At 34.3% G+C, this 72,089-nt stretch overlaps 1 pseudogene; it reads left to right on the top strand.

Moving 5' to 3' along the window:
- The first annotated feature begins 36,252 nt into the window (after window positions 1-36,252).
- LOC120178444 lies at window positions 36,253-46,337 on the top strand (annotated as a pseudogene).
- The last annotated feature ends 25,752 nt before the right edge of the window (window positions 46,338-72,089 follow it).

The following is a 72,089-nucleotide window of genomic DNA, read 5'->3' as shown; positions in this document are numbered from 1 at the left end:
CAATTTATTGGAATATGGATGCAAAATTTTGTCACATGAATTGCTAATTAAGAATTGATAAGAAAGACCACTTGAGTTATTTTGCGACAACTAAGTTGTGGTCCTTTATTCCATATATAAAAGAAAAATCTTAAGTCTAAGCACATAGACATTTTGTTTCTAGTTGTTAAAGAAAATTCATATTGATTGTGTGTTTATAGAGTATATTGGTACAAACTCATAATTGCACGCTTACTAAGGAACTGTCACCCAATGTCTTTTATGAGCACACTACTTATGTGGGTGTAATATCATTTAAGGATATTTGGTTTTAGTGGGAGTTTGTATTTAATGCTAGTTTATTATAAACATAATTTTAGTTACTTCAGTTTAAGGATATTTATTTTAAAGTTATTTTCTACAGAAATAAAGTTTATTTTGGTTATCCACACTCTGATTTTGGTAAAATTTGATCTCACTAAAGTTTAAAAAGGACCAGTTGGAAACATACATGTGTGGTTCACATTGCATGTAATTTTCATGCTACACTCCATGATTGATCTGTGTCATTTGATTGTGTTTGTATATGTGACCATTGTTGGGTCTAGTCATGATTAATATGACAAAGACTGTTTTTATCATATATGAATATAGTTGATGGACGAGATTGTTATGGAATATTCACCTATTACATGATAACAAGTTTTGAGCTCATAAGGTTATACATTTATTAGGAAATATATGTTGTCCAAGTGGAAGATTGTTGGATTAAAATCCATAATTATGGGAACATATTTATAATGTATACTATTATCATAAAATATGAATAAATTAAATGACCAATTATGTTATAAAGTCATAAGGTATTAAAAGTGTCATGGAAATAAAAATGTAGATACTAAAGTTGTATTTATAATTTGATGAGAGACATAGTTATAAGTACATATAATAACTTATTCTTAAATCAGTTATATAAAGGGATTATGGTCCCCAAGAAATAGATAGTCTCGTATTTACTCTTATCCCGTCAGAGAGTTTATACTCAAAGAACTATATCTTCTTGAAATATCACAACCAAATAAAGATTCAATGATTTCAACCTATCAATTAATTCATTATGCTTCCACATCTAGTATTTATTTTATTCTTGATGATTTGACATTATTAGATCCTAGTTTGATTACATATTTATTTATGGTTTTGTTCTAACACTCCATCCTCTGGTCTCTGATCTGCCTTGCCAATTGACAAAGCTGCAGAATCTCCTTCATTGACAGTTTGTCCTGAATTGCAAGTCAAACAATCAACGCAAACTAAAAGATATGCAGGGGAAACCAAACATTTGATCTTAATATGAATATATGCATATATAGCTTAATTACAATGATGGCTTTAATTACTGCGCGAAGTAATTTCTCTTCTAGATGTTCCTTAGAAGAATATTTGAGAAAATTCAATTGATTAAAAGTACATTAATCATAATAAACGCTTCTTATTAGTGAAAGAATGATTCGAAGTTACAAATTATAAGCAAATAACATAAAACCCAAAAAAAATAAATATATATATATATATATATATATATATATAACAAAAATATAAAAAAATCACAAACAATTATTTCTTATTAAAGAAAAAATGACCAAGGTTATTGAAAACCACTTTAGAGGCCATTGAAAACTGCTTTTATTATAAGCGCCGAAAATCCAAAATTTTCTAGATGTCTAACATGAAATTAGTTAGAAAGGTCTTAATTCCTTAAAGGGTTATTCTGTTACTCCAGGAATGATATAATGGTGTCACTAAGGAGTTGTGAATCATTCATTTTATATATAAATATTTATGACTAATCTAAAAGATGCATTTTACATTTTTAACAAAGATCACTCAAAATTCATATATAAATGTTATGTCTATATTGTATATCAAATTATCCAGGGATAACAATGCAACTACTTACAGTGATCTAACATGTTTTGTTATTTCTAGACATTATACACTAATTTTTGAATTTTTTTTAAGGATTTTCGAGGTGAACCACTGCATGGTAGCCTTATGAACATATTATTTTAAAGGCTGAAAAGGCCAAAACAATCTTTCAAGGCTCTAAATTCTACTTATTATAAAGGTATTTATTAGAGTTAAATAGAAGAGAAAAGAGTTTGAAGATCTTCAAGTTATTAATAGTTTGAGAGTGTACATTTTATTAGAGAAGAGTTGAAAGAGCATTTTATTTACAATCCAAATCAAAGAACCATATCTAAATAATAAAATAAATAAAGTAAATTTATATACTAAATCACGAAAACAAACAATACCCAAATCCCCATTTGAAGTAAAATCTAAGAAAATATGAAAATTTTGAAGAGAAAAAACAAAGATTTCACATGGGTGTATTGAGTAGGGGATGAAATTTAATTGTTAAAATACAGAAGAATAGATGAGGAAGTTAAAACATTTTGAAAAATCGTGGTTACCTGAGAAGAAGAATGGAAGAGATCACTGGCGAAGAAGAAGTGACGGTGACGATTTTCAATATGATATTTTGGGGGGGGGGGGGGAAGCTGAGAAGTGAGGATTGTAAATGACTACCAATTTTCAGTCGGTAAGTCATTTTACGGAAAAAGAGAGTTATTTTTCGTTGATCCGTAAATCGTTTTCCATTGACTCTAACTTTTACTTTGAACAAACACACCCTAATATCTCTCACTTCTTCGGAGGGTGACACATACATGATCACAAAGTTACATGGTTTAGAATATACCATTGATTTTTTTATACAATTATTGATATTTATATCATTATTGATTTTTTATACATTTTAAATTTAGTTCACTCTACAATTTAAACTTTAAATATCATTTAAAAGTTCTGATTAACTAACGAAAAAATAATTTAGTGTGTCGACACTTATTTTTTCGTCTCGTCTTTTAATATTTTATTATTATTATTATTATTATTATTATTATTATTATTATTATTATTATTATTATTATATTTTACATACAGGCCAAATACAAATAAATTCCAGAGCCCATTACAAAGCTCAACATCAACCCAATTACATGACCCAGCCTGAAGCCCAAGTACCACACCCTTGCAACTCCATTACGTGAAGCACCCAAATCTTCAGAGAACGTCATTGCATCCGCCCAAATATTCACCAACTCCAATCAAAGTCTCACCAAAAAGAAAGAAATTATCATGCAACGATAAAGGAATTTGGTGAAGAAAATGGAGATAAAAAACTGGGGGGCAGTTAACGAAAGGAGTAGAGAGAAAAAAGGGAGAACATGAAAACAACGGGGCAAGCAGAAAACACTAAACAAAAGGGGGTTCTATTCCTATCATCGAAAAAAAAGGCAGTGTATGTAAACATGATTCCTAACCCATATGAAAAGATCAAATGGTGTAACCAAAAGGATTCGGCCTTTTCTCCCAAAAAATAATAGAAACAATTCAACCAGGTTATATTCTTTATCTTTTAGGAATATTAAGTAATATTACATATTTGTCATTTTTTTAAGCAAATAAGAATAAGGTGGTAAGCTAATATTGAGTTACCTGTTGATGCTTCGTATCTCGATCGGAGTTGGTATTAGACGTGACTCGTTTAATCTTAATTTCACAACATAGAACAAGAACAATTTATACAACCCAAAATAAAAAATCCATCAATAAGAAAATCGCAGCAAATAATGAAAATCCTTTCTTTTATGAGAGGAACCAACTAATTAGAAAGTAGCCCCAAAATAAAAGTTCTTACTTATCCGGTCCGACGAATTCTGCTGTCGTCACTCGGAAACAAAACTTCACCGAGTTGCAGGTAAGCCTTTTATCTCCCAGTCCTTGCCATTTGATTACGGGGTTTTGGGATCTTTTCTATGGGGTTTTTGAGCAATAGAGATGGTGGTTGTTTTGTGTTGATTGGGGATATAGGGTTTAGTGTTGAGAGTTTAATTAGGTTAGCTTGGAGTTATCTTCGTGGTGGTTTTGAGTCTAGTTTGGCACCGATTCACTGTGTTTTCATTTATTTTGAGGTCTCGGTTGTGATGAGAAGGAAGAAGGTAGATGCTGGGTTAGAGAAAAGAAAAGAGGAGTGTTCAAAGTCGCTCAGGTTGAAGGATGAGGGGTCGAGCGGTCGGAGGGAGGAAGCGTTGGTGAGTGGCGATGAAGCGGCAGTCCACCTCCTTCTCTGGTTCATAGCATCGTTGATGTGAGTGAAGAGTAGAAAAGAATGAGCAGCCGAGAGATGAGAGTGAAGAAAAAAAGTAAAGAGCAGCTGAATTGTTTTAGAATTATATTAGGTTTAGTTGAAAAATAACTTTTATATATTTGGGTAAATTAGTGATTAGCCATCATATTTTAATGGTAAAGTTTAATTTTAGTCCCTTATATATTTTATGTTAATTCTAACATAATAATTTAATAACTTATAATTTTAGTTCTATTTTTATTTTTGCATGTTTATGATTTTAGTTTCTACTTTTGCTTTGACTTCCTATTTATTTTAATTGTAATGGGTAACTGATTTACTTTCCATATTTGTTTGATTATAATCTGCAGAATATTAAATGTGTTTATATATGACTTTGTGTACTTTACGTATATATGGTATATTTATATATGTTAAATGTATCCCATAATTGGATTTTATATTTTGTGTGATAAGTGGTGATATGTACATATATGCATTATTCTAATTATGGTAATATGTAAATGCACATACTAAACACGTAAACATTTTTTTTGTAGGTTTACATTAAATATGTAATTAGCAAATAGGCCCAATTTCCATTCATTTTGGAATCATATTAACATTTACACTCATTTCCTTTAATATATGTCCATTAAAAATCTATTCTCCATATTTATGTTATGATATATATCATTAATTGCATAGTGCATATATATATACCGTATATATGTTTGTATTAATTGCATAGAATTAAAGTTTTCTTATATTGTTTTATATGTAAGTTATTTGTTCCTTCATGTATATATTTAAAGCCCGATTCATAAATAGCTTTTGACATAAACACTACTTGACTCGAATCAAAATAAATTGATTAAGGGTAATATTCGATCATTTAAAAATTATCAAAAGAAGCTTTCTAATACGTAAATATTTAATCCATTTTTAAATATATCATTAAGTATTAATACTAGAACTTACATTTTAAATTTGAGCTCCTATGTTCCTTAATTTTCATAATTTGACACTTTAATTAGGAAATGCCTTAATTTACTTTTAGTTTAATTAGGACAAATAAAATTTTGTTTGATTACATTGTTTTTACAAATCTAAGGCACTGTTCACTTATTAAGGAATTAATAGTATATATCCCACAATCGTGCTCAGGGGGTGAATACTGGTAATTCCTTGAATAAGTCGACATCCTTTTCAAAACCACATCATGATTTCTAAAAATGAGGCAATATTCGGTTATTAGGCACAATAGCTGATCTCCCGCATTTACGCTCGGGGGCGAATGCTATCTGTCTCGATAAACGAATACCCTTTTTAACTTTGCATCTTTCATGATTTTTAAATTAAATAAATATCGAACTCCAAATTTCTGATTTTAAATATAGGGTAATCAACTGGTACAAATTTTTGGGTGCTTGTGGGGGTGCTAATCCTTCCCCACGCGTAACCGACTCCCGAACCTGATTTCTGGATTTTCGTAGACCTTCAAACCCGATATTTTGATAAAAACAAAAATGTTTTATTAAAAGCATCCGGTTTTTATGGTATTCCAATCTCACCTTAAATGATTGGTGGCGACTCTTCACCTTTCAAAACAATTTTCAAAGAGAAAACCCCCGAGTCGATATCGGTCTTCTCCCTCCGGGCGAAAAACTGTTACGACAGCTTGGCGACTCCGCTGGGGATTTTTGTTTTTTTAAAACAAATTGAGAGTCGAGCCACGAATTGGTTACCCTGTATTTACAATTTTTGAAATTACAAGTTCGATCTTATTTAATTTACTGTTCATTATATTATTTCAAAAAAACAATTCTCTCTGGTTAATGCTTACACTTTTGTGAAATATTTATGATTGTTGCATATCATAGCTCTACACTCGAGATCAAACCCAGTTTACCTAAGTAGGGAGAAACGTCATACCTCACGAGGAGCATTGGGCTTCCTTGTGTGGGTCTGACAAAGTATCTCTGGAAAGCATCCTAAGTTGCCTATCCGGATATCAGTTCTGAGGTACGCTTTTAGTGGTGTGATCCCCTGAGCTGAACTCGATTCGCAAGTCTGTAATGGGCCAGAATCGGGGGCAACCTTAGCAGGTTGTAAAAGTAGCTTGGGAACCCTTTGCTAGAACCTAGCTTCATATAAAGAATTTAGTAAGCCTACCCCGCTAGAGCCATATGGATAACCTAGGAGAACTAGAACGCATGCGGTTAGGACCATTAATTTCCTTTGTATGTTTTATTTTTTAGTCTCAACTTTAAGTCATATTTAAGATTATATATTTTTGACTAATTATTTCAACTAATTTGATTCTTGTTGTCTTGTTTCTACTAACATTGATTTTCTTTTGTATGCTCTTATTGCATTTTTGCATGTATCATTGTCACATCACATCATTTTATAAACGGTATTGATTTTCATATCACCTAGTTATTATAAAAAAGCTTAAGGCAGCAATGTATTTCGATGGGACTGAGAATGCAATCAGTGTTCAGACCTGGTCTAAATATGGGCAGATACGATTTGGGGATAGCCTTGTCATTACCGAAGATTCAGTTTTGCCAGAAAAGGTAACTATTCGAGTTAGACAGGCACACTGGGCTGAGTTATCAAGAATTTGGCTTACCTGGAATGATAATGAGAATACACTATTCAGAGGGATATACAACGACATCATAGAGCTACTGAGAGTACCAATAGATTCGATGGTGGTTCGAGCCCTTACCGAGTGTTGGAATCCAGCTTATAGGTGTTTCGCTTTTGGTAAAGTAAACATGGCCCCGACCTTGGAGGAGTATACAGCTTTGCTGAACATCCCCAATGCTAGAAGACATTCAATTTACACCAAGGTAATTCGACCTAAGGGGTTCATAACCAAGATGATAACGCTGACGGGAAAGACCAAGGAGTGGGTCGAATAGTACATTCGTGATGAGGGGATCTCTTGGGCTCAGTTGAAAAGTTTAATTTATGAGAAAACTTCATCGAAAAGAAGAAGAGATCATTTCGCCCTTGCGGTATATGGTTTGGTAATTTTTCCCAGGAACGAGGATCACTTCGACATCACCTTAATCGATTTCATCGAAGCTATCGCTAGAAAGAATTCTGCACCAGTCATCCTTGTGGAAACATTCTTGTCACTGAACCAGTGTAGACGATTGTGGGGAGGTCAGTTCACCGGATGTGCCTCACTGTTACTAGTTTGGTGGTGGAGCCACTCTTGGATAGTTGAGAAAGGATGGGCTCAGAGACATCAATCAAATTTTTTGCCTCTAGTGGATTTCCTCAACAAATGCCAAATCCCAGAGCATCGTAAGAGGAAAGACTGGGTTGAAGCTCTCCGTAACATGAAAGATACTGAGATAGTATGAAAGGCTTATTGGTTACTGAAGATACTATTTTTTATCCATATTATTATTATTATTATTATTATTAATATTATTATTATCATTATTAATATTATTATTATTATTATTTTTATTTTTATTATTATTATTATTTTATTATTAAATATTAAATACATATAAATTACAAACCAATTACAATTCAACCGGCCCAGTTACAAACCAACTGAAACCGGTCCAAATCCAACCAGAAACCCTAAATATTTGGGTTTCCAGTTAGGGTTTCCTAACCCTAATCATCCTCAGCCGCCTCATCACAACCGTTGGATCTGGCACGATCCAACGGTCCACATGGTTCCAGAGAGGAACCCTAGGGTTTGATACCCTATGGCCACGCGGCGTCGCCCCAGCTTCCACGCGGCTGCCGACAGTCTTCTCGCCGCCTCCGCCGCTGCCACGTCCCAACCGAAGACTCCAGAAGATAAAATGGCAGCCGTCCACGCCATGGCTACTCGGTGAGTCACCACTGGTAGTCCGGTGACTCACCGAAACTCACTCTTCGGACCGGTCCGACGGCCACAACGGTGGTGGCTATAAAAGCCACCACCCCACCTGCGAAAAAAAAAAAGAGACAGAGACAGAGACAGAGACAACCAGAAAAAAAAAAAACAGAGAAAAAAAAAACAACTAATACCAACGATCTCAGTAGCAGCAAAGAACCAGAAGGAAAAAAAAAAAAAAGGAAGAAGAGACTTACCGAGGAAGCTCCGACTACCAGATCTCACCGAACCTTCGAAACAACGAAGGTACTTTTGTAGATTTGCTCCGATTGGGAGCCTTTTAGGAAGAAATAACACCGGAACCGTCCTTAGGACGGTCCGATCTATATATTAGTGTAAAGAAAATTTTTCTGGCCACCGGATGCGGTGGCCGGCGTGATGGTCACGGCGGCAGACGGTTGCCGTCCGTTGACCGGCTTCCCTCCGGTGAGGGAAGCTAGAGAGAAGGCAGAGTTTAAAACTCTCTCTGCTAGAGAGAAAAAAAAAAAAAAGAAATGAAATGGCTGGCCCTTCGGCCAGCCGTTTGGACCATTTATAGTCCTTCCCGAACGACGTCGTTTCGGAAGGACTATACGCGTAATTATGAAATAGTTAAACCCCGTCCGCAGTCCTCCGGATTTGTAAAATTTACATTTTAGTCACAATTAAATTTATATATTCTTAATTTGGTCTTCGAATTTTAATTTCTTTTATTTTAGTCCTTCATATTAAAATAATATATTTAGGATAAATTACAGATTTGATCCATTAATTTCCATAAATATTTTTTAATCCCTAGTTTATATTTTAATTTATTTTATTATAAAATTCGAATTTTAGATAATTTTATTTAGTCACTAAATCATTAAATCAGAAAATAACATATTGATCCCTATAATTTTGATTAATTATGAATTAGACTTTTAATTTTATTTTTACTGTAATTTAGTCATTTATTTTATATGTTTTCTTTTATTTTATTGTTTTTAATATATTGTTTTAATAGTATTTTTATTTTTATGAATAAATATTTTTATATATTCATAATATATATAATAGTAATTTTTAAATATTTATCTTAATAAATCGAAGAAAAGGACAGTCTTAATACAACTGGATGTCCTATTCTGATATTTTAAAATTAAAAATTAAATATATTATTTATCAATATCAAAGAAAAGAGCTGTCTTAAGGCACCTAGAAGTTCTTTTTGGATATTTTTAAATAATAAATATTTTATATAATTTTGAAAATAATAGAATTAAAGATATTTTTTTTTAAATTTTAATATAGAGACAATTTATATTGCAAAGTACCAATTTTGGGCGTTGTAGGGGTGCTAATCCTTCCCTAAACGTAACCGACCACGAATCCCTTTTTATTACTAAAAAGAACGAATTTTTGGTTATAAACGCAGATCAGTTTTTTTTTTAATTGATGTTTTCTTAAAACTCTTTTAAAAGATATTTTTTAGGTATTCGACCTACCTGACCCAAAAGGCCGATGGCGACTCTTAAATTATTTTCAAAATTATTTATTCACATCAATTTCCTCGCCCAATTTAATATTTCGTGCCCGGACGAAACCGGTTACGACAGCTTGGCGACTCTGCTGGGGACCGTCAAACTTTTAAAAATCAATTATGAATTATCTCTATAAATTAAAAATTAAAAATTCATATTTAATTTTTAATTTTATCTTTTCAAATTTTTATATTTACTTATTATTTTCATAATTTATCTGTTTTATTTTTATTTGTAATTATTTTATTTCATTATTTATTTTACTGTCAAAGGTTTGAGCATTTCTCCTCACACAACACTTGCATTACATACATAAAGCTCTATAATTGAGTTGTCCCTTTTAAGTGGGAGTGAAGCGACGTCTTCGTGAGAATTTATTCTCCGTGTCAGACCTAGCAAGTAACTTTCGGGTTCATGCTCTATATCTTCGTGAGAATTTATTCTCCGTGTCAACATAGAGAAATGTATCCCCTCGAATTGAACTCGATCCACTTTAGTCTGTAATGGACTAGGATTGAGGGTTAGCAACCCAAGGGGGCACTAACAAGGACAATTCGGGTACCTTTACTTCTAGATCTGAAACCCTGCATAAAAAACCTTAGAAACTCTTCCGATCAGAAGTCATGCCGAAATTTTGTCCAAAATAGGTGTACACACAGGAGAAATGAATTTTGTCTTTCTGTTAATTCATTATTGTTTAAATTACATGTTTATTTAAATTATTTAAATTCAAAAGCATGTTTAAATAAAGAATATTATGTAAATGTTATTATTAAATTTCTTTATTATGTAAACTAATTTATTTCTTTTTGTGTGTTCTTTATTTTTCTGTTTGCATTGCATCATACAGGATAAAGACATTGATCCTTGTGTTAATTGTCTCATTGGAAAGCCTTCATCTATGGATAAAAGTGTTCAAGTCAAGTAATTCTGAACTCAGAAGTAAGACATGGGCTGAGGATTTACAAAGACAAGAAGGAGATAGTCTGCAGGATGATTATGTATCTGACTTGGCCAGTTATGCTTCAGTTTCACTAAAAAAATGATATGCAAGATTTGCGAAGCATTTGGGAAAGTTGGGATTCAAACAAAAAATTACAGTTTTATCAGACTTACGGAGACATCCCATATCTGCTCTATGTAGAAGTTGATGATGAATTACTCCGAGCCCTAGTTCAATTCTGGAATCCAGGGTACAATTGCTTCACTTTCAATAAGGAGGACTTGGTCCCTACTATTGAAGAATACACACTTTGTTACATATCGAAGGGGCTTTGGAGAATCGAATCTATTCAAGTCAATTAAAACTCAACCCTTCCGAGTTAAATTAGCAAAGATTGCCGGGGTACGAGAAGAATGGGTAGCGGCCCGTACAAAACAAAAAGGCGAAAGCGAAGGCATTGCTTGGACAACATTAGAGAACTTATTCAGAGCCATCCAGATATTAAAGTACGATTCGATTTATTTGCTCTGGGTATATATGGTATGGTCATCTTCCCAAAGTATTGGGATATATTGAAGCTGCAGTGGTAGACTTGTTTGAACAGTTACCGAAGATTAATCCTGTTTCTGCCATCCTAGCAGAGACCTTCAGATCGTTAAATGCTTGCAGAAGGCTAGGAGGTGGACGATTCTCAGGGTGTACCCAGTTGTTATATGTTTGGATCCGTAGTCATTTCTGGAGAACAGAAAAGGTTTCATACCGACGCTTTAATACGGATTATTCACCATTAAAAGAATTTCTAGAGCAGGAATGGCCGAAAGAAATTACGAAAGATATGTGGATTAATGCCTTTCGAAATCTGCAAAGCAATGACGTTATTTGGCGAGCCCCATGGCAAATACAAAGGGAATTCATTTACAAATGTGGTGATTACAACTGGATAATGCTGCTCGATTATGGGGAGAATTGGATATGCACCACTTCTGGTTATAAGACAGTATGAAGGTCGTCAATTTGTACCTGTCACTGCTGGATTACAGTCATCTGAGTTCGCATTTCACAGCAAAAATTATAAAAGAAATATATGGAAGCCGTTACAGCTTGGAAAACAACTTTTTGTATTCGAGCTAAAGCAGCAAAAGAAATGCTAACTCCTGATTATGAAGATTGGAGATCTGTCAGAAAAAACGAAAATATTCCTCTACCAGATCAAATGAGGATATCTCTATGGAAGATCGCATTAAGGTGGTTCCATCAGAGATTGAAATCCTGAGAGATGAGTTTGAAGCAGAAAGAGATGGTTGGTCGAAAGAGTTAGAGCAAATGAGACAAGATAAAGCTATGTTGGGGGTTGACATTGACTTTCATTCGTCACAATGTGCAATGTTGAGAAAAGATAAAGAAAAGGTGAGGATGAGTACAGAGCCTTACAGAAAGATTATCAGGAGTTATATAAATCCCGAAAAGCATCAGGACCTAGCCAATCGACGGTACAGATGACCAGAATTGAACATCGAGAAAAGACGAGTTGAAGATCTGAAAGAAAAGAATAGCCGTCTACTCAAAAGCCTGGAAAAAGGAAAGCAAAAAATGGAAGATTTTGAGGTCGACAGACGAGAACGAATTATAAAGCACAAGGCTGAGCACCGCGAGATCATGAATGAAATACAAAGAGAAAGGGATCGAGCCAAAGATTTAGAAAAGATGAAGAATGAATCTTTGATAAATTTGAAGGCGAGAAAATATCATGTTCAAGGGATTTGAATCTGAAATGAACCAGTTGATTGCTGAGCTTGAAGTCAGAGACCAAAAGATGGAAGAATCCAATGTTGAAAAAGAAAAATGGGAGCTAGAAAGAGAAAATTTCAACACCAGACTTGAGGTAGAGCAGGAGGTGGCTAGCAATTGGATGCAGAGATGCAGAAATAAAGATATTCAAATCCAGAAGCTTAATCAAAGAATGCAAGAAGCACGAACAAAACTGGAAGAGGATTTGGATCAGTCTAGAAACAAAAACTCAGAGTTTAATACTTACATTTTACAACTTGAAGAATCATTGTTTCAAGAAAGGTTCGTCTAGGACCTAATGATCTCAAGGAAAGTAATGAGGAAAATGCTTCACTGCGAAGACGCATTAGAGATCTTGAAAAAATTCTGCACAATTGCCAAATCAGAATCACTGAGTTAGAGCAAACTCTTGAAGGAACAACTGAACGATGGCAAAAGTCAACTGAGTTCTATGTCGAAAGAAGTGAAGAAAGAAGCAATATGGTGTTCGAGGCCATGGTACAAATGAGCGAAGTTGCCAGATATGTTGGGGAACTAGCTGTTGAAGCCAAAATAATTGAGCATCAAGTTGATCCAGTTTCTAGATGTGGAAAGAAGGTGTCATGGTTAATGAAAGAAATTATAGAGCTTAATAGGAAAGCTACGCCTTATCTGTAGTTATGAACTATTATAAAGAAACTTTTGTATGCCGATGAAAGTTGTTCTATGACAGTTAACTTTTTGGGATCAATGTTTTTACATATATGCATTTTGCATACATTCATCATTCATTTCACAATTTTCGCTATGAATTATTATTTACTAAGTTAAAATTCATTAATTAAAATTTGAAAAAATAATATTAAGAGATTTTTCAATCGCAATTACTCTGGCCAAAAGAGAAATACTACATCACTACGGTACTAGACAAGCTACTAAGAGAATTATGGAGGATAAAATACAGCGTATTGAGGAACAGCATCATAAAGAACAAGAAAATGAGAATGAAGTTGGAAAAAATTGAAGCCAGCATTGCAAATTCACAAGACAGTATGATGAAGAAGATAGAGGACATGTTTAAAAGGCAGGCTATCAGTGGAAAAATGCATGAAAATCCTGTATCTTTTGACCAAGAACCCATATATCCTCTAGGTTTTCCACCAGAATCAATTTATCACTCTGGTATTACCCCTATACAAATCAATGCTCGTACATCTGCATTACAAGAAGTCAAATCACATGAAGATCAACAAGTGGATCCTGCATCTTCAAGCAAAAATCCCTTATATCAGATGTGAAATAGGGGATCTTAATACTGATCAGTTGATCCCAGATTTAAATGAGCTGAATGAGAAACAAAAAGTAAATGAAGAGCTGACTAGACAGATCAAGAGCTTAGAAGAACGAATGAAATCCGTGGAAATAACTGAATCATTCTATGGGTTTGATGCTAGTGAATTGAGTTTGGTTCCAGACCTAATCCTTCCTATCAAGTTCAAAGCTCCCGAATTTGATAAATATAACGGTACTACATGCCCTTCATCCCACATTACTATGTTTTGTCGAAGAATGGCAGGATATGTGAAGGACGAAAAATTGTTAATTCATTGCTTCCAGGATAGTTTGACAGGACCGGCTTTAAAATGGTATACTCAATTGACCAAAGCCAACATTAGATCCTGGAAAGATTTGGCTAAAGCATTTTTAGAGCAATACCGCCATGTGACAGACATGGTCCCTGATAGATGGACTCTCCAGAATTTGGAGAAAAAGAATAATGAAACATTCAGACAGTATGCCCAGAGATGGCGTGACACTGCAGCCCAAGTTCAACCACCTTTATCAGAAAAAGAGGCCACAGTAATGTTTGTCCATACATTGAAGGCCCCTTATTTAAACCATTTAATGGGGAATGCAACAAGAATTTTGCAGATTTGGTCATTTCTGGAGAATTAATTGAAAATGTCTTGAAAAGTGGCAAGATTGAATCAAATGATGGGTCTAGTTCCAAAAGACCTACGTACCGGAAAAAGGAGAATGAAGTCAACAATGCAAACTCTTACAGCAAGGATTCATCGAAAAGTGTTACAATAACCCAGCCAAGGGTTAAGAAAGAGGAAACAAACACTAATCGAGCAGAGTCCAGAGGATCTCGAAAAGAAACGAAAGGTTGTCTTTTACACCTTTACCAGTACCATATGCAGAGGTCTATGATTCGCTGTTAAAAGCAGATGTTATACGGCCCTACCCTTTGGTTCCCATGCAACCACCATTCCCTCCTTGGTATGATACAAAGGCACACTGTGTTTACCATGAAGGAATTACAGGACATTCTATTGAAAACTGTCTAGCATTCAAAAGGGTGGTTCAAAATTTGATTAACACTGGGAAGTTGGAATTCAATACACCATCCGCATCAAGTCATCCATTGCCAAATCATGGAGATAAAAACGTGAATGCAATTCATGAAGAGAACAGAAAGAAAGCAAAGACTGACATTTCTGAAATTAAATCTCCATTTGTTTGGATATTCCAACAGCTTTCTTTAGCCGGTATAATTCCACAACAATTCAGGACAAAGCAGAATGAAGGCAAGAATTATTGTGAATATCATCAGGAGAAAGGGCATAAAATTCAACTATGTCCTGAGTTTAGAAACTTGGTGCAAAAATTGATGAACAACAGAGAAATAGAATTCTTTGAAGAAGAACCCGGGAAAAAAGAAGATGATGTTTGCTCATCAGAGGATTCTAAACCAAATCAAAGAATAAATGATCCTGTGATCATTAATGTGAAATCATCCACGGTGATTCCGGCACCAATAAGGCCAAAAGTAGTCATTACCACTCCTCTACCATTTCCATACAAAGATACCCGCAGGGTACCTTGGAATTATACTACCATGTTTCAATGGTAGGAGGATCTGATTCTCTAGATAAAACAGAAGAGAAAATACAGTTTGAGTACTACATTGACGTCTGAAGCAGTGAGCGAGGTCGGTTTCTTTACAAGAAGTGGGAAATGTTATTCTCCCGAAACATCCAATGCTTCAGAACAAGTGAAAGCAAAAGGAAAAGCCATGGCAATACCTCAGAAGGTATTTGAGGATGAATCCCTTCCAGCATTCAATGAACCTGTGACAGAAAAACAAGCTCAAGAATTTTTGAAATTCTTGAAATAGTGAGTATAGTGTGGTTGAACAACTACACAAACAACAGGCGAGAATTTCTATTCTTGATCTTTTGATGAATTCAGAAGCGCATAGGAATGCTTTGATGAAAATCCTCAATCAAACATTTATCCCCGAAGATATATCCCTCAATAAACTTGACAGAATTGTGGGACATATAGCCGCTGACAATTATATAACATTCACAGACGATGAAATACCGGAAGGCGGAATGGGGTCAGTAAAAGCTTTGAACATCACGACACATTGTCATGGTCATGTGTTACCAGGAGTATTGATTGACAATGGGTCTGCTCTCAATTTGATGCCTCTAATCACACTTCAAAGAATGCCTTTGGATCAATCACACATGAAGAGTTATCAGAATGTGGTACGAGCATTTGATGGTACTAAAAAAGAAGTGCTTGGGAAAATGGAAATACCTTTGTTAATCGGCCCAGTCATGTACAATATTGACTTTGTGGTGATGGACATCCACCCCACATATAATTGTCTCTTAGGGAGGCCATGGATTCACTCAGCAGGAGCCGTTCCTTCTTCATTACATCAGAAATTGAAATTTGTTGTTGATGGACAACTAATATGCGTCAATGCTGAAGAAGAAATCATTGCGTCTGTAACAAGCGATGTTCCATATATCGACACCAATGATGAGGCTCTTGAATGCTCTTTTCGAGCTCTTGAATTTGTAAATACAACCTTTGTTGCAGAAGGAAGGAAAATTCCATATCCCAGATTGTCTGATTGCACCAAGATGACAGTACAACAAACTTTAGGCATCGGAGCTAAAACTGGGAGAGGTCTAGGAAAGAATCTTCAAGGGATTTCAGTTCCTGTCAGTATAAAGATGAAAAAAGACCGTTTTGGGCTGGGGTTTAAGCCCAATTTTCAGCAAAGGAACAAAGAGATGAAAGAAGATGTGAAGACAGAAAGGCAAATTGAAAGGAGGAGAAATCCTTTGGAAACACATGTCTTTCCCACAGTTGAGGACAACATTCAGATCAGGGGGAACAATTAATGTGGAACAGCAGCTTGTTGAAGCCTTTAAAGAAGAAAAGTTGACGAAAGATCAAGACATAGTTGAAGAAGCTATGAATGGATTATTTATCAACATGATCACGAATAACAACAAGACTGGCAAGTACTTGGATATGATTCGACCATGCCTTCCTGGAGAAACACTCACCAATTGGACCACTGAAGATCTTCCTATAGTTTTTAATATTAATGCAGAGTAATATCAGAACTAATCTTTGTGTTTAGCTCAAAAATATGAAACTTTTTGTTATCTTGTAAAAGAAATTATGTTAAATATAAGAAATTTTCTTTAAAATTTTCAGATGGCAATCATTCTTTACATTTTCTTACATTTTTACATTTATTTATTTTCATAAATTTACTATATTCTTTCGGAAATGTTCCGACTTAAATTTGCAGGTGTCACCGTGTTAATAGCATGTTTATTCCTAGATTTAATCCAGTGATAATTTAGAGCAGCCTATATGTCTGGAAGAAATCAATGGTTGTGAAGATGAACTAGAACGTGATGTTCCTACTGAACTATTAAGATTGGTAGAAAAAGAAGACAAACAAATTCTACCCCACAAAGAAGAGGTTAAGACTGTGAATTTAGGAACAGATGAAGAAAGAAAAGAGGTGAAAATTGGTACCACTCTGACAGTCCAGATAAACAAGAATTGATAAATCTCCTTCAAGAGTTCAAAGATATCTTTGCATGGTCCTATCAAGATATGCCTGGTTTGAGCACAGATATAGTGATACATAAGCTTCCAATCAGTCCAGAATATAAACCAGTCCAACAAAAGCTCAGAAGAATGAGGCCAGAAATGTTGTTACAAATCAAAGAAGAAGTAATGAAACAGATCAATGCAGGTTTCCTACAGGCATCTAAATACCCAGAATGGGTAGCCAACATTGTTCCCGTACCAAAGAAAATGGAAAAGTTCGAATGTGTGGGATTACAGAGATCTCAACAAAGCTAGTCCGAAAGATAGTTTTCCATTACCCCACATAGACACATTGGTGGACAATACAGCAGGACACGCATGGTTTTCATTTATGGATGGCTTTTCAGGATATAATCAGATAAAAATGAATCCTGAAGACATGGAAAAAACAACATTTATAACCATGTGGGGCACATTTTGTTATAAAGTAATGCCATTTGGATTGAAAAATGCAGGGGCAACATATCAAAGAGCCATGGTAACTTTGTTTCATGACATGATGCACAAAGAGATTGAAGTATATGTAGATGACATGATTGCCAAATCCCGAACTGAAGAAGAACATATTCAAAATCTGAGAAAGCTTTTCCAGAGGTTGAGGAGATATCAATTAAAGCTTAACCCCGCTAAATGCACTTTTGGGGTAACTTCTGGAAAACTCTTGGGATTTGTGGTCAGCAAAAAAGGAATTGAGATTGATCCGGATAAAGTCAAAGCAATTCAAGATCTTCCACCACCCAATACAAAAAAAGAAGTTCGAGGCTTTTTGGGGAGATTAAATTATATATCTCGGTTCATTTCTCAATTAACTGACAAATGTGATCCAGTGTTCAAATTACTTCGAAAGAACAATCCTGAAGTCTGGAATGAAGAATGTCAGGAAACTTTGGATATTATTAAGAAATACTTATCCAATGCACCAATTTTAGTATCACCAATACCTGATAGACCATTAATTCTTTACTTAACGGTCTTCGAAAATTCGATGGGATGTGTACTAGGACAGCATGATGAATCAGGAAGGAAAGAAAAAGCTATTTATTATCTGAGCAAAAAATTTACTGATTGTGAAGTTCGATATCCACCAATACAAAAATTATGTTGTGCCTTGGTGTGGGCTACTCGAAGACTCAGACAATATATGTTATACCATACTACTTGGTTGATATCCAAACTTGATCCTTTAAAGTTCTTAATGGAATCACCAGCTTTGACAGGCAGAATGGCTAGATGGCAGATGTTATTATCTGAGTTTGACATTATCTATGTCAACCAAAAAGCGATAAAAGGAAGTGTCATAGCTGATTTTCTGGCCAGTCGTGTATCAAATGATTATCAGCCTTTGAACTTCAATTTTCCAGATGAAGATTTATTGTGCATATCCATGAATAAAGAAGTCAGAACAAATGATGAATTTGCAACTTGGAAGCTTTATTTTGATGGAGCATCTAATGCTTTGGGACGAGGAATCGGGGCAGTGTTGATTTCTCCAGAAAATGTTTATTATCCCTTTACAAGTAGACTGGAGTTCTTTTGCACCAATAACATGGCGGAATATGAAGCTTGTGTCATGGGATTGAAAGCAGCTATAGAAAGAAAAATCAAATTTCTCAAGATATATGGAGATTCATCTTTAGTGGTGTATCAATTGCGAGGAGAATGGGAAACAAAAGATCCCAAATTGTTGGAATACCGAAATTTTATCCTTGAATTAGTGAAAGAATTTGAGAAAGTTACCTTCAATTATCTCCCTCGAGAAGAAAATCAAATGGCAGATGCTTTGGCTACATTAGCTGCTATGTTTCAGGCAACTCAGAAGGTTGATATGATGCCAATCAAAATGCAAGTATATGAAATTCCTGCACATTGTTATAGTGTGGAAGAAGAGGTAGATGGTAAACCATGGTATCATGATATCCTGCAATATATCAAAAATCAAAGTTATCCACCAAATGCATCGGAAATTGATAAAAGAACCTTGAGAAGAATGGCTGCTGGATATTTTCTTGATGGAGAGATTATGTATAGAAGAAGCAATGATCAAATTCTATTGAGATGTTTAAATACCAGCGAAGCTCGAAACGTCATTGAAGAAGTACACAGTGGAATATGTGGAACACATGCAAATGGTCTTTCTATGGCCAGAAAAATAATGAGATATAGATATTATTGGGCTACCATGTACACAGATTGCATTGATTACGCAAGGAAATGTCATAAATGCCAGATATATGCAGACAAGATTCATGTACCCCCATCTCCTTTACATGTAATGACAGCGCCCTGGCCATTTTCTATGTGGGGAATAGATGTCATTGGGGCAATCACACCAAAAGCATCGAATGGACATTGCTTCATCCTTGTGGCAATTGATTATTTTACCAAATGGGTTGAAGCTGCTTCATATACCAATATTAAGAGGTCCACAGTTTGTAAATTCATAAAGAAAGAGATAATTTGCCGGTATGGTCTACCAGAAAGGATCATTACAGATAATGCTCTGAACCTGAACAACAAAATGATGACCGAACTTTGTGCACAGTTCAAGATCAAACATGCAAACTCAGTGGCATATCGTCCAAAGATGAATGGGGCAGTTGAAGCAGCAAATAAGAACATCAAGAGAATCATTACAAAGACTACTGAAACCTACAAAGATTGGCACGAGAAGTTACCTTTTGCTCTATATGCATACCGAACTACTGTTCGAACATCTACTGGGGCAACGCCTTTTTCTTTAGTCTACGGGATGGAAGCAGTCTTACCAATTGAAGTTGAGATTCCATCGCTCCGAATATTGAGAGAAATAAAATTGGATGAATCTGAATGGATCCAAGCTAGAGTTGATCAATTGAACCTTATTGAGGAGAAAAGATTGAAAGCTATTTGCCATGGACAGATGTATCAGAAACGGATGATGAAGTCTCATGATAAGAAAGTACATCCAAGAGAATTCCAAGAGGGTGATCTAGTATTAAAAAAGATCTTGCCTATACATAAAGATTTCCGTGGGAAATGGATGCCTAATTGGGAAGGACCATACGTTGTGAAAAAGGCCTTTTCCGGAGGAGCTTTGATCTTGGCAGAAATGGATGGAAAAATTCTGAGAAATCCAATAAACTCGGATTCTGTCAAGAAATATTATGCTTGAAGAAAAGAAAGAAGAAGAGAAAAAGAAAAAGAAAGAAAAAAAAAGGGGAAAAGAAAAAAAGAAGAAGAAAAAATAATAGAAAAAGAAAAGGGTCAAGGTGAAAACCCGCAAAGGGCATCTTGTAACCAAAGGAAGGATTTGAGTTGAAAACCTGAAAAGGCGGCTCAAACGCAGTTTGATATTAGGCATCTGGCAATTGAATTCTCTTAAGATTTTGACAGTTTGGGAGAAACTTCACATCTACAAGCATTTTGACAACGTTTGAAATCTTCCAGACAAAAGTTTACATCATTACTCTAAATTGTGTCAACTTGATTAATTTAGAAATACTTATGCTTGTAATTTGTTGAGACATTTGAATTTTTATTCTTATGATTGCCATAACTTTGAATACAATTATATCTATTTCAAGTTCAATTTATTTGAGATTCAATTTATTTTTGGAAATTCAATTTATTCTTTTCTATTGAATTAACATAATTTTGAAATAAATTAAAGATTTCTGAATATCACTTTATGTTAATACTTTTAAATACATGGAATACAAAATAAGCAAATCATCACCATTTTGAACAATAAGGGTGTTATGCTAGATATAACCAACAACAAGGTCGAATTTGACAAATCTACTCATCAATTGCTCCAACCGATCACCATTCAGTTCTTGCACATCTGTTTGAAAAGATATACTAAGACAATAAAAGGCAAGCTTTGTAGCATTGATTCCAACAAAAAGAAACAAGACATTGATATCACTGAGAAACATGTTTCTATACAGATCCTTGTATATGGTTTTTAAGGAAACCTAGAAACATTTCCACCTCATCAGGTTCAAGTGGAGTAACTTTATTCCTTCCAACCCATACTAGATTCCATTTTCAGTACTCATCAAGAACATACTTCTGAATACTCGAAGGTGGCTTATTGTCATAGCTTCAAGAGCCTTACAGATCCTTTCTGTCAATCTGGAACTTCTTGTACACGTTTGTAAGCAGTTCAATTTTGTTCTTGGATCCTATGAAGACTATCATTTCTTTGTCAAGGGAAAAGCATCAGCACATGGAGGAAGCAGAATAAGAGAAACTCTGTTCTTAATTGGCAGATTATGAATATAGCCTATTTTCAGTATGACAGCAGGAAAATGCTTCGAATCTACAAATTCTGGCTTTACATCGAATAAGTACTGTGATATCCCAGTCCAAACATTAAATGGAACAACTGAATGTGCTTATAGCATCTTCTGGAAGTGTTCTTTGAGTTATCTGATCTGGTTGGACAGAACATAGCATCTTCTGGAAGTGTTCTTTGAGTTATCTGATCTGGTTGGACAGAACATAGCATCTTCTGGAAGTGTTCTTTGAGTTATCTAATCTGGTTGGACAGAACATAGCATCTTCTGGAAGTGTTCTTTGAGTTATCTAATCTGGTTGGACAGAACATAGCATCTTCTGGAAGTGTTCTTTGAGTTATCTAATCTGGTTGGACAGAACATAGCATCTTCTGGAAGTGTTCTTTGAGTTATCTGATCTGATTGGACAGAATCAAGTATTGAATTTAAAAGATAAATTTGCCAATAGCATCTTCTGGAAGTGTTCTTTGAGTTATCTTTTACTAGAAGAAGTGCATCAGCAGCCTTAGTCATTTGAGCAGCACATATAAAATTTATCAATTTTACAATTGATGAATTTGGACCATATTTCTACATGGCTATTGAAGCTTCAGCCTTTGAGAATCCCATTTTTGTCAAGTATAACAGTTTATTCTCCTCATCAGAATCAGAAGTCAAGATTTTTTGGTATTAGAAGAACTATCGATATCTGTGAAATCATCTTGAAAGGCCATTTCATAATCAGATAAGCTGTTATCAGAATCAACATGTTGCTTGAATGCAAGCTTTTCAAGAGCCTACACAATTAAGTTTTATTCTCAAGAAATTTTTGTGACATTATATCTACCTCTACATTTGTCAAAGAGGATAGATTCTCTGATTTGAAGAAGAAAGATTTATTGGGTTTCTACAACTGAAGAAATATTCAGTTCACCAATCTGAAATCAAATAATTTAACATTCATGCATCATATTTTAGGTGTTTACAAAAATAGATGCATTTTCATTCATTTTTTTGTTAACAGAAATTTCAAAGATTTTAGCAAAGATTTCAAATCCACTTGATGGATCATTCTTTTCCAGAGAAAGTTCATAATGAGAAGAACTCATCTGAAGAAGGAAGAAGAAGATCATAATGAGAAGAACTTGTTCAATCTTTTGCTTGAATTCATCACTTGATGGATCATTCTTTTCCAGAGAAAGTTCATAATGAGAAGAACTCATCTGAAGAAGGAAGAAGAAGTTCATAATGAGAAGAACTTGTTCAACCTTTTGCTTGAATTCATCACTTGATGGATCATTCTTTTCCAGAGAAAGTTCATAATGAGAAGAACTCATCTGAAGAAGGAAGAAGAAGTTCATAATGAGAAGAACTTGTTCAACCTTTTGCTTGAATTCATCACTTGATGGATCATTCTTTTCCAGAGAAAGTTCATAATGAGAAGAACTCATCTGAAGAAGGAAGAAGAAGTTCATAATGAGAAGAACTCATCTGAAGAAGGAAGAAGAAGTTCATAATGAGAAGAACTTGTTCAACCTTTTGCTTGAATTCATCAAATTGATGGATCATCATTTCCAGAGGAAGAGTTCATAATGAGAAGAACTCGTCATCTGAAGAAGGAAGAAGAAGTTCATAATGAGAAGAACTTGTTCAACCTTTTGCTTGAATTCATCACTTGATGGATCATCATTTCCAGAGAAAGAGTTCATAATGAGAAGAACTCGTCATCTGAAGAAGGAAGAAGAAGTTCATAATAAGAAGAACTTGTTCAATCTTTTGCTTGAATTCATCATTTGATGGAACATCATCCCCAGCAGAAAGTTCGTAATGAGAAGAACTCATCTGGAGAAAAAGAAGAATTTATTCAATATCTCCAAAATGATCAAAGTAAAGTCAAATGGATAAAAAATTTTATTATCTTTTCATCTTTGCCCTATTCTTGTTAACACAAGAATGAGCAAAGAGGGGCAGCTGAAGATACTATTTTTTATCCATATTATTATTATTATTATTATTAATATTATTATTATCATTATTAATATTATTATTATTATTATTTTTATTATTATTATTATTATTATTTTATTATTAAATATATTAAATACATATAAATTACAAACCAATTACAATTCAACCGGCCCAGTTACAAACCAACTGAAACCGGTCCAAATCCAACCAGAAACCCTAAATATTTGGGTTTCCAGTTAGGGTTTCCTAACCCTAATCATCCTCAGCCGCCTCATCACAACCGTTGGATCTGGCACGATCCAACGGTCCACATGGTTCCAGAGAGGAACCCTAGGGTTTGATACCCTATGGCCACGCGGCGCCGCCCCAGCTTCCACGCGGCTGCCGACAGTCTTCTCGCCGCCTCCGCCGCTGCCACGTCCCAACCGAAGACTCCAGAAGATAAAATGGCAGCCGTCCACGCCATGGCTACTCGGTGAGTCACCACTGGTAGTCCGGTGACTCACCGAAACTCACTCTTCGGACCGGTCCGACGGCCACAACGGTGGTGGCTATAAAAGCCACCACCCCACCTGCGAAAAAAAAAAAGAGACAGAGACAGAGACAGAGACAGAACCAGAAAAAAAAAAAACAGAGAAAAGAAAAAAACAAACTAATACCAACGATCTCAGTAGCAGCAAAGAACCAGAAGGAAAAAAAAAAAAAGGAAGAAGAGACTTACCGAGGAAGCTCCGACTACCAGATCTCACCGGAACCTTCGAAACAACGAAGGTACTTTTGTAGATTTGCTCCGATTGGGAGCCTTTTAGGAAGAAATAACACTGGAACCGTCCTTAGGACGGTCCGATCTATATATTAGTGTAAAGAAAAATTTTTCCGGCCACCGGATGCGGTGGCCGGCGGTGATGGTCACGGCGGCAGACGGTTGCCGTCCGTTGACCGGCTTCCCTCCGGTGAGGGAAGCTAGAGAGAAGGCAGAGAGTTTTAAAACTCTCTCTGCTAGAGAGAGAAAAAAAAAAGAAATGAAATGGCTGGCCCTTCGGGCCAGCCGGTTTGGACCATTTATAGTCCTTCCCGAACGACGTCGTTTCGGGAAGGACTATACGCGTAATTATGAAATAGTTAAACCCCGTCCGCAGTCCTCCGGATTTGTAAAATTTACATTTTAGTCACTAAATTAAATTTATAATATTCTTAATTTGGTCTTCGAATTTTAATTTCTTTTATTTTAGTCCTTCATATTAAAATAATATATTTAGGATAAATTACAGATTTGATCCATTAATTTCCATAAATAATTTTTTAATCCCTAGTTTATATTTTTAATTTATTTTATTATAAAATTCGAATTTTAGATAATTTTATTTTAGTCACTAAATCATTAAATCAGAAAATAACATATTTGATCCCTATAATTTTGATTAATTATGAATTAGACTTTTAATTTTATTTTTACTGTAATTTAGTCATTTATTTTATATGTTTTCTTTTATTTTATTGTTTTTAATATATTGTTTTAATAGTATTTTATTTTTATGAATAAATATTTTTATATATTCATAAATATATATAATAGTAATTTTTAAATATTTATCTTAATAAATCGAAGAAAAGGACAGTCTTAATACAACTGGATGTCCTATTCTGATATTTTAAAATTAAAAATTAAATAATATTATTTATCAATATCAAAGAAAAAGAGCTGTCTTAAGGCACCTAGAAGTTCTTTTTGGATATTTTTAAATAAATAAATATTTTATATATATAATTTTGAAAATAATATAATTAAAGATATATTTTTTTTAAATTTTAATAATAGAGACAATTTATAATTGCAAAGTACCAATTTTGGGCGTTGTAGGGGTGCTAATCCTTCCCTAAACGTAACCGACCACGAATCCCTTTTTATTACTAAAAAGAACGAATTTTTGGTTATAAACGCAGATCAGTTTAATTTTTTTTAATTGATGTTTTCTTAAAACTCTTTTAAAAGATATTTTTTAGGTATTCGACCTACCTGACCCAAAAGGCCGATGGCGACTCTTAAATTATTTTCAAAATTATTTATTCACATCAATTTCCTCGCCCAATTTAATATTTCGTGCCCGGACGAAAACCGGTTACGACAGTTACCCAAAGAGTACATACTTTTTCATGTGCGGTAATGATAATTTTGTAATGTTGCATGGATTATGGGGAGCAATCGGGTATACTTCACTAATTGTACTCCGACAGTTCGTACTAGCTACCCACGGCTTGAAAGAGGCATAGTTTTCTTTCTCTACTCCGGGTTACCGAGAGCGGGTTTCAAAGATCTACGTGACTTGGTAGAAGCCTCAATGCATGAGCTTCAAGATGACAGAGCCTGTATTCATGCCGGCCTATGAGGTTTGGAGGTCACAGAGAATTAACAACAATACACCTAAACCAAATTTAGAGGACAAGTTGACTATCTAGGAGCGATTGAGGAGGTTCTCGGCAGAAGTCGAGTTGTTAAAAAGAGGAAATACGACTGATGAATTTGGAGAGAGAAAAAAATAGAGAAGCTTCTCGGATAAGAAGGCAATATGGGAGTTCAAAATGATTAAGAGGGACGGAGTGATAAAATAATTGGCCAAAGATAAAGAGAAGGTCCAGGAGAATTTCGATGCGCTAAACCAAACTTTTCAGGCCTTAAAAGAGAAGATTTTTGAATTAGAAGTCACAGTGCATAGATGCCATTAGCGAATCCAACAGCTAGAAGAGAGCCGACCCTTAACTAATCCAGAGCTTGGAATTGCTCTACGACAGGCTCAGGACACCATTCAAAGGCAACATGAAGCAATGGAGAGAGCAATGGATCAGATTCGTGATGTAGCTCGCCAATTCTATGAATTATCTGAAGAAGCAACAACTTTAAAAGTTTTCGTGATTCTAGAAACAAAGGAAAAATGGCGCATCATGGGATTGATGATAAAGCTCGAGAGATTAGGGAATAAGGCAAGATTCTACGTTTAGTATTTATGACGATATAATCTCTTTGCCTAAGTGATTAGACTTTGTGTGTTGTTGAGTACTTTTTATATAAACTAAGTTATTTTGGAATCAATATCGGGTTGCATTTTCATTTGGCATCCATATTTTCATTCGCATTGCTTTAATTTAAACTTTTTACATGCATCAATCATGAAAACGTGAGAATAACTCGTGAAAGATAATGTGACATAAGCTCTAAAAGCAAACTGAAGTTACCCGAGGCGTGGTTCTGAAAAAAATTGAAAGAAATGAATGAAATATTAGCACGTGTTAGTAGGATTGAGAGAATCTAAGAACAACTCGTAAGGACACAACAAGAAATGACTGAGGAAGCAAGAAAGTTCCAAGTTGAGTCCAGGGAACAGATGTTCAAGTTGATAAGCATGATGGTTACAGTAATACATAGGGAGAAATCGTTAGAGCACCCTATTGTGCAAGGAAATATGATGACTTTAAGTGAGAATATGAATGTTAGTGGTGCATCCAATGCGATGACAACAAGTGATCAAGAACCTATTAGGAAGTGTGGTAATCCATGTCAACTCAAAGAATCGAGCACGATTCTAGGAAATATGACATATATCATGCGTGAAAAAGCAAAAGTTAAAGGTGAAACTTCTAACACAAAAGTTGAGTCTGACTCAAATAAGAGAAGTATAGAGGAGGTTCAAATGCCAGTAAAGAAGGCCAAAAAGAATAGACAGAATAAGAAAATGATACCTCTGATTCCGATTCCGATTTCGATCTCATACTCATACTTGTTACCCTTTCTCTTTGAAAGTGGGCTCCTGAAGCCTTTTCCTCCGAGGTACAATACTTATTCACGCCTAGAATAGCAAGATGTCAAAAATTCATGCGACTATCATACTGGAGAGTTTAACCACTATACAGAAGATTGTACGATCCTGAGATTTAAAGTTCAAAACCTCATCACTGAAGGGCTATTAGGCTTTGAAAATGGAAAACCTAAGCTCCCTGAAAGCTCAAAACTTGACGATGAAGGGAGATCTGCAAACCAATGTCTCTCCCAAGATGCTAGTCAAACGTTAAAACTTTAAAGCGAGTATTTCAGTGATCAATCACGAGGTCTTATATCTGCTCATAATAATGGCAAGGAGAAAGTGAGGTCAAAATAACTTTCATACAGCCAGTTATATCACAAGTTGCTCTAAGCCCAGTTGATTACTCCATGCCTGGCTAAGCCTTTACTGCTCCCTTATCCGAGCTGGTATAATGAGAAAGTTTCTTGTGAATATCATGCTGGAGCCCGAGGACACTCTATCGAGAATTGTAGTAACTTCAAACGACAAGTACAATATCTTTTGGCTTATGGAGTTATAAAAATGGATGGTAACAATCAGTCTATTTCATTTAAACAGTTTAAAGTCAACCCTCGGAATAGAGTTGATGGGGTCGAAACAAGTAAAGTTCATGTGGAAAAGGAGAAGCGCGCAATAAAAGAAAGCAAGGTATGTGAGGTAGAGATAAAGGACTCAAATTTCGAGACCTCTCTGATGCTAAAACATAAGATAGAGGTAGGAAGTGACGAGAAAAAAGTCAAAGGATAGGTAATCCAAGACTGGCCGCAAAAGATGTCTTGGGAAAATACGACCCTCAAGGTTTTTCAAGTTTCCATTTCTGAATTGCTATCCCCTTTAATTAATAATCGGTACCTCACTCCAAGACCTTTAAGAATGAAGACTAGCTCATCCGCTTATGGCTATGACCCGAATAGTGCTTGTGATTTTCATCTAGGGTCATTGGGCCATCACACTGACAAGTGCATACCATTGATGGAAGAGATAGAAAGGCTCGTTAAAAAATGAGTCCTGACAAGAGAAATGATTGAGAAATGGGGAATAAGTAAGGGTAAAAATCCTAATCCGACTGGGCACCCATCATTATAGGGAAAATAGGGCATTATGGCTGAACAAGTGAAGGTTATGATCCACCACAATCACATGTTCCATTTGCGGCATCTTGTTTGAACTTGTTTTTTTTTTACTTTCTCATCTTTATGTTTGTAAGGATATTTAAATGAATCTATGTTACTTTAAGGATGGTGAGCATTGAATCGAATTTAGGACTTGAAATTCTTTGAATATCAACTGAATTAAAAATTCTTTAAATGACTAGAGTTATAAATCTTTGACAAAATGACAAGGTTGAAACCTGATAAAACAAGGACCTTGACTTTATCCATAGAAGATAAAATCAAACACCATACAATTTTATTACAGGGACCGATACAACCTTCTTTTATCATAAGGGAATGAACAATAGGCTTGGTATCAGGTATGTACATGAGCGGACAACATGGGACATCTCTTGTATATGATGTTACAAAATTGACTAGATCACACTTTTGTTGATGACGTTCGATGATGATTATGATCTTTACAGATGGAATAGTCAAATAGATGAATCTAGTTTAGGTCAGTTGCTTGGAAATTAAACTCTAATGATGAGATTTTCTAACTTTCAACAACACCTAGATTATAACAGGTTCTTCTTGATAAGCTTAAGAAATTGAATCCGTATACCCATAATGTAATTATATATATACAATAAAGCTGAGTTATTCCACTAAGGCAATTGGTTATAGAGGAAACTCGAAAGCCCTGGCTTTATGAATAGATTATATTCAAACCATGACATTGATCGGATACTTGGTAGTTTGGTGTTTGCTCCACTGCGATTGTCAGGTCGAAGACTTTTTGATGAGATGAACCCTTCAGCTAGCCCGATAAAGAGGATTATAATATATATATATATATACAATAAATCTGATTTTAGCTAGCCAGACAATGGCAAATTAAATCAATTTTATGAATAAGGAGTTTTGGTAAAGATGGACTAAGGGAGTTAAGGAACACCTGTTATAGTCAATTTCACACAAGCACTCAGAAATTTCATTTTTAGATCGATATTTCTACACTGCCTTGGTTAGAAGAGTCTACGAAGCTTGAACAAATGGAAGATTTCAGAGAACTGAAATAGAAGTGTTCTAGAAAGTCTAGTAATTGATTATGCTAGTTGCATCATTTTGTCCGCATCCGATTAAAATACCAAGCCAAGAAAGAAGGGCATGTTGCGATGTTCACAATGATCAAGAAAGAAATGACATTTTGGTGGTCGAAACCTTAGAACATAGGAAGCCAACCTGAAGTCAACCCCTCAATTTTGACACTTGTCAAAGAGCTATAACCCTGAAAACATTAAAGAGCTATTGATTCTTTTGATATTCTATTAACTCATGTTTATGATTTGATTTGATTGTGAGCCTGAATTAAGAGGCAATGTTTTATAAAATTCTTTCATTCTTTGATCACTAAAATAGAGAAAGAGGAAAAACATTTTCAAACAGGACAGTTTCATATGTGAAAGGTCCTTGAAGCTGGTGAGGCTCATTGTACCTCTATTGGAGAAGAAGAAGAATAAGCAATGTCAGAACATGAAGCATTCCACAAGCTTGAAGTAGATGGTCTAAGAGATAATAGTGGATGAAGAATATGAACTTGTAACATTTCTTTGTGACGTTGTCAATAACCTATCAAGAAGAAGATCACCTCATTATTCAGAAGGGGCACATATTACATCTTGTACAAAATGCAAGACATTTTGTTAGGAGAATTGATCACTTCTTAAGTGTTTATGACAATGTGAAGAAGCACCCTCAAACTACTTGACAACACTATTGTGTAGTGACACCAGATTGAGACATTCAAGGTTAAGATATTTTGGGCACGAAGGGAGCCATGAGTACCCACATTGGGGCATGACCAAAAACCCAGATCATGTTGAGATGACAAGATTCAAACCAAGAAGACATTGAGAATGAGTCTTACAACTTGGAGTGTCAAGGGAAAACCTGGATATGAGTAGAGCTTACCTTGTAAAGAAAACCAACTGAGCATCAATCAATTGCAGAGTCCTGAAAGAAAAATTGAGAAAGCGTAATTGACCCAAGGATAGAATGAGGCCTCAATATCATATTACTGGCCGTAGAAAGAATTCGAGAAAGAAAATGTATCCTCCGAAATGAAGACAGAAAACAAAGACCATAATATAATTGGACAGATCTTTAGAAGTTGTAAACTGCTATACCGATATCTACGTAAACCCTAGAGAAGAATGATCAAAAGGAAGAGGCAGGTTCCCCATCTTGGAGTCAAAAGAAAATTAGATCAGTATTTATATGCATGAGAACATCATTTGCATAAAATATGCATTGCATTGCATTTGCATTTCACACATAAATATTTGGTTTTTACAGATCTTCCAAGAAAAAAGATTCATGATATCCAAATCCCAATAAATGGAAGCTAGAATTCAAACCTCAAATACAGGTTATCATGTTTAAGGAGGCAAAACCTGAAGAACATGATGGGTCTAATCCACAGAGGAAACATTGTTTTAAAGTGGGGCATGTTGCCCAACAATTAAGTCGTTTTATAAGTGAAAAAATGAGAAAGGTTTCTCATTCAAATTTGAAAATTGAAATTTTTGAAAAGTAAGAAAGGTTTCTTACCTAGTAAAATATTTCCAAAATTTATAAATCCTTCGGGTCATCTATAAGACCTTCGGCCAGGATGTTTTCACATGAGAAAGGTTTCTCATTTAAATTTAAAATTGAAATTTTTGAAAAGTAAGAAATGTTTCTTACCTAGTAAACTATTTTCAAAATTAAATCCTTCGGGTCATCAGTAAGTCTTCTGAGCATGATGATCAAATCCATCAGTAAGTCTTCCGAGCATGATGATCAAATCCATCATTAAGTCTTATGAGCATGATGATCAAATCCATCAATAAGTCTTCCGAGCATGATGATCAAATCCATCAGTAAGTCTTCCGAGCATGATGATCAAAACCATCAGTAAGTCTTCCGAGCATGATGATCAAATCCATCAGTAAGTCTTCCGAGCATAATGATCAAATCCATTAGTAAGTCTTCCGAGCATAATGATCAAATCCATCTGTAAGTCTTTCTAGCATGATGCTTAAATCCTTTGGGCCATCTTAATCCTTCACCGAAGTGTAGTGAAGCAAATTCATTAGTAAGCCTTCTGAGCATGACGATAAAGTCCTCCGGGCCATTTTAAGCCTTCACGGAAGAATAGTGAAGTAAATCCATCTATCTGATATTCCCTTCAGAAGAAGTGGAACATATCATTTTTTTAAAGATTTGATATTCCCTGAGTGACAGCGGAACAAGTCTACCCTGATTCAATGGATCAACTTTCCCAGATCTGATATTCCCTCAGAGGAAGCGGAACAGATCCCTCTCTTTCAAGATTTGATATTCCCTGAGTGACAATGGAACAAGTCTACCATGATTCAATGAATCAACTTTCCCAGATCTGATATTCCCTCAAGGAAGCGAAATAGATCCATCTCTTTCAAGATTCGATATTCCCTGAGTGATAACGGAACAAGTCTACCCTGATTCAATGGATCAACTTTCTCAGAACTGATATTCCCTCAGAGGAAGCGGAACAGATCCCTCTCTTTCAAGATTTGATATTCCCTGAGTGACAACGGAACAAGTCTACCCTGATTCAATGGATCAACTTTCCCAGATCTGATATTCCCTCAGAGAAAGCAGAACAGATCCCTCTCTTTCAAGATTTGATATTCCTTGAGTGACAGCATAACAAGTCTACCCTGATTCAATGGATCAACTTTCCCAGATCTGATATTCCCTCAGAAAAAGCAGAACATATCCCTCTCTTTCAAGATTTGATATTCCCTGAGTGACAGCGGAATAAGTCTACCCTGATTCAATGGATTAACTTTCCCAGATCTGATATTCCATCAGAAGAAGCGGAACAAATTCCTCTTTTTCAAGATTTGATATTCCCTGAGTGACAGCGGAACAAATCTACCCCGATTCAATGGATCAACTCTCCCATATCTGATATTCCCTCAGAGGAAGCGGAACAGATCTCTTTCTTTCAAGATTTGATATTCCCTCAGTGACAGCGGAACAAATCTGCCCCGATTCAATAGATCAACTCTCCCAGATCTGATATTCCCTCAGAGGAAGCCGAACAGATCTCTCTCTCTTTCAAGATTTGATATTCCCTGAGTGACAGCGGAACAAATCTTCCCGATTCAATGGATCAACTCTCCCATATCTGATATTCCCTCAGAGGAAGCCGAACAGATCTCTCTCTCTTTCAAGATTTGATATTCCCTGAGTGACAGTGGAACAAGTCTACTCTGATTCAATGAATCAACATCTCCAGATTTGATATTCCCTGAGTGACAGCGGAACAGATCCCTCATCATATTTCAAACCATGAAGTTGACCAGACGAAAAAAATGCATTGTATTTTCATCTTTACCCTATTCTTGTTGACACAAGAATGCGCAAAGAGGGGCAGCTGTCTACACTCATTTTTTCGTCTCGTCTTTTAATATTTTATTATTATTATTATTATTATTAATTATTATTATTGTATTTTACATGCAGGCTAAATACAAATAAATTCCAGAGCCCATTACAAAGCTCAACATCAACCCAATTACATGACCCAGCTTGAAGCCCAAGTACCACACCCTTGCAGCACCATCACATGAAGCACCCAAATCTTCAGAGGACGTCATTGCATACGCCCAAATATTCACCTGCTCCAGTCAAAGTCTCACCAAAAATAAAGAAATTATCATGCAACGACAAAGGAATTTGGTGAAGAAAATGGAGATAAAAAACTGGGGGGCAGTTAACGAAAGGAGTAGAGAGAAAAAAATGGAGAACATGAAAACAACGGGGCAAGTAGAAAACACGAAACAAAAGGGGGTTCTACTCTTATCATCGAAAAAAAGGCAGTGTATGTAAACATGATTCCTAACCCATATGAAAAGATCAAATGGTGTAACCAAAAGGATTCAGCTTTTTTAGGAATATTCTTTATCTTTTAGGAATATTCAACCAGGTTATATTCTTTATCTTTTAGGAATATTAAGTAATATTACATATTTGTCGTTTTTTAAGCAACTAAGAATAAGGTGGTAAGCTAATATTGAGTTACCTGTTGATGATTCGTATCTCGATCGGAGTTGGTATTAGACGTGACTCTTTTAATCTTAATTTCACAACATAGAACAAGAACAATTTATACAACCCAAATTAAAAAATCCATCAATAAGAAAATCGCAGCAAATAATGAAAATCCTTTCTTTTATGAGAGGAACCAACTAATTAGAAAGTAGTCCCAAAATAAAAGTTCTTACTTATCCGGTCTGACGAATTATGCTGTCGTCACTCGGAAACAAAACTTCACCGAGTTACAGGTATGCCTTTCATCTCCCAATCCTTGCCATTTGATTACGGGGTTTCGGGATCTTTTTTATGGGGTTTTTGAGCAATAGAGATGGTGGTCATTTTGTCTTGATTGGGGATATAGGGTTTAGTGTTGAGAGTTTAATTAGGTTAGCTTGGAGTTATCTTCGTGGTGGTTTTGAGTCTAGTTTGGCACTGATTCACTGTGTTTTCATTTATTTTGAGGTCTCGGTTGTGATGAGAAAGAAGAAGGTAGATGCTGGGTTAGAGAAAAGAAGAGAGGAGTGTTCAAAGTCGCTCAGGTTGAAGGATGAGGGGTCGAGCGGTCGGAGGGAGGAAGCGTTGGTGAGTGGCGATGAAGCGACAGTCCACCTCCTTCTCTGGTTCTTAGCATCGTTGATGTGAGTGAAGAGTAGAAAAGAATGAGTAGCCGAGAGAAGAGAGTGAAGAAGAAAAGTAAAGAGCAGCTGAATTGTTTTAGAATTATGTTAGGTTTAGTTGAAAAATAACTTTTATATTACATCATTTGGGTAAATTAGTGATTAGCCATCGTATTTTAATGGTAAAGTTTAATTTTAGTCCCTTATATATTTTATGTTAATTCTGGCATAATAATTTAATAATTTATAATTTTAGTTCTATTTTTATTTTTGCATGTTTATGATTTTTGTTTCTACTTTTGCTTTGACTTCCTATTTATTTTAATTGTAATGGGTAACTGATTTACTTTCCATATTTGTTTGATTATAATTTGCAGAATATTATATGTGTTTATATATGACTTTGTGTACTTTACGTATATATGGTATATTTTATATATGTTAAATGTATCCCATAATTGGATTTTATATTTTGTGTGATAAGTGGTGATCTGTACATATATGCATTATTCTAATTATGATAATATGTAAATGTACATACTAAACACGTAAACATTTTTTTGTAGGTTTACATTAAATATGTAATTAGCAAATAGGCCCAATTTTCATTCATTTTGGAATCATATTAACATTTACACTCATTTCCTTTAATATATGTCCATTAAAAATCTATTCTCCATATTTATGTTATGATATATATCATTAATTGCATAGTGCATATATATATACCGTATATATGTTTGTATTAATTGCATAGAATTAAAGTTTTCTTATATTGTTTTATATGTAAGTTATTTGTACCTTCGTGTATATATTTAAAGCCCGATTCATAAATAGATTTTGACATAAACACTACTTGACTCGAATCAAAATAAATTGATTAAGGGTAATATTCGATCATTTAAAAATTATCAAAAGAAGCTTTCTAATACGTAAATATTTAATCCATTTTTAAATATATCATTAAGTATTAATACTAGAACTTACATTTTAAATTTGAGCTCCTATGTTCATTAATTTTTCATAATTTGACACTTTAATTAGGAAATGCCTTAATTTACTTTTAGTTTAATTAGGAAAAATAAAATTTTGTTTGATTACATTGTTTTTACAAATATAAGGCATTGTTCACTTATTAAGGAATTAATAGTATATCTTCCGCGATCGTGCTTAGGGGCTGAATACTAGTAATTCCTTGAATAAGTCGACATCATTTTCAAAACCACATCATGATTTTTAAAAATGAGGCAATATTCAGTTATTAGGCACAATAGCTGATCTCCCGCATTTACGCTCGGGGGCGAATGCTATCTGTCTCGATAAACGAATACCCTTTTCAACTTTGTATCTTTCATGATTTTTAAATTAAATAAAGATCGAACTCCAAATTTCTGATTTTAAATATAGGGTAATCAACTGGTACAAATTTTTGGGCGCTTGTGGGGATGCTAATCCTTCCCCACGCATAAGCGACTCCCGAACCTGATTTCTGGATTTTCGCAGACCTTCAAACCCGATATTTTGATAAAAACAAAAATGTTTTATTAAAAGCATCCGGTTTTTATGGTGTTCCAATCTCACCTTAAATGATTGGTGGCGACTCTTCACCTTTCAAAACAATTTTCAAAGAGAAAACCCTCGAGTCGATATCGGTCTTCTCCCTCCGGGTGAAAAACAGTTACGACATAGTGCATATAATATCTAATTAATTATATGTTAGACCAAGACCACACATTTAGTACATGGGTTATTGCCTAAGAGGTTGGTAACGTGGGGGCAACATCATATACTAGATGAGACAACTTTACTTTCCGGGAGGACTGCCCCCAACCACATTTTTAAAAATTTAGTGATTGCACAAATAAATGATCTTGGTGATAAAAGAATTATTGTTATTTTTTGAAGTTTCGGATTCAAGTACTGTAAACATTAAGTGTCAAATGGTTGAGATTAATCTAGAGACAGATATTGCCTAATACTTATCCTAGATTAATAAAAAAAAGATTTAGTGACTAAAATGATACATAAACTAAAGATTAGGAGCTACTAGTGTACTTAACCCTTATTATTATCGGTGCTACCACAATCCAATAGCAAACATTGCACCGGAAAATCCGAATGTGGAGTGGGTCGAATCAGAGTATGGCGACGGTCACGAGATAAAAGAAAATGGTTATGTTATGGTCGGTGGTCCCAATCATGATTCTCAACATGTGGTTAACTCAGAGTTTGAAAATGGTGGTTTGGAGGATTTTGGAGATGAAGATGAGGGGTCTAGTCTGGAAGGGAGCCAAAAAGATGTATTGGTTGAAGTTCCCAAATCAGACGAGGATGTTAAGCCATCTGCTGATGCAATCATTGCACCGGAGAACCTGGGTGTGGAGAGGGTCGAATCGAAGTATGGAAACGGTCACAAGATAGAGGAACATGGTTCTGTTATGGTGGAATCTATTGACAAGGTTGTCGTGTCTGATATGAAAGAATCGAATGATATCGACTCTGTTGAAGTTTCAGCTCCAATATCAATTCTTGACCAGTCTGTTAAAGTAGGAGAAGAAGATATAGATACGCGGGTTGAGGAGGAAGGCTTCGTTTCTGAGGATGATGTTGTGGAGCTGATTTTTGGGAGCTCTGAAACTACGAAACAGGTAGTGAATGAGGTAGATTCAGATTATCAGTTAGGGACGGAGAGTCATCAGATTGTCGTAGACTCAGATGAAGAAGCTGAAGCTGAGAGGGAACACGAAGCTAAAGAGCTACTAGATTCTGCTGCATTGGCTGCTCTTTTGAAAGTTGCAGCAAGATATGAAGAAGCCGAAGCTGAGAGGGAATATGAAGCAAAAGAGCTACTCAGTTCTATTACATTGTCTGCTCTTTTGAAAGCTGCAGCAGGTGGCGGATCAGATGGTGTTGGCCTCAAAATCGCTTCTAGTGATGGCTCCAGAGTATTTCCTCTTGATCACCCTGCTTATTCAGGTTCTTCAGTGCATTCTTCGAAAGTTGCTCCACCGTCAAATACAGTTGACAATGCATCGAAGGACAAGATAAGTGATGAATATAAGCGGAGGTTTGAAAAGTTGCAACTAACAAGAGTGAAGTTCTTGAGACTTGTACAGAGACTAGGTCATTCTCACACTGATCCAATGGTAGCACAGGTGCTGCACCGGCTGGCCCTTGCCTCTGGTAGTCTTTTCAGTCAATAATTCACCCTTGAATCTGCAAAGTGGGTGGCGATGCAGCTTGAAGCGGAAGGTAAAGATGACTTGGACTTTTCTTTGAACATTTTGGTTCTTGGAAAAACTGGAGTGGGAAAGAGTGCAAGCGTTAATTCAATTTTGTGCGAGCAAAAATCCAGAATTGATGCTTTTCTACCGGCAACAACAGCCGTGAAGGAGATTGTTGGAACAGTTGATGAAGTTGAGTTGAGAATCTTTGATACACCTGGTCTCCGGTCACCTGTGACAGAAGAAGCTTCTAGTCGTAAACTATTAGCTTCGATTAAGAGGTTCGTAAAGAAATTCCCACCCAATGTTGTTCTCTATGTTGATCGTGTTGGGGAAATCGGGTTATTTCTAACACGAACATAGTTTTAAAATTGACCTAAAATGTCAAGATCAAAACCACCAAAGGTTGCAGCGGATAAACATTTCAAACTATTGAATTTTGAAACACAATGGAAAAAACCGAATAAAAACAATAAAGAATAGACCACACCAAATTTACAAGGTTCGACAAGAATATCGTCTACTCCTCGGGCACCACACCAGATGATAACTTCACTATCAACAAATATTACAACAAATGAAATTCTTTAGAATTCCCAAAGTGAGAGAATGAAGAAAACAAGAGGAATAAAGAACTTGTTTTTGAGATGATTTCTAATGAAATATTTAGGCCTATTTATAGTTGAGTTCTAAGGACTAAACTTATAAATAACCTAATATTTAAAGGACCAAAATGAAAAATAAGTTGACCACCTACCAAAGATTTTTCCAATGAGTTGGCCACCAACCAAGATTAATTTTTCAATAAGTTATCCACCAACCAAGATTAAATTTCTAATCTTGCCAAACTTAATTTCAAGTCAAACATAACAAATATCCACCTTGACTTGAAATTACCAAGGCTACTCAACTTCTTCAACTCCCCAAATTTGATGTCGTGCCTCTAATTGCGCTCACAAGCGCCACACACCCGAAGGTGTTCATACTTTCAGGATGTTAATCAAGTTTAAACAATGATTGAACTTGATTACTGTTACTACCTTGGTCATCATATCTGCATGATTTTCTGTTGTCGCAATTTTCTGAAGCAGAATCTTTCTTTCTTCAAAGATCTCTCGCACAAAGTGATACCTCACGTCGATATGATTAGTCCTTAAATGGTAGACTTGATTTTTTGCTAAGTGAATAGCGCTCTGACTGTCACAATAGAGATTAATGTGACTTTGAACAACTCCCAAGTCTTTCATCAACCTGTTAAGCCAAATTGCTTCCTTCACAACTTCTGAAACTGCCATGTATTCTGCCTCTATAGTAGACAAAGCCACTGTAGATTGCAAAGTAGACTTCCAACTTACTGGGGCTTTAGAAAGAGTAAACAAATACCCAGTAGTTGATCGATGCTTATCCAAATCACCAGCATAGTCGGAATCAACATAACCAACCACACACTGACCAAGTGCTTCATCATGTTCAAAAACTAAACCAACATCCACGGTTTGTTAGAGATACCGTAGAATCCATTTCACAACTTGTCAATGTCCTTCTCCAGGATCATGCATGTACCTGCTCACAACTCCAACTGCTTGTGAAATGTCAGGACGCGTATACACCATTGCATACTTCAAGCTCCCAACTGCATTAGCATATGGAACTTTTGCCATATACTCTCGTTCTTTGTTAGTTTTAGGAGATAATTGAGAACTAAGTTTCAAATGAGAAGCCAATGGGATACTTACATGTTTGGTATTTTCATTCATTCAAAACATTGTAATACCCTTCTCATATACTGCTTCTGTGTTAAACAAAGCTTCCCTTTCTGTCTATCTCTGCTTATCTCCATACCAAGAATCTTCTTGGCCTCACCTAGATCTTTCATCTCAAACTCTTGATTCAACTGAGCCTTTAATTTGTCTATCTCCTTTTGACTTTTCGAAGCGATCAATATATCTTCAACGTACAAGAGAAGATAAATGAAAGATCTATCTTTGAGCTTTTGCAAATACACACAATGATCATATTTATTTCTAATGTACTTTTGCCTCCTCCTAAAGCTATCAAATCGCTTGTACCACTGCCTCGGAGATTGCTTCAATCCATATAGCGATTTGTTCAGCTTACAAACCCATTTCTCACAGCCACCATCTTTGTATCCTTCTGGCTGAGTCATATAGATCTCCTCTTCTAAATCAATGTGCAAGAAAGCCGTCTTTACATCAAGTTGAGCTAGCTCCAAATTCAACTGTGCTACCAAGGCCAATAATATTCTAATGGAGGAATGCTTCACAACAGGGGAAAATACTTCATTGAAGTCGATTCCCTCCTTTTGAGCGTAGCCTTTAGCTACCAACGTGCCTTATAGCGAACATCTTTCTTGTTATGAGATCCATCTTTATTTGTAAATACCCACTTGCATCCAATTACTTTTTTACCTTTCGGTAATTGTGTCAGTTTCCAAGTGTTGTTCTTTTGGAGAGATTGCATTTGTTCATCCATGGAAATTTTCCGCTTATCATTTTCCAAGCTTTGTATTGCTTCTTGGTAAGTGATAGGGATATCATCATCAAAAACTGGAAGAGCATAGGCCACTATATCAACAAATCGAGCAGGTCTACGAATTTCTCTCCTTGGCCTTGTAACTGCAAGTGGTTTTGGTGTCTCCAATGGTTCTTGGGCTTGAACCTTTTCATCTTCTGATTCTTCTATTGGAGTTGAAGAATCAGTTGCATCAACTTCTGGGATCATCGTCTGTTGAAACTCCACCTATTTTAGAGTATGCTCCACCTGATGCGGAGTACTACTTGTCTGGACAGCTTCATTTTTTACCTTCTTTACTAGGGCAGATTCATCAAATGTAACATTTATGCTACAAATTATCTTCTTGGTGTCTAAACACCAAAGGCGGAATCCCTTCACTCCATAGGTGATTCCCATAAAGAGAGCATTCTTTACTCTCGGATCAAGCTTGGTTTCCTTCACATGATAATAAGCAGTGGATCCAAATACATGTATGGAATCATAATCAGTAGTTGGTTTTCCAGACCATACCTCCAATGGTGTTTTTCCTCCTATCGCTGATGATGGCAGACGATTGATGAGATGGCCATCATATGTCACAACCTCAGCCCAAAATACATTGTCTAACTCAACATTAGACAACATACATCGAACTTTCTCCAATAGTTTTCAATTCATACGCTCTGCCACTCCATTCTGTTGTTGTGTATTTCTAACAATGAAGTGTCGAACAATATCTTACTCATGGCAAACATCAAAGAATGGGTAACTTTTATATTCCCCTCCATTGTTCGTCCTAAGACGTTTGATCTTTCTACCAGTCTGGTTCTCGATCATATTTTTCCATTTCAGGAAAATTCGAAGTACTTCATCTTTAGACTTCATAGGATACACCCAAACTCTTCTGGAAAAGTCATCTACAAAAGTTACAAAATAATGGTTTCCTCCCAAAAACGATGTCTTTGAAGGACCCCATACATCTAAGTGAATATAATCCACAATACCTTTTGTATTATGTATAGTGGTGCCAAACTTCACTCTCTTCTGCTTTCCCATAACAAATGCTCGCAAAAGTTCAATTTGCAAGCCTTTGCACCTTTCAACAATCCTTTATTTGCCAGAATTTGCAAGGATTTCTCTCCAGCATGTCCCAACCGCATATGCCACAACTGGGTTGCGTCCAAATCATCACCTCCGGAAGCTGCTGCAACTGCTCCAATAATTGTACTACCTTGGTAGTAATACAAATTATTTTTCCTGATGCCCTTCATCATCACAAGTGCGCCATATGTGACTTTTAAAACTCCATCTATCATAGTGACTACTGAGCCTTTGGATTCCAAGGCTCCCAACGAGATGAGATTTTTCTTCAAATTGGGCACGTATCGAACATCAGTCAGAACTCTGGTTGATCCATCTTGATTCTTCAATCGAATTACACCTATCCCAACAGTTTTACAGGCATTGTCATTGCCCATATAAACAACTCTTGCATTTAGTTCTACTAAATCGGAGAACCACTCTCGATTAGGGGACATATGATAGGTGTAACCCGAATCTAATATCCATTCATCTAAATGGAATATTGTTGTTGTTGATGAAGCAACCAATGATATGTCAGAGTCATTTGCATAATGCTCTGCAACACATGCATCTGGAGCAGCTTTTCATTTCTTCTTTAGCTTCGGACAATCTTTCTTCCAATGGCCTTTCTCATGACAAAAGGCGCATTCATCTTTTCCCAGTCTAGAATTCGACTTTGATCTCCCTCTCCACTTTGGCTTTTGACTTTTCGAGCGACCTTTTTCCACCATGACCTCTGTTGCTTCATACTTGCTCTCCTTCTTGGTTTTCTTCCTGAGCTCATAATTATACAAAGCAGCAGTTACATCTTTAAGGGTAACATTATCCTTGCCATGAAGTAACGTTGTCTCAAGGTGCTCAAATTCATCTAGAAGAAATGACAACAACATCAAGACCAAATCTTCATCTTTGAAGGTTTCATCCATGCCCAATACGTCTGCCACTAGCTCATTGAACGCAGTGATGTGTTCATTCATATTGGTGTCTGGTTGATAATCAAATCTGAACAATCTTTTCTTCATGTGGAGACGATTCTGAGAGCTTTTCTTTAGGAATTTTTCCTCCAATGCTTTCCACATCTTATTTGCAGAAGTCTCGTTCTTGTAGCCATACTTCTGCTCCCTGGAAAGACAAGATCGAATCGTGTTGCATGTCAAACGATTGATTGTTCCCCATTCTTTCTCCTCCATATATTCGGGTTTTTCTTCCTCAATGGCGATGTCTAAACCTTGTTGGAATAAAGCGTCTAACACCTCGCCTTGTCACATGCCAAAATGACTGGACCCATCGAACAACTCCACCGAGAAATTTGCTTTTGACATCATCCTCCTCACTGGTCCAGAAAAAGAGCTTGATGTCTCAACTGATCCGTATTTTGGCATTTTAATTCCAACGCACATTATTTAATAGCACGAACTGTATCTTTTCAGCAACGGAACTGCCAGGATAACCTCAACCGCAGCTCTGATGCCAATTATTGGGAAAATCGGGTTATTTCCCACACGAACGTAGTTTCAAAATTGACCTAAAATGTCAAGATCAAAACCACCAAAGGTTGCACAACAGATAAACCTGTCAAACTATTGAATATTGAAACACAATAAAAAAATTGAATAAAAGCAATAAAGGAGAGAACACACCAAATTTACGAGGTTCGTCGGGAATATCGTCTACTCCTCAGGCACCACACCGGATGATAACTTCACTATCAACAAATGGAATTCTTTAGAATTCCTAAAGTGAGAGAATGAAGAAAACAAGAGGAAGAGAGAACTTGTTTTTGGGATGATTTCTAATGAAATACTTAGGCCTATTTATAGTTGAGTTCTAAGGACTAAACTTATAAATAACCTAATATTTTATGGACCAAACATGAAAAATAAGTTAGCCACCTACCAAAGATTTTTCCAATGAGTTTGCCACCTACAAAAGATTTTTCAATAAGTTAGCCACCAACCAAGATTAAATTTATAATCTTGCCAAACTTAATTTCAAGTCAAACATAACAAATCGTTTAGGCACTCATGACAAAGATCTTGCTGATGGTCTATTACTGAAGTCTCTCACCGATTCTCTTGGTTCATCAAAATGGCAAAATGCCATTGTAACTATCTCTCATGCTGCATCTGCTACCCCAGAAGGGACAATTGGAGAACCCTTAAGCTTTGAGGTTTTAGTTGCTCAAAGGTCCCATGTGATTCGTCGAGCTATCAGCCAAGCAGTTGGCGATCTACGTCTAATGAATCCGAGTATGATGCAACCCATAGCTCTTGTTGAGAACCATCCATCAGGTCAGAGAGAAAAAAAATGGAGAAACGTTGCTTCCGAATGGGCAAAGTTGGAGGTTACAGTTGCTATTCGTATGCTATTCGATGAAGATCTCGTCTGAAGCAAGTTCTCTGTCTAAACCTGGTGAACATGTTGATCACCGGAAGCTTTTTGGCTTTCGACTTCGATCCCCACCTCTACCTTACTGTCTTCACTGCTGCAATCCCGACCTCATCCGAAACTACCTAACAATGATGAGAGTGAGGATTTTGACTTGGACACTGAGTTGAGAGATGCGACACATTCTGAAGAATAAGAAGATAATGATGAATATGACCAGCTTCTGCCATTCAAGCCTTTGAAGAGATCTCATGTCGATAAAATTAGGTGGTGTTTGTTTTCACTGTTCTACCTCTTCAAACCTCTTATGTTTGCGCCGCGCAGATCACACGCAGACATTGGGCTTCACAGACCATTTGATTTTTAGAAGACAGAAGCTCTTCTAATGTTTGGGCGTGGTCTACGCGGCGCAGACGTGTCCTTATGACTGCAGACATCTTCTAACCTCTTCAAAGAGGTTTTATATTTAATTTTATATTATAGATATTAATTTTAATATTAATTTTTAAATAAATTAAATATTAATTTTTTAATATTATATTATAGATATTAATTTTAATATAAATTTTTTAAATAAATTACATATTAACTTTTTAATATTATATTATAGATATTAATTTTAATATTAATTTTTAAATAAATTAAATATTAATTTTTTAATATTATATTATAGATATTTAATTTTATATCATATAAATTATTTTATATATTATTAAAATTTTATATTTATTTTAATTATTTTGATTTAAGTTTAAATATAATATATTTTTTTGAATTTGTTATTTTTAAATTATATTTAAACTTTTTATACGAAATGTAAGTATTTAAACCATATTGCTTAATAAAAAAATGAGTTCATTGTTTGATAATTAAGATTTTAAAATATAAAAAAATTATAAATTATGTTTTTAAAATTTTAAAATATAATCACAATTAAATAAAAAAATAATCATAAAATAATTTGTTAAATTAAAAAATATTTTCTAAAAATATCATATAATTATAAAAATAAATTATGAATATATATTTAAAAAATTAAAAGTATTACGTAATTACATATTTAATAATAGTTTAATGATAATTAATTTTTTAAAAAAGAGGTGTGTATGATTCATTGATTAATAATAGTTTAATGATAATTAATGTTATGCCATATGATAATAAAATTCAAAATTTAATATTATTATATAACTTTAGATAATTTAATGTTTAAAAAAATCATATAATTTAATGATCATTTATAAATTTTATTCTATAAAACTTATAAAACTAATAATACATGTGATTATGTGAAACTTATAATAGAATTAATAAAGTGAGGTTTGTTTTTCTAAAAAAATTATTATTGTAATTGTATGAATTATTTAAATTTCAGTATTGTAAAACTAAAATTATTTAAATCTCAGTATTGCAAAACTCTTTTAAGTTTAAAAATCAATTTATTTATATTTCAGTTTATTTTAACAATCTGCAGACATTAAAAAACAAACAGTCTTCTTCTTGCAGACTGCAGACTTTTGGTTCACCTCTTCTGCTGCAGATGTCTGCAGATGTTGTCCGCAGACTGCAGACCTTTTACCTCTGCAAAAACAAACACCACCTTAGCAAAGAGCAGAGAAAAGCTTACCATGAGGAGTATGATTATCGCATTAAGCTACTTCTAAAGAAACAATGGAGAGAGGAGGTGAAAAAGAATGAGGGAAATTAAGAAAAGAAAAGATGGTGATAAATAGAGATGCACAGAAGCCGGATTTCAATCCGATCCGGATCGGATAAAAACCGATCCGGTTTTTTCTCTCAACCCAAAAATCGGATTTTAAAAAAACCGGTTCGGATCCTAATCGGTTTGGAGGGTCGGATGGTGTAACCGGTGTAACCGGTTTCGGTTTGCAAAAAACCGGTTTTTTTAAAAAACCGGATTTTTTCGGATAAAATTCCAGTTTTTTAAAAAACCCGGTTTTTTATCCGGATAAAAAATCGGTTTTTTATCCGGTTTGAAAAAAACCGGTTTTTAATCCGGTAAAAAAACCGGTCGTTCAATTTTTTCCCAAACCGGTTATACTATCCGGTTTTTAAATATCCGATCCGGTTTAAAAAAACCGGTTTTTCCAAAATCCGATTTCGTATATTTTTTACCCAAAATCGGATATTCGGATTTTTTGTGCACCTCTAGTGATAATAATGGTTATGTCGGAGATTATGGAAACACGGAAGACGGTGATCCAGCTACTATACAGGTCCCTTTGCCTGACATGGTACTCCATCCTTCGTTTGACAGAGACCACCGCACTTACCGGTACCGGTTTTTGGATTCTGCTTCACAACTTCTCACTAGGCCAGTTTTGGATCCACATCCTTGGGATCGTGATATCGGGTATGACGGTGCCTCAAAAGTAGTATTGCCATAGCTGGTTATTTCCCTGGTGCATTTGCTGTTCAAATCACAAAGGATAAAAGAGAATTCAAAGTCCATTTGGATTCCTCAGTCCGTGCAAAACATGGAGAGATCTTGCTTAAGGGGCGAAACAAAATTCAGAAATTTTGAAACAAATCAAACGACCGCTGGCTTATCAATTACTTTACTAGGTGAAAATGTGGCCACCGGACTTAAGATTGATGATCAGATTGCAGTAGGAAAACGCTTGCTTTTGACTGGAAGTGCCGGAACTACGAGATCCCAAGGCAATACAGCATATGGAGATAATATCGAAATCTGGCTAAAGGATATGGATTTTCCCATCAAGCAAATTCAGACCTCATTCGGACTGGCTTTGGTGAAATGGAAGCAAGATCTGGGTCCAATGGTGGTTCGTGTCGGATTGAACAAGAAGCAGAGTGGACAAATCAGTGTCAAAACAAGCAGCTCGGATCAGTTACACATAGCACTGGTTTCTCTTATTCCGATTGCAGCCTCCGTCATTCGGATGATCTACCCTGGCTCTGATTTTAAAAGTAATGCATATTAGAACTTTCATTACAGTAGGTGCGAAATTTTGTTTAGTTTAGAAAACTTAGTAGGGTGTTTTGTGCTGAAACTTCAATGAAATAGAACCTACTTATTCAGTGGTGTTGACCAACTTTATTCATTGTGCAACTGTAAATTACTCGAATCAGCTTGATTAAGCTCACTTACCTCCAAAATGAACATGGTTTGATTATTAAACTGGTTAAATCATATGATAAAAGTCATACAAGATCCCAAACCACCACTCAAACAATAATAATAATAATAATAATAATAATGAATCATGTCAGATTCTACTTTACAGGGATCAAAAGCCACATGCCTGTTAGAATCTTCGTTGGCTGAAGTTCAAATATTTATTTCATCACTTATTGGAGCTGAGCTGCCTAATTTTCTAATGGCTGCTGCAACAACTATGGTTCCTCCAAGTCGTCGCTGTGGATTGTTATATCCTATTGAAATGCAAGTATATTATTATCATTCAATTTGTTTCAGAATCGCAATGTTCGAGATGGCATGCAATGCAATCCTGAAAACCATTAATAAGTGGATACCTGAGCCTGCAGTAGCTGATGCGGTTGCTGTTCTTGTGCCATTGTGTAGGGTTGGGGTTGTGACATTCTATAATAAGGCTCCTTGAGGTCGAGTTTGCATGATGAGGTCTGAAGAATTCCTCCTTGTTCGGCTCCGGGCCCCCACATTTTAGCTATAAGATGTATATACATGCTTCGTTAGGGAAATAAAACCGCAAATTAGAAACACAGAAACCAAGCTCAACACCAACCTGACAACGTTAGATATATGGTATAACTTTGAGCGTTATGGGCAATCATGTGAAGTCGGCCTGTAATTTCTTGCCCGGCCATTACGTAAATTGGCTGAGCAAGAACACATCGTATCTGGTACCAGTGGGTTGTAGGAGCACCAGGGGCAGTGGTAAGCCATCTTTGCACAGAGCTGTTGGTAAAACATTTTGACAGAAGATTGAATGAAACCATAGATCGACGAAAATGCAAAATTGAAAATATTACCTCCCATTAAACAGGACATCGAACCAACAGGCCAACCCATGCACTCTAGTCCCGACAGATGCGATGAACTTCAATGGAATATCTATTTCATACAAGTCCTCTTCCTGCAAAAAGGCGAAGATCATGATGACTACACGTTTAACTAATAACCATCTAGCGAGGTCCTGTATTCAGAGAAATGAACTCTAAATCAAACAGCTTTGACTAAGTTAAAAAAAATATTGCATGATTCAGAAAAATGGTCCTAATATCCCATGGATATTAATGTCAACCTACAAAACAATGGTTTATCGAGCTCAACTCATGCTTAATAAAAAAACTTTGTTACTCGACTCGTTGCTCGTTAAGCTCGTTAAAATTTTGCTCGAGTCATGCTTGTTAAAAAAATTTGTTGCTCGACTTGTTCTCGTTAAGCTCGTTACTCGTCTCGTTGCACATTATTCTCACCAAAAAAAAATTCTTATTTTTTTAACTATAGGTAAAATCTACTATACTATATAAAGCTTAATATAAACGTAAAATGATAAATTTAACCAAAAAATTATCAAAAGAGTATATGAAACAAATTCAAAGTCTAAACCCTAAAACAAAAATCCACAAATACATTAAAATAATAATTAGAGTTTAATTTTTGGGTGTAGTAAAATAATAATTATTAATTAATAATTTAGTATTTTTATTAGGATATTAATAGATTAGTAATTTATCATCTATTAGTAAATTAATAAATTTTTTAATGAAATAAATTTTTTAAGATAACTAGTAAAAAATTATAAAAAAAATTAACGAGCTGCTCGCGAACTTATCGAGTCGAGTTGGACTTTTCTCGACTCAGCTCCTTAAGGTCTCGAGTTGAGCTTTTATCGTGTTTTGAGTTGAGTTTGAACTGCTCAACTCATTAAGCACCCATGTAACACCCGAAATCCGTATATTCATACCTATACAGATTAAGGATGTCAACCGTATTTCGAAAACCATTATCCAATTAATAATAGCGATTTAAAATTTATTTTCTTACAATGATAATTGATATTATAATAATATCATATCATGTAATTTATATTTTGTTATAGCAAATTTAATTCAAAATATTTTTTAAATGAACAGTACCCGTGAACAGTGTATCGATGCGCTACAGTAACGTGAACAGTGCATCAATGAATCAAAACATCGAATTAATATTATTCATCGATACCCTACAGTAACTGCTACAGTGCATCGATACGCTACATTATCTGCTACAGTAATTTCAACATTATACAAAACTCATAAAATTTCCATTTTGTTTCCAAATTTGTTCAACAAAATAAATTAAAACATTTATAATTACATGCCACTAATAAAACTAACATTACAACTTAGGATGTCTTACTGATATTGAAATATACTTCTCGATCTTTGATGACGCTTTAAACTCTTTATTCCATTACTGACTTTTTACCTACGCGTGAAAATCATCACACAGTAAATACATACTTAGTGAGGCAATTAAACAATAAACAATGCAATACAAATCATGTTATCAATATATCCAATTTTTACCAAAGATTTCTTATCAATAAACATATCATTTAATCCATAAGCTCGTAAGCTTATTTTACCAATATACTTACCATTATTCCATAAGCTCGTAAGCTTATTTTACCAATATTCTTACCATTATTCCATAAGCTCGTAAGCTTATTTTACCACTATACTTACCTTTATTCCATAAGCTCGTAAGTTTATTTTATCAATCTACTTACTATAATTTCACAATAAATTTGTACAATTCATATAATTTTCTTATAATATTAACACTCTCAGTACTCTATCTAGAATATCATATACTTAATATGATTTCTTCCTCATTTTAGCACACGAAGTGTCCTATGCGAGAATTCATATCATTAGTATGATTCCTTTACCATTTTTAGCACATGAAGTGCCCTATATGAAAATCCATACTATTAATATGATTTCCTTATCCTTGTAGCACCCTTAGTGCTTTTTCTGAAAATCCACACACTCTCCACACACTCAGTATGATTCCCTTACCATTTTAGCACATATAATGCCCTATCTGGAAATCCATATATTCAATATGATTTCCTTATCATTTTAGCACACTCAGTGCTCTATATGGAAATTCATACACTCAGTATGATTTCCTTATCTTTTTAGCACTCAGTGCTCCATATGGAAATCCATACACTCAGTATGATTTCCTTATCATTTTAGCACACATAGTGTCATTTGGTAATCACTATACATACATTAATAAATCATGTTATTTTAACTATTACCACATGTACGTGCATAATTAGATGCACTTACCTGGTTCGCCTTGCTTATAAATCCTGATTAGCAAGATAATTACTTTGAGACTTGGCCCTTGCCTTTCGCCTTACTCGACTCGAAAGCTTTATTTCGATCTATCTCCCATTCATTGAGTACATGTATATTACCAATTGCTAGTGTATTTACTAACCATTATAACACTTACACAACAACCCATCAATTTTCCAGAATTCAGACAACTCGCACTACCTTTAAAGAATCAGTATTTTGTATTCAAATACACACTAGAATTTAATTTCGTTTCTTTCATTGAAAACTAGACTCGGATACGAATCTATCTATATAAAGAACTCCTCCTAATTCATTCTGTACAATTTATGGTGAATTTTCAAAGTTGATCAACAGAATCTGTTTTGCAGAATCTGTTGTCCGAATTTTCTGACCTTTCCTCGGTTAAAAATTAATATCTTTTTTTATTCACCTTGAAATTGATCCCCGTTTATTTTAAAAGAAACTAGATCGATATATGAACACAATATATAAAAATAACCTCGAAATTATTTTTATATAATTTTTGATGAATTTTCGAACCTACAACCAGATTTAAAAATCCAAACTGTTTTCTTTAACTTCATTCTTAGGTTCTTCATCAATTATTACTATCAATTCTTTAAAATCACTTAACTCTTCAAAATCCATAAAACACAAGAATCAAAATCCCCTTCATCAACTTAAGATGAACTTGAACATGAAACCCTAGTAATATTCATGTCAAAATGTAGAGAACTGAACGTAGAACATTTTTCCTAATCACACCCAAGTCTAATTCTAAACAAGATTACTTCAAAATTCAAAACAAGAATACCTACCTTGCAAGCTTGGGGTGTCGATTATGGATGAAGAAGAAGATGAAGTTGCTCTTCCATGATTGATATTTTATGATAATTTAATCTATCACATGACAATATATATTATGATAGCATTTTTTTTATTCAATCCTATAGGAATTTCCATGTTTGCCATTAATGAATTTCCATATTCACAATAAAACCAAGAAATCTGATCATTAACATATTACAAAGTCAAACATGAATTATTTTGACTTTTATTTCTGAAATTCACCTTAAATTTTCAAATCTTGCGTTTTAGTCACTAAATTCCACTATTTCGATTAAATCTGAAAAATTGAACAATTCCAAACCAAATTTCTCTTATCCAAAATATTAAAATAATACTTCCAATCATTTTAGATTATCCTTCAAATTTTTGTAAAATTTCAATTCGATCGGAATTACCGATTTCTTATCGGACTTTAACCATTTCTAGTTTTCTTTACTAAAATTCCAAATCCAAAAATATAATTTCTATAAAATTCCACTCTCAAGAGTAAATCATCTATTTATGGTATAAAATTCTTTTTAGAAAATTATCACTTAATTCCCTAAACATTTTCCCAATTTTCTACTTTGACCATCAAGCTTTCAAAATTTACATTTTGGTCATTATCTAAATTTTTAGGGTATTACAATTATCCCCTCTTTAAGAAAATTCATCCTCGAATTTTAAAACTTTCCATGAAAACTGTAACTCCCCTTTTTATTAGGATTGCACATTACATTGTAAATTTATAACTCTAATTTAGGGTTGTATAAACTAATAAGACGTGCCCTCGCCATATGCAAAAACCTCTTCGGTCTTGCCACCCTTTTGAATTCCGATTTTTCTTCCTTAATTTGAGAATTTTGTGAAGATCATGCAAATCATTAGATTTGTAAACTATTTAATCCAAATCTTCAACCTGATACGAAAATGTTATGAATATTATTTCTTCATATCCTCCTCTCTTTTCCAAGTAACAATCCTCAAAATTAAGATTTTACTGAATCACTTTAACTAGAGAAATCATCTTGTTATGCAGTTCTTTGATTTCTCGAGCTAATATCCGAACTGGTTCTTTATAATCAAATCTGGTCGGATCTTAATTTCCTTTGATGAAATGACATATGAAAGATCCAATCAATACTTTCTAAGTATCGACACATGAAAAACATTGTATACTTTATCCAACTCTGGTTCTCAATTACCTCCAGAGTTATTGTTAACTGATAAGCCATCAGTCTAACTCTTTCAAATATCTCATAAGATCCAATGACTCTTAGACTTAGTTTTTCCTTTGTGTTTTGAGAGCAAAATTTTTTTCAAGGCGATACTTTAAGAAAAACTTTATCACCTTAATGAATTTCAATCTCTTTTCGCTTCAAGCTTGCATAAGACTTTTGTCAATCAAATGTCATCTCGAGACTTTCTTCAATTATCTGTACTTTATCATAAACCTCTTTTAATAAATCTGGGCCAACAAGATTTCGATCTTTTAACTCGAACCCATTCAATGGTGTTCGACATTTTCTCCCATATAAAACTTCATACTGAGCCATATTGATGCTCAATTGATAACTGTTATTGTAGTTAATTCTACTAAAGTCCAATACTTTTGTTTTACTATGATTCCTTGGAATCAATCACACATGCACTCAGCATATCTTATAATATCTGAATATTAATTTTTGACTTACCATCCGACTGTGGATGAAAGATCGTACTAAAATTCAATCAAATATCCAAAAATTTATGCAAATATTTCCAAAATCTTTAAAACGCACTTTGGATCCCTGTCCGATATAATGGATATTGATACTCCTTGTAATTGAACTATCTCCTTATTATACAACTATGTATATTTATCCAATGCATAGTTCATTTGCATCGAAATGAAATATGCCAATTTAATTAACTGGTCAATATTACCAAAAGGAATCCTTTTTATTTGATGTCAAAGTCCAGTCACAAAATCCATAGCGACTCTTTACTATTTTCACTCTGGAATAGAACTCAATTGTAACAATTCCGAAAGCACTTTATGCTCAGCTTTTACTTGTTGACATGTCAAACATGTAGCAACAAACTCATTAATGTTTCTTTTCATACTTGGCCACCAAAATGACTCTTTACATCTTGGTACATTTTGTTCTCATCTGAATGTATAGTCAGTGGAGTATAATGTGCTTGAGAAAGAATATATTTCTTTAATTCATCATTATGTGGAATACGAGTTCTTCCTCGATAATCAGACATCCATCTAATTTGATTTCAACATCTTTAGTTTCACATTTTTTTTCTACTAGTGAAATCATTTCCAAGCATCCGTCATCTTTTCTTTGTAGTTCTACTATCCGATCTAAAAGCATCCGCTTTATTTTTAATTCAACCATTAGTGCGTCATTTCTTTCAACAATAGTCGCACATCTATGGCTCGCAACACTGCAAAAGTTTTCCAACTAAGTGCATTTGCTACAACATTTGTCTTACCTGAATGATAATCAATGATCAAATCATAGTCCTTTAAAAGTTCTATCCATCTTCTTTGTCTCAAATTGAGCTCTTTTTAATTCAACCAATATTTCAAACTCTTATGATTCGTATAGATGTGGCATCTCTCACCATACAAATAACGACGTCATAACTTTAGAGCAAAAACTATCGCTTCTAACTCAAGATCATAAGTAGGATAATTCCTCTCATGTACCTTTAATTGTCGAAAAGCATAGGCTACCACCTTACCTTCTTGCATAAGTACAAAACCCAAACCATTATGAGATGTATCACTATACACCACATACTCTTTGTCCGATTCCGATTGTACCAACACTGGTGCTTCCGTTAAAATATTCTTTAAAGCTTTAACACTCTCTTGACATTTCTCAATCTAAGCAAATGAATCATTCTTTCTCAATAGCTTGGTCAAAGGAGAAGCAACCATCAAAAAGTTTTTGACAAACCTTCGACAATAACCAACAAGTCCCAAAAAACTTCCGACTCCTGTATATTCTTTAGAATAATTTTCATGTATTCTGCTGAGACAACATTTCCAATAAAAACAACTTTTAACAGCCAAAACTCACACTTTGGCAGTTTGGCATATAACTTTTTATTCTTATTTATTTCAAGCACAGTATGAAGATAATCATCATGCTCCATCTTTGTTTTCGAGTATACCAGAATGTCATCAATACAAACCACCTCAAACTGATTTAAGTAAGGTTGAAATACTCGATTCATCAAAATCCATGAATGCTACTAGAGCATTTTTTTCAACCCAAACGGCATTACTACAAACTGGTAGTGTCCATACCGTTTCCTGAAAACTATCTTTGGAACATCTTCCTCTTTAAAATTTAACTGGTGATATACCATTTGAATATCAATTTTAGAGAAAATTGCTGCTTCTTTCAAGCTGATCAAACAAATCATCAATCTTCAGAAGAGGATACTTGTTCTTGATAGTTACTTTGTTTAACTATCGATAATAAATAGATGGTTTACTCTTGAGAGTGAAATTTTATAGAAATCATATTTTTGGATTTGGAATTTTAGTAAAGAAAACTAGAAATGGTTAAAGTCTGATAAGAAATCGGTAATTCCGATCGAATTGGAATTTTACAAAAATTTGAAGGATGATCTAAAATGATTGGAAGTATTGTTTTAATATTTTGGATCAAAAAAATTTGGTTTGGAATTGTTCAATTTTTCAGATTTAATCGAAATAGTAGAAATTAGTGAATAAAACACAAGATTTGAAAATTCAAGGTGAATTTCGAAAATAAAAGTCAAAATAATTCATGTTTGACTTTGTAATATGTTAATGATCAGATTTCTTGATTTTATGATGAATATGGAAATTCATTAATGGCAAACATGGAAATTCCTATAGGATTGAATAAAAAAATGCTATCATAATATATATTGCCATGTGATAGATTAAATTATCATAAAATATCAATCATGGAAGAGCAACTTCTTCTTCTTCTTCCTCCATAACCGACACCCCAAGCTTGCAAGGTAGGTATTCTTGTTTTGAATTTTGAAGCAATCTTGTTGAGAATTAGATTTGGGTGTCATTATGAAAAATGTTTTTCATTCAATTCTCTACATTTTGACATGATTATTACTAGGGTTTCATGTTCAAGTTCATCTTGAGTTGATGAAGGGGATTTTGATTCTTGTGTTTTATGGATTTTGAAGAGTTAAGTGATTTTAAAGAATTGATAGTAAGAATTGATAGTAAGAATTGATGAAGAACCTAATAATGAAGTTAAAGAAAACAGTTTGGATTTTTAAATCTGGCAGTAGGTTCGAAAATTCATTAGAAATTATATAAAAATAATTTCGAGGTTATTTTTATATATTGTGTTCATATATCGATCTAGTTTCATTTAAAACAAACGGGGATCAATTTCAAGGAGAATACAAAAAGATATAAATTTTTAACGGAGGAAATGTCAGAAAATTCGGACAGCAGATTCTGCAAAACAGATTCTGTAGATCAACTTTGAAAATTCACCATAAATTGTACAGAATAAATTAGGATTTCTTTATATGGATAGATTCGTATTCGAGTCTAGTTTTCAATGAAAAAAACAGAATTAAATTCTAGTGTGTATATGAATACAGAATGTTGATTCTTTAAAGATAGTACAAGTTGTCTGAATTCTGGAAAATTGATGGGTTGTTGTGTAAGTGTTATAATGGTTAGTAAATACACTAACAATTGGTAATACACATGTACCCAATGAATAGGAGATAGATCGAAATAAAGCTTCCGAGTCGAGTAAGGCGAAAGGCAAGGGCCAAGTCTCAGAGTAATTATCTTGCTAATCAGGATTTATAAGCAAGGCGAACCAAGTGAGTGCATCTAATTATGCATGTACATGTGATAATAGTTAAAATAGCATGATTTATTAATGTATGTATAGTGATTACCATATGGCACTATATGTGTGCTAAAATGATAAGGAAATCATACTGAGTGTATGGATTTCCATATGGAGCACTGAGTGTGCTAAAAAGATAAGGAAATCATATTGAGTGTATGAATTTCCATATGAAGCACTGAGTGTGCTAAAATGATAAGGAAATCATATTGAATATATGGATTTCCAGATAGGGCATTATATGTGCTAAAATGGTAATGGAATCATACTGAGTGTATGGATTTCTAGAAAAAGCACTAAGGGTGCTACAAGGATAAGGAAATCATACTAATAGTATGGATTTTCTTAGGACACTTCATATGCTAAAAATAGTAAAGGAATCATATTAATGGTATGGATTCTCACATAGGGCACTTCGTGTGCTAAAATGAGGAGGAAATCATATTAAGTATATGATATTCCAGATAGAGCACTGAGAGTGCTAATATTATAAGAAAATTATATGAATTGTACAAATTTCTTATGAAATTATAGCAAGTAGATTGATAAAATAAGCTTACGAGCTTATGGAATAAAGGTAAGTATAGTGGTAAAATAAGCTTACGAGCTTATGGAATAATGGTAAGAATATTGGTAAAATAAGCTTACGAGCTTATGGAATAATGGTAAGTATATTGGTAAAATAAGCTTACGAGCTTATGGATTAAATGATATGTATATTGATAAGAAATCTTATAGCTTTTTTATCATGGTAAAAATTGGATATATTGATAACATGATTTGTATTGTATTGTTTATTGTTTAATTGCCTCACTAAGTATATACTTAGCGTGTGATGATTTTCACGCGTAGGTAAAAAGTCAGTAATGAAATAAAGAGTTTAAAGCGTCATCAAAGATCGAGAAGTATATTTCAATATCAGTAAGACATCCTAAGTTGTAATGTTAGTTTTATTAGTGGCATGTAATTATATGGTATAAAATTCTTTTTAGGAAATTATCACTTAATTCCCTAAACGTTTTCCCAATTTTCTACTTTAACCATCAAACTTTCAAAATTTACAGTTTGGTCATTATCTAAATTTTTGGGTATTACAACCCCTATATATGATGCAAGGCAGCCTTTTCTAGGAAAATTGTAACATGGAAAACGAATGCTAAACAGAAACTTTGATTCGAGGAATACACCGACGACTTTAATTGAAGAGCTAAATAGTTTCATAAGAAGAAATAGTCAGTGACTCGCTCATACCTTTACGTCATTGAAGTCAATTACGTGGGACATTGGAGGAGACACCAATAATCTTGGATCAAAAGCATCCACCACAGGCTGATATGAAAGCAAAAGGCATTCCATTAAAATTTGGTTGAAACAGAATGCAACGTTAATTGGGTAACCAAAAACATGTGAAGGAAGACTGGTACAACAACTGCCGAAGAAATTTTATCGGCAGGTATTGAGAAAACACCTAAACCTTGCCTTCTACTGAAGGTTTTGTAGTTCACATTTTCGGTCTACAAATGCACGTGATTGAGTATAAAACAAACCTGAGAGAAGTATCCCTGGAATGCGGACCCATATAACGGTGTGAGATCAACACCATAATAGTTTTGTTGCTGCCAGAAAAACGCCTGCAAGTTTTTTCGGGTTAGGGGGAACAGAAAAATGTAGATATAATACAAAATAAAATGGAACAGTACGGGAAAATAGATAGCAAATCTAGGAATGCAGAACAGATTTGGAACACTATCTCAGCTGTATAATTTATGACATGCACATTGAAATGAAAACACCGGGATTGACATGAAAGCAAGCATCACGAAGCATTCATAAATTAATCCTCAAACTATGATTTATGATGTAAAACTTTGATTTAATTGCATCATATGTCCTCAAACTATGTCTTCCATTCTAAATTAATCCTCAAACTTTTGAACATTCTAATTCTATCTCTAAATTATGACTCAATCTAAATTGGTTTTTAAACATTTGAACATTCTAAATTCATACTCAAACTATGATTCTAATTTTAAATTAGTCCTAAAACTTTTGAACGTTCCAATAACATCCCTTAAATCACTTAAAAATTTAGGGTTGAAACTAAAACATTCAAAAGTTTGGGGACTATTATAGAATGAGGGTCATATTTTAGGGTTAAAATTGAAATATTCAAAAGTTTAAGGATCGATTTAGAATGAGATTCATAGCTTAGGGATGAAACTAAAATATTCAAAAATTTAAAGATCAATTTAAAATAAAGATCATAGTTTAAGGATGTTTAGTGCAGTTAACTCTAAACTTTTAAAATCAAGAAAGCTTTGGAGGCCCAGAATTAGGAACATAAGCCCAAAGTATTAAATATAGTACAATAAAGAGTGGGCAAAATGAACCCTTAGGATGCGTTTGGTTCACGGAATGTAAGATTATCAATGGGAATAAAAGATTATCAGGGAATAGGATTACTGGGAATGTTGTATTTTGTATTTGGTTGGTTTAGTAGGAATGTAAGATTATCGTGCTTGGTTAAAGGAATAAAAGATTACTGAATGTATATTTGACCAAATTGTCCTATTATATATTTGTTTTTTTAACAAGTTGGAAAATATTTATATATTTTCTTTAAAAAATTTAAATTCATAAAATGTATATATTTTTTTTACAAAAATTAAAAATATAAAAATGTTTAATGAAAGAGTAAAATTTTATTTTAACCCCTGAACTTCATATATAAAATTTTAATTATAGATTTTTTTTGTAAATCTAAAATAGTTTAAGGATAAATTTATAATTTAACCTTCGTAGAATTTTTATTATTCAATGACAGAATAAATGATATTTTTGAAAGAAATTTTTTTAAGGGTATTTTAGTCCAAAACGCCGGTAATCCAACAATACCTAAGGAAATAGAGGTAATGACATTCCCGGTAATATACCTCAAAAAATCCACTATTGGTAATGTAAGATTACCGGGAATAACATTCCCGACCAATCAAACGGGGGAATGTGGATTCCATTCCCATGGGAATCTCACATTCCCCCAACCAAACCCACTATTAGTAATGTAAGATTACCGGGAATGACATTTCCGGCCAATCAAACGGAGAATGTGAGATTTCCACATTCCCCCAACCAAACACACTCTTAGGTCCTATTTTAAAATGGGATAAATTTGTCCCTTAAGAAAGGAGCATTTTAATCCATGCCAATTCTTAATGTGAACAATTAATAATAATTAATCTGAATTTTAGTATTTTTCATTAATGTTATATAATTTTGATCGATATGATAATTTATTTAGCCTTTATTTTTTATATATCGTCTTTATTTTTTATATATCATACTTATTTTGATTATAATTTTAAAAGAATCAACATATAATTTACACATTTTACAAATACTAAGAGTAAAGTTCGTTGATTTTTTATAATCATGATTAAGCCTTTAAACGACGTGCAAATTAAAAAATAAAGAGCAAATTACTAAATTGATCACTTAACTATAGGATTTATGTCGATATGGACATCATACTTTTAATTTTAACAATATGATCACATAACTATTTAAATGGTTTTAATATAGCAACATGCCGTTAGAAAACAAACAACATAATTGATGTGAATTAACGAAGAGTTAGAGGTTCACATCAGCACACCAACACATACTTCTTTTTTTGCTCAGCGAAATTTGATTTTTGTTGAAAAATTCTCTTACAAGATCACCATATGCCTCACTAAAAAAACCCATTCAATTAGAAGACGAAAAAGAATACAATACGGTGATCAAGGTTAAATAAGAAACTCCTGCAAATGCTTCGTCTCACGGTACTAAGCAAAAGCAATAACACGTTACAAAGCTTCTCAACATCCTATATAGCAGACAACCTTGCAGATTAGCATAAACTAAATACACCCTTCCAGACTCAACAATCGTTTAGCTGGACTTACCTCATTTCAATAGACCGTCACCTTTATTACCACCTAGCTTTGAAAAGGGATTGACGAAACGAAGCTTCCTTTGCAAAATAATCAGCCACTGCATTGCTTTGATTACGAACATGGTTGAACTGCACCTTCGGTATTCATGGTTTATGAATAATTAGAATGTTTAGGAATAAATTTGGTTCACAATATTCTTTTGGATTTTCTCGTTTTAAATTATTCGGACAATAGCATACATAATTCTTTCTTATGTCTTATCCGTTATTTTTATTTAGGGTAAACTACATGTTCAGGATCTAACTATAGCTTTTATTCTATTTTGCATCTAATTATCACTTTTATTCCGTTTTGATCTTATTTTATTCAAAATCATACCTAACGTTAAGTTTGATTTCATTTTGATCACCCCTATTGTAAAATTAACAGAAAAGCTGACATGGGATTTTTTTCAATTTTTTTCAATTTTTTCAATTTTTTTCAATGATAACATGGTATTATCTTATAGTGACATATTAGCATCACTATTAATTTTTAACTTTGATTGACCAAAATAAAACTAAAATGTAATGTTAGACATGATCTTAAAATAAATAAATAAAATAGGCTTAAGGATCATCTTTGCCCTATCAAATTTATCATTTTCGCCTCTATAATATTTTCTCATCAATTTAGCCCTAAAATTTATTTAATTGCATCATTATATGCCCTTTCCCTAACTTAAATCCCTAAATTATAAACCCTAAATTAGTAGTTTAGAGGTAATAGAGATATGGTTTATGGTTTAGAGATTATAATTTAGGGTTTTAAGTTAGGATTAGGATTATAGAATGATGCAATTGAGCAACTTCGAGAGCTAAATTGATGTGAAAATATGATAGGGGTGAAAGTGATAAATTGAGTCTACTACAGGGGCAAAAGTTACCCTTTTGCCTAAAAAATAATTGAGTAACTAAAATAGAACCAAATGAATAGTTGCTTGTAAGAACAAATACTATTATCATGAATTAAATATATGGTTAATAATAATCTTACATAGATATACACTATTGAATATTATCATGAATAATATCTTAAATAGTGATAATATATATCATGTTTATATGTTTATAATTACGTAATATTCTTATATTTTTGAACTAGTAAAAGTATCACTAAATTTATAAAATTCGGCATTCAGGCATTTCTATTCGCGTTTTTGTAGATTATGATCATGTCAGATTAAAGTAGCATCACCTTCAAACAAAAAAACTACTTCCTCATGAGTTGGGCAGTCAGTTGGGATGAAATGATTACATATACACAAGAATATATACATATATTATGTGAATATACTTATGCTTGTTTGGTTGGTTTATCACCTACAAATTCTCTGTTTTAAATAATTCAGTTGACAAGCATATATATATATATAGTCAAACTCTTATCTCATTCTTGTAAAAAATAAAAAGGAAATCCTATTAACACATTCAATGCATAGGTAGGTCCCCAACAACATTTTAATTATACAAAATAATACTAAGATAGGTCCTCAACATTTCAATTTACAACATTTTAATTATTAGCGACGATGTTTTTAGGGACGAACTAATAGTTAAACTGTCATCGGCCACCGATGAAGATTTGTCTTCCGTCGGACAATAAATGGTTTGAAACGTGACATCTTTTCATCGCCAATCCATTTGGTATTCCATTCCAATCGATTTGTCCTGCAGGGGTTGCACCTTCGCCGTTGTTGAAACCACCTGTTTAGACCAAGTTACCGTCGTCGTGATGCTGCCTGAGGAGCACCAAACATCGGTTTGGACCGTGATAGCATGGATTTATTGGCCAAAACATCGTACTCGACTGAATGAGGCGTGCAGTCCACTTTGATCATTGCGGCATTTCCCTCCGTGAAGTGGCAAATTTGATGGCCCGAAGTCGGTTCTGTCGAACATAATGACACGGTCGTTTCTAAGAAGCTGTATGTGCATGGCTGAGATGCCGATGCTTTTTTGTAAGAGTTGCCAACGGCCATCCGTCGCGGAGGTCAGGGAGACAAAGAGGAGCTGAAGAAGAAGAAGAATTGAGAAAATGAAAGCTGGAGCTGACATTTTTGCTTTGATTGAGGTGGGTATTTTGTGTTGATGATCGAAGCTCTTCAATTTGGTCCTATTTATAAAAACTACGTGAAGGAGAGTAAGATGCTTGAAAAGACGTTCTTGTCAATGAAAATGATAGTTTATTTGCTTTAAATTTAGATGGCTATAACGATTTTGGATTATTATGAATGTTTTTTTTTTTAAAAATGGGTACTTTGTATTGATAATGATACAAGGTACACTACCCCATGGACCTCATTAAAAAACCTCCCTATACCTATTAGAGTAAAAAGAGTGAACCATGAGGTGGAAAGAACATGAATCCAGGAACTAGCTCCTGAGAAACAAACACTGTCTGAGAAAACAAGAGACCTCAAAGACACATTTAACATGCTGTTATGAAAACAACTACAAACGAAGGCAAAAACCAGCCTAGAAGAACACATAAAGAAAAGTAGCAAAACAGCTACCCACAATACCTCCTACGAAAAGCACCAAAGTAGAACTCAACAAAAACAACATAATAAAAGAATGACCTCGAACTTGAAACTAAAACCTGGACATCAAGAGAGCTACACTGGTCACAACGAAGTCGACCAAGATTCCAATCAGTAATTCCCACAACTCCAGAAAAAAAAAACCAGAAAGCAAAAGCAATTTCACCTCAACAGACCACCTCAATCAACGATGAAAGCAAAAACCACAAAATTCTATATCAGTAACTACCAGCCCACCCCAGAAGCCTCCAAATTAAACAAAACAACCATTGTCTGACAACAAAAACAACCAACTCATAAATCCTCAAGAACAACATCCTACCCTTCTGAAATATAAATCCACCATCACACCTCGGAAACTAAAATTACAACACCAAGGTTCAATCAAAAGCTTCTAAAGAATCACAGTTTCAGGACGATCAACCATAAGTCCAAGATGTCTGCCTACAGACACTACCTCTTGCGCTTCAATAAAAGCTTCAGCCCACCTTTGTTTTAAAACAGAATCTGAAATAGATGTACCTGATAATTCAGATAATAAAAGATCTGATTTCTTCAAGTTAAATTTCTTCAGCGCTCGATCTCTTCTTCTTCTCTCAGCTTTTGATAAGACTTTGCCCTAAATGTCCAGCATAGAACCACAAAATGAATGTTCTAATGTTTGAAATTTTGCATTCTAAATATATATATATATATTACCAACCATGAACCGTCCACAGGTTTAAGCACGATGAAGTTTTAGTATATTTAATTAGATTAACGATTTGAATCTTATAATTATGAATAGAATAATTTGAAATAAGAAGATCACTTTATAATAGATTTTTATAGTACTCAATATAAAATAATAGAAAAATAAAATTTTAAAAATTTTATGATCAATAAAATTTTAAATAAACTAAATATTACTTAAACATGTACATTTTACAAAATATTTTTGTAGGTAATGTAACACCCCAACCCGTATCTGACCTGGATACGAGTCTGAGACGTCACATTGACTATTTCAAACATGTACATTTATAAAACTATAGGAAATTTAAACTTTCATTAATATAACGTTGACCATTTACATAAGTACAACCAAGATATTACAAAACTGATCAGAGAATATGTAAATTACACCTATTACATGCCAACATTTTTATACAACAAAATACATACTGTGAATTTACTTCTGATCTGATCTTCGAGTAGATGTATGTTGTCCTGCTGATCCTAAGCCTGATCGTCTCTCTTTGCAGTACCTACGTGTAAAAATACTTACACGGTAAGTCATACACTTAGTGATACATAAAATAAAATATAGCATTTCCAATAGATATGAACATGCATATTAGTTACTCCAATACAATCGTATTTATCTTATCATAATTGCATATTAGTTACTCCAATACAATCGTATTTATCTTATCATAATTTAGTCATGTCACACACATATGATACAATGTAAACAATAAGAATAATTTGATAACATATACTCATGTGAATACTTTGATATCTTTTATAGGCCCATATACATTACTGAGAACTTAAGGTATGTGAGTACATTCAGGTTGTGCACATATGATGTCACCACAGCTCGTATAAGGGTCCACTAAGTGACACGTGAAATATGTTCCGAAGAACTTATGCATATGTCCCATAGGACCTGTGTCTATATCCCGAATAATCTATGTAACCCTCGACTCTTGGTATGCCAACTATACCTATAGCTCTCACATCACATAATATGGGCATTATTGTTATAATTCATATATTAATATATTCATGTCATCTCTTATAATAACATATGTCTTTTTCTCTATCACATATTACATGTACATATCATCATCATCAACCTCATATCCATAACATAAGTTATTTGAATATGTTTATAAAAAGTATATCTTATTCATTAAATCATATGCATATATATGTAAAGTATGCATGCATTTATAATGATCATCATGTATGCATGTTCATAACTATTGAACTATGAAACTAAAATAGGAAATAGACTTATCACAAGTCTTATTTCCATCGAACTAAATCTATAGCATGCACTCACCTTATCCTCACTTAATTTCCAAATCCACTTCTAACTTCCTCTCTTTGACTCGAGTCCTAACTCTGAGGTTGTTCTGGAACTTGCTTGATATCTACACAATTATATATATATATATATATATATATATATCAACATTCTAATTATCATAATTCGAATCCTTAATTTCTTAAGCTAAAAGAAAGAGTTAATCCAAATTTTCTCTTGCAGTGGTAACGATACCGCCATAGGGTATCGATACATCCCTAGTTGTGGTATCGGTACCATGCCTAGGTATCGATACCCATATTGCATTCTATAATTCTCGTTCAAAGATGGTATCGATACCTTCCTTAAGGTATCGGTACCCTGGGTATCGATATTGTTCTTCAGGTATCGATACCTCATGAATGCCTTCTTTATTTTTACTCTTGAAGTATCAGTACCTGATGAAGCAGTACCGATACCCATAACCCAAATTTTCCTTTTTAAGCCCAAAAATTACTTAATATCAACTTAAATCCTTCATATCTTAACATTTTTAATATTCTTACCTCATATATACGTACCTAAACCAATTCATATGCATTTAATACCTCTTTATCTTCAAAATGAAAATCAAGAATCACACCACATTTTTTATATGTTCTAATTTCAATTCTATCACTTTATATCTCTTAATTCAACTATTTACAAGTCAAATTTAACTTCCAATTCTACTTATCAACTCTTTTCCAAGATTTCATTTAAAAACTCCTAATCTTTAATTTCTCCTAACTCCTTCATTCTTTGATTTAAAGTTAACTTAAGCCTTCCTTAGGCTTAAGTATCACCTAAGGATTATAAACCCAACTTAAATTCAAGGAATAATTAACTGACAAGAGAACTCACCTTGGCAAGCTTGAGTTCATGGCTGTAAGAAGAAAGAAGAAGAATTCTCTGGAGTTTGATATTTTCTTTTCTTCAATCCACGTGGAACCATATATATCCTCTTTCAAACTAATTATCTTTTCTACCAAATGACCATTCTGCCCTTTCATTCCTCCTCTTTTGTTATCTAATCCAATACAAATTTTTAATATAAATCCCTAAATTATTCAATTTATATACTTTAGTAACTAAATTCTAAAGTTTTACAAATTAGTCACTAACCCTGTATTAAGGATATTACAAATCTCCCCCTTAAGAAAATTTATCCTCGAATTTTCATTGCACAAAGAGATGGGGGTATTGATTTCTCATGTCTTCCTCATGTTCCCACGTTGCTTCCTCCACCTTGTGATTTCTCCAAAATACTTTAACTAATGGAATAGTCTTGTTCCTTAGTTGTTTCACCTCATGAGCTAATATTTGGACCGGTTCTTCCTCATAAGTCAGGTCAAGCTGAACCTCTATCTCTTCTGGTGTCATGATATGAGAGGGATCATACCTATATCTCCGAAGCATCGAAACATGGAATACATTATGAATCTTTTCCATTTCTGGTGGCAAAGTTAATTGGTATGCCACTGGTCCAACTCTCTGAATAATCTCATAAGGCCAAAAAAATGAGGACCCAACTTTCCTTATCGTCTAAACCTCAATATTTTTTTCCATGGAGACACCTTTAAAAATACTTTATCTCCAAATTGAAACTCAATGCCTTTTCTCTTCAGATCAACATATGATTTCTGTCGATCAGCTGTCAATTTCAAATTATTCTGAATCGCCTTAAATTTCTCTTCCACCTCTTTAATTAACTCAGGACCAATGATTTCTCTATCTTTAAGTTAGTACCAGTTTAAGGGCGTACGACACTTCCTCCCGTATAAAGCCTCATAGGGAGCCATTTTGATGCTTGACTTATAACTATTGTTATAAGCAAATTCAGTAAGTGGCAAGTATTTTTCCCATGATCCTTTGAACTCAATCATACATGCTCTCAACATATCATCTAGGATTTGGATAGTTCACTCATATTGTCCATCAGTCTGAGGATGAAATATTATGCTAAAATCCAATCGAGTCCCCAACGCTCCATGTAAAGACTTCCAAAACCTCGATGTAAATCTAGGATCTCGATCAGAAATAATGGAAATCAGTACACCATGTAATCGTATGATCTCCTGGATATACAATTCAACATATTTGTCCATAGAAAAATCAGCTCGTACCAGAATAAAATGGGATGACTTAGTCAATCTATCCACAATCACCCAGATTGAATCTCTTTTGTTTGGGGTTAACAACAATCCCGTCACAAAATCCATCGTCACATTCTCTCATTTCCATTTAGGAATAGACATTGGTTGTAATAATTCTGATAGAACCTGATGCTTTGCTTTGACTTGTTGACAAGTCAAGCATTTGGATACAAATTTCGTAATATTTCTTTTCATTTCTGACCACCAGTATCGACTTTTGAGGTCCATGTACATCTTGTTTCCACCCGGATGAATTGTCAATGGAATACAATGAGCTTCTGTTAACAAATCATTATTCAACTCAACATTATCTGGAATTACTAATCTTCCTTGATAGTATAGATTCTCATCAGTTTTAATCTCATAATCAGTAAACTCTCCATTCTTTTCTTGTTGTAACTTCTTCAAACACTTTTCATCTTTATTTTGTAATTTCTTGACTCTATCTAACCATGATGGCTGAAGGGTCAATTTCGCACATAATGCACCATCACCTTTTAATGACAACTTAGCATCTAAAGCTCGTAAGGCTACAAATGTCTTTCGGCTTAAGGCATGGCTTTTCCTGGATGGAAATCAATCACCACATCGTAATCCTTTATGAATTCCACCCATCTCTTCTGTCTTAAATTCATCTCTTTTTGAGTCATCAAATATTTCAAACTCTTATGATCGGTATATAAATAGCAACGTTCACCATACAAGTAGTGACACCAAATCTTAAGAGCGAACACTACTGCATCCATCTCCAGATCGTGCGTTGGACAGTTCTTCTCATGCAGTTTCAATTGTCTCGACGTATAAGCCACTGTTTTACCCTCTTGCATCAATATATATCCTAAGTCATTATGGGACACGTCGCTATAGACCACATAGTTCTTGCCAGACTCTGGTTGAACTAATATTGGAGCTTCTGTGAAAATCTTCTTTAACATTTCAAAATTCTCTTGGCAATCTAGAGTCCAAACAAATACTACATCTTTTTCCATTAACTTGGTTAGAGGTAAAGTTATCATTGAAAAATTCTTAACAAACCTTCTATAATAACCAGTAAGCCCCATAAAACTTCGAACTTCAAATACATTCTTTGGAATCTCCCATTCGAGAATGGCTTTTATTTTCTAAGGATCAACTCGAATTCCCTCAGCAGAAATTACATGTCCAAGAAATGTTACCTCATTCAACCAAACTCATATTTTGATAATTTGGCATATGACTTCTTGTCTTGTAAAGTCTGCAAAACTATTCTCAAGTGTGCAATATGATCTTCATTCGTTTTTGAATACACCAATATGTCATCAATGAACACCACTACAAATTGGTCCAAATAAGGTTGAAATATTCTGTTCCTCAGGTCTATGAAAACAGCCGGTGCATTTGTAACTCCAAAAGGCATCACAATGAACTCGTAGTGGCCATACCTTGTTCTAAATGCGATATTTGGAATATCTTTCTCCTAAACCTTCAACTGATGATATCCAGATCGCAAGTCAATCTTAGAGAAAATTGAAGCTCATTTCAACTGATCATATAAATCATCGATCCTAGGGAGAGGATACTTATTCTTACTAGTTACTTTATTAAGCTGTCTGTAGTCGATGCAGAGGTGCATTGACCCATCCTTCTTTTTAACGAACAATACTGGAGCTCCCCAAGGCGAGACACTCAGTCTTATGAATCATTTGTCCAACAACTCCTGTAACTGTATCTTTAACTCTTGCTACTCTTTTGGAGCCATTCTGTATGGTGTCATAGCAATAGGCACAGTTCTAGGCATTATCTCAATCTGAAATTCCACTTCTCTGTCCGGAGGTAAACCTGGAAACTCTACAGGAAATACATCTAGGAACTCTCTTACTTTAGGGATTTCTTCTAACCTTTCTCATTGGTTCTAGTATCCAATACATTAGCCATGAAACCCTGACATCCCTGTAGTAATAGCTTCTTTGCTGACATCAACGATATAACATTTACTAATGGATTCCATCTTTCACTAAATACTATCACCCCCAATCCACCTGAACTAATTAACGTCACCCTCTTCAGTCTACAATCAACATTCGCATGATAGCGATATAACCAGTCCATTCCTAATATCACTTCAAATTCGTCAAAGGGTAATTCCATCAGATTAGCAGGGAATTTAATTCTCTGAATCTGTATGGGACACCCTCGACACACTCTATTCACCCGAGCACTGTGCCCTAATGGATTTGTCACTATCACATCATTGCTAGTAGTTTCTAATTGCATTCCCAATTCTCATACCAATTTACTACTAATATATGAGTATGTAGACCCTGTATCAATCAACACCATAACACTTTTATCATACAATAGAAAAGTACATGTGATTATCTTTGGATCATCCCGATCTTCATTGGTCTTGAGGTTATACGCTCTAGTAGTGGAGCGTACTTCCTGTTGAGTAAAAGATTTTGTCTGATTTCTTCCTTTACCTCTACCCCATCCTCTTTGAGATATCAAAGTAGACCGCTCTGACTGTGCAGGCTCTCTGGCCCTCAATGGATAATCCCTCATATAATGTCCTATTTCACCACATCGGAAACAAGCTCAAGTGACCACTCTACACATTCCACTATAGTTTTTTCCACAAAGCTCACATTGTCTAATTTGACCCTAATTTGTTCTTCTAGTACCAGACCCTACTGATTGGGTCTCTCTGGCTCTCATCTGATTTGATCGTCTAGCAGAGGATGCCACCGACTCTGACCTCGCCTGAGACCAAAAACCAGAATCTTTACCTCTCTTGGGTGGTGCAGAACTTGATGAAGGCTCAGTTCTTTTCTACGGTTGGGCTCTTTGCTCCCCAAACCGTTCATTCTGAGCTCTTTCTAGAGCTTTAGCACGGTTTACCACCTCTTGAAACGAGGACAGATTCAACACGATCAACATCTCCTTCAACCTCGGGCGCAAACCCTCCACAAACCATTTGTACGCATCATTTTCTGTTGGAATCAACTCAGTCACAAAACGACTTAACTTGTTTAACTCGCACTCGTATTCATACATAGTGTGGTTCAAATTCAAGAATTATTGCTTCATTTGTTTGATGAATTGATCTCCTATGTACTTGTGTTTAAACTCTTCAAGAAACAAAGACCATGATACTTGATCACTTGTCATCCTCATAGTAACATTTGTCCACCAGATTCTTGTTTGCCCACGAAGCAAAGAGACTACTCTTTCTAGGTTCTCCACATCAGAACATTGGAGTCCCTCTAACATAATCTTTACATCATTGAGCCAAAGGTCCACAACAACAGGACTTTTTTTCAGCTTCTCCCTTGAACTCAGGAGCTCCTAATCCTTTTTAACTCCTTGACTACATTCATCCTCTACGCTGAGGAGGAATGAGGTTAGAAACGCGTCAAGATAGCGTCCAACGTCCTGAAGAAGACATCTTGGTCTTGTACAGACACTCCAGAAGGTGCCTGTCATTCACCTTACCTGGCCAGGGCAGGTGAATTACTACTCTCAGCTAATCTATCATCTCCTGCTTCACTTCGAGAGCTATCTTGTCCAGAAATCTAATAAGATATAACCAAATAGTTCTACTAGCAAAACAACATACGTGTTACTCTTATCAAATCAGAAGTTCTTACTATCATGTTAGCATGTACACATTATAAGATACTCTAGACTTCGGTTTAAACCGAAAATTGACTAAACCATAACTTTGATACCATTAAATGTAACACCCCCAACCTGTATCTAACTCGGATAGAGTCTGAGATATCACATTGACTATTCCAAACATGTACATTTATAAAATTATAGAAAATTTAAACTTTCATTAATATAATATTAATCATTTACATAAGTACGGCCAAAATATTACAAAACTGATCAACACATATGTAAATTATACCTATTATATGCCAACATTTTTATACAACAAAATACATACTGTGAATTTACTTTTGGTCTGATCTTCGAGTAGATGTATGTTGTCCTGCTGATCCTAAGCCTGATCGTCTCTCTTTTCAGTACCTACGTGTAAAAATACATACATTCTAAATCATAGACTTAGTGAAGCATAAAATAAAATATAGCATTTCCTATAGATATGAACATGCAAACTAGTAGCTCCAATACAATCGTATTTATCTTATCATAATTTAGTCATGTCACACACATATGATACAATGTAAACAATAAGAATAATTTGATAATATATACTCATGTGAATACTTTGATATCTTTCATAGGCCCATGTACATTGCTGACAACTTAAGGTATGTGAGTACATTGAGGTTGTGTACATATGCTATCACCACAACTCGTATAAGGGTCCACTGAGTAGCTTCTGAAATATGTCCCGTAGGACCTGTATCCCAAAGGATCTAAGTAACCCTCAACTCTTGACATGCCAACTATACCTATAGCTCTCACATCATATAACATAGGCATTATTGTTATACTTCATATATTCATGTCATTTCTTATAATCACATATATCTTTTTCTCTATCACATATTACATGTACATATCATCATCAACCTCATATCCCATAACATATGTTATTTGAATATATTTATAAAAATTATATCTTATTAATCAAATCATATGCACATATATGTAAAGTATGCATGTATTTATAATGATCATCGTGTATGCATATTCAAAACTATTGAGCAATGAAACTAAAATAGGAAATAACCTTATCACAAGTCTTATTTCCATCGAACTAAATCTATAGTATGCACTCACCTTAGCCTCACTTAATTTCCAAATCCACTTCTAACTTCCTCTCTTTGACTTGAATCCTAACTCTGAGATAGTTCCGGAACTTGCTTGACATCTACACAATCATATATATATATATACATATCAGCATTCTAATTATCATGATTTGAATCCTTAATTTCTTAAGGTAGAAGAAAGAGTAATCCAAATTTTCTCTTGCAGTGGTATCGATACCCCTATAGGGTATCGATACATCCATAGTTGTGGTATCGGTACCATACCTAGGTATTGATACCCATATTGCATTATGTAATTCTCGTTCAAAGATGGTATCGATACCTTTCTTAAGGTATCGGTACCCTGGGTATCGATACTATTCTTCAGGTATCGATACCTCATGAATGCCTTCTTTATTTTTACTCTTGAAGTATCAGTACCTGATGAAGCAGTATCAATACCCATAGCCTAGATTTTCCTTTTTAAGCCCGAAAATTACTTCATATCAACTTAATTTCTTAATATCTTAACCCCTTTAATACTCTTAACTCACATATACCTACCCAAACCAATTCCTATGCATTTAATACCTCTTTATCTTCAAAATCTCATCCTCAAAATGAAAATCAAGAATCATACCACATTTTCTATATATTCTAATTTCAATTATATCACTTCATATCTCTTAATTCAACTATTGACAAGTCAAATTTAACTTCCAATTCTACTTATCAACTCTTTTCAAGATTTCATTTAAAAACTCCTAATCTTTAGTCTCTCCTAACTCCTTCATTTTTTTTATTTAAAGTTAACTTAAGCCTTCCTTAGGCTTAAGTATCACCTAAGGATCATAAACCCAACTTAAATTCAAGGAATAATTAACTAACAAGAGAACTCACCTTAGCAAGCTTGAGTTCACGGTTGGAAGAAGGAAGAAGGAAGAAGGAAGAAGGAAGAAGGAAGAAGAAGAATTCTCTGGAGTTTGATATTTTCCTTTCTTCAATCCACGTGGAACCATATATATCCTCATTCAAACTAATTATCTTTTCTACCAAATGACCATTCTGCCTTTTCATTCCACCTCCTTTGTTATCTAATCCCATATAAAAATTTTAATATAAATCACTGAACTATTCAATTTATCTATTTTAGTCATTAAATTCTAAAGTTACAGTTTAGTCACTAACCCGGTATTGAGGATGTTATAGGTAAAGTGGGATTTTTTATCTACCAATAATTCCTTAATTTTTTTAAAGA

Source organism: Hibiscus syriacus, unplaced genomic scaffold (assembly GCF_006381635.1).
Source record: "Hibiscus syriacus cultivar Baekdansim isolate YM2019G1 unplaced genomic scaffold, ASM638163v2 tig00112349_pilon, whole genome shotgun sequence".
In the NCBI taxonomy this organism is placed as follows: domain Eukaryota; kingdom Viridiplantae; phylum Streptophyta; class Magnoliopsida; order Malvales; family Malvaceae; genus Hibiscus; species Hibiscus syriacus.
The sequence above is the reverse complement of the archived record's forward strand: the minus strand, read 5'-3'. Positions and strand labels throughout refer to the sequence as shown.